This window comes from Pinus tabuliformis, chromosome 7 (genome assembly GCF_031772625.1).
Source record: "Pinus tabuliformis cultivar Carrire ecotype Pingquan chromosome 7, CPIR1, whole genome shotgun sequence".
NCBI lineage: Eukaryota > Viridiplantae > Streptophyta > Pinopsida > Pinales > Pinaceae > Pinus > Pinus tabuliformis.
In genome coordinates this window covers 481293148-481365236 of record NC_142293.1, presented here as the reverse complement: position 1 = coordinate 481365236, position 72089 = coordinate 481293148, and the positions used below count along the sequence as shown (strand labels likewise).

The window sequence follows — 72089 nt, the reverse complement described above, 5'->3', positions numbered from 1 at the left end:
AAGTTTATATGTGCGCACTTGTGCACAATGCTGTCTCAACGCATTACATTGAAAATAAAAATAACCAATGTGTTTATATGTATCAAAAAAAAAATCGGCGCGTCATTTGGATATATGCACCATGTTCGGTGCTTTCCTGGTTGGTTGCACACTGGTTTCGGTGAATTTTTTTTTCGGGTATGCACCATGTCCGGTGCATTCCTATTTGGTTGCACACTGGTTCCGGTGATTTTTATTTTTTTTGGCGCACCGGGGATGATTTTTATTTTTAATTGGAAGTTATATTTCCATATTTATAAAAATATTTTTCATTTAATAAAAAATATGTTTTATGTATGAAGCTGATGTATTTTATATGCCAATCATGTAGCAGAAACGTTAACAAAGGAAGTAGTATCAGGAGCAAGAGAAGATGCGGACCAATACAACATGGTCTGACCATGGGAGGCATAAGAGAGGGAGAGAGATTTATACCCTCACCTTATTACTGCAGTGCTCCAAGCACTCTTGAGGACTGTTGGCCTCCTTAAGTAATACTAGGAGGCTACATCCTTGAAGGAGCACTCTTGCTTGTGGGAAAAGTTGATCCGTCTGTTGTATTTCCACCAAAAATCTTTCTATGTCAATTCTAACATGTGGTATAAGACCTCTATGGAGGAAATTATTTTATCACTAGCCTATCTAGGAGAGGGGAGGATTTTTCCCAATTCCCTGATGTCCCCCATGGTGTTTTAGTAGAGAGTCAGCTTGTCTACTGTTAGAGATATGCTGGGGATCATGTAGTGTGTACATTATATATTTAGGTGTCTAGTCAAAAACTATGAATTGCTTATTTTGGTGGATGGGAGGTTAGGTGCCTCTCAGTATTAGTTCATACCATTGCACACTATACTAGTGATGGGTGGCACATTAGATGCCCTCTCTTTTTTTTTTTCAATTCTTTGGTGAAAATCCAATGATGTATCAGATGGTCTATCATTTTTTTGTAGTAATTTTGTAGGGCTTTAGATAGATGTAATGCTATGATACATGACAAGGCAAACTTCCCTTCCTCTTTAGAGATTTTTCATTTATTTTTGAGAGGTTTCTAGAGATGAGGCCCACTTTTGACTGTTTCCCTCCTAGGCCAGTAATTGAGGTGTGGATGCACAGATGGAGAAAGATGATGCCCAAGAGGGGTGATGAGCACCAATATTGTAGCAAGAATGATGCAACTCTTGGGCTACTAGCTTTACTTTATCAACCTGGGGTTCGTACAAACTTGGAGGTGATAGTGTTGTATACATAAGTAAAAATTATGGTTCTACCTTTCGTCACTATTCAGCGAGCGAGAGACCACTAGGGTTTTCAAGCTAGACTTCTATGGATTCAGAATAAGGTTGGTTCCTTGATGAAAGAAATTGAAATATACTCTAAGAGAGAGCTGATCTATTGCAAAAATGAAAAAGACCGAAATTCAATGCTAAGGCACATCATTTCCTAATTAACTGCTAAGAGCTATGATTTGCAATAATGCCAAATTAACATGAAAAAAATGCTACTGTCCTAAGAATGGAAGTAAAAACATCGAACATCATTGTTATGCATGTAAGGGACTATAATAAATCTTTTTTTTCTTGTTATGCTTTTCATGAAAAATCAAGTGTGAAGCTAATCTCTTTTGGTGATGTGGGAGGTGGTTTAGGGATGCTAGTGAATGGCTGGAAGGTTCAGGAGATGGTTGGAAGGCTTGGGAGACCCTTGGGTGACCTTGGGAGGCTTCCTAGAGGTTTTCCCTCAATTCGGCCTCAAAACAGTCCACTACAGGAAAACTTATAGGATGTACTAGAAACCTACAGGATTCCCTGTATTTCTACAGGATACAACCAAGAGAAAAATGATGGGTGTTGGAGGCGATGGAAGGCTTAGTGAAGGTGGTTCATGGGTGGAATGGAGTGAGAAAAGTCCTAGGATCACTCAGATCCCAAAACCAAGTTTAGGAGATGGTTGGATTCCCTCAACATGATTGGGGAAATTTCTATGTAAAATGATGAAATTGGTGAAGGTTTTGATGAAAACGAGGAATGCCTATGGGTGGATGAAATTGGAAGGTGGTTGTTGGCTATGATATTTCTTTCTACTTCTGAAGCACCTACTCTGCATCAAACATGTGTAATTTTCAAAAGGTCATGTAAACAAGAATAATTTTCATGAGCTAGAAAAGCAAAATTTAATGAACTAATTGTCTACCTTGTGCATGAGGAAATTGCTGAATAAAATGGAATCATGGATGAGATCTACTGCAAGAATGAAGATAGAAGAGATGGCAATGAAATCCTACTTTGCAAAATTGATCAAATGATAGTTTATGTACAACTCTAAATCTTATGAAAGAAATGGAAATATGTCTTTTTGGGGCTGCATAAGGGTCTTTTCCTCAAATCATGATCCCAAAAGGAAGAAGTGAGGCCAAGACACCTACTGAGAGCTTTGTGGTGCTTCTTTTATTCCTTCTAACCTACTACTAAAGTAAGGCACAAATGGAAGCAAACTAATAAACAATTAACCAAATTTGCATTACTTGCAATAAAATACTTCTAAAAACATTTTAACCATGAATCTACGAAACTAAGCTAAGCATAAAGATACAAGAAGAGGAGCCTTTGCTACTAGGGTTGGGCCCTAACCCAAGAGCTTCAGTCCTCTGAGTTAACTCACTACTGGATCAAGAAAAAGATCATTCTTTACCAAAACAGAAAACTACATTAATTTCTTCCACAAATCTGGAGCTCGAAAATAACTAGAGTTTTTACAACCAAAAATTCGAATCCTAATAAGGCTCTAGGCCTATCTACTTATACAACTGAAGTATCCAATGACTTCCTTAAATATAGGGAGGCTCGGCTCCCAAACTCGAGATGAACTAACTCTTTGTCTATCATTTGCTCGGTTGCCTTTTAATCTTCATGACTTGGCTGCTTGCACTCCAAGATGGTGTGATTAATGGAGGAATATTCGAGTGGAGGAGGATTTACCTCCTACAATCTATCTCCCTTGTCCCATTCGAGTTTCAAACCTTAGTCTTGCCAAAATTCCTTGATTTTCTCTTCTAAACTTGCATTTAATGCATATTAGTCCACTACGAATAATATCTCACTTTAACTCATCTCATTAAACAAAATATAATAAAAACATGTAATAATTTGTGAGAAGAGTAACTTGGTTTGACTAAGGTAGGAAGTGAATTAAGGCCCATATAATTACCCAATGATGAGGCTCATCAAGGGGCCCACTAGAGTATTTAGACAGGATTTCCATAGAGGCATTGCAGGTAATGCCATGTGAGGATGACCACATTTTTGTCTTGGTCTCATTTCCTTATGTGGGGATTGATTGGAGAGAGTGTCCCAACATCCTCTTCACATTGAATGACCCTGTAGATGATAGAGATAATATTAGTGTTTTCTTTAAATTAATCTGGTTTCATTTTATTGTCTTGATTAATTAGAATAAAATTTATTCTAGCACATTCTTTAACTTCTTTTAATAAAAAATTTAATGAAATTGTCTAGTTATTGTTGTGTACTATATGCTTTGTAGACATCAACATTTTTTTGGGGGAAATGCCTCCTACCCCACCCCAGGGAGATGCATAAATGGGAAAGGCCTCGAAGGATGAGGCACATCTTCAGATGGTGAGGGGCATGGGCATGCAAGCATGTAGAGCTGGTTTCACATTCAAGATGGAGTACTGGTAGTGACTCTCTAGATTTTTGGTTGAAAAGGGAGTCTTCCCTATAAGGGCTTGAGACATCAAGGTAGATCCTAGGCTCCTCAAGCTGTTGAGGGAGTTTCTGAGTGATATGATGAGTCTTATGCATCATATCATCAGAGCTACCAAGATACTGGCAGCGAGGAGGGATGGGTATGCAACAGATACGTCACATGAGTCTTCACCTAGTGTTACCTTGTCAGATCATGGTGATGAGGGTGGTAATGACACTTCTAGTAGTACTACCCCATCAGATCATGGCCAGGATGCCACTGATCCTGCTAGTACTACTCTACCTCCTCATCATTTAGCTCATGATCACCCAGTACTCGCGGCAGTGCCTCATGTTTCTCCCCAGAGAGAAGACCAACCAGCTTCTCCGCCAACTCAATATAGTTTAACTGTTGAGGTAGTACTTGACCATCCAACATCCTCTACTACACACTAGGATGCCAGTACTATGTCTATTGTAATAGATATTTTATAAAAGTTATTTGACTTGTTTGTATATATATATATATATATATTTGTGTGTGTGTATGTGTGGTGCATTTTTTTTATTCATGTTGATGTACTTAATTTATATGTTGGTGTTAATGTGTATATTGTTAGATCATGTTAGATATGTTCATTTAATGTTCTTGCAGATAGATGTGTATGTGATAGCAGTTATTTGACATGAGATGTATATTTGAGGATGTGTGGTGATGATGTTAGATTACAATTCTTGCATTCTATTATATGTGATCATGATGATGATGTCGTGTTAGATTATTATATTTGTGTGCTAGCTAGCAACATTTATATGGGCTAGAGGAGTATATAATTAGATGATGTTAGCGAATTTGAATGTGTATTTTAGATGACGTTTATTTTTATTATATGGTTATCATCATTATGTTTATTTTTATGAAATAATATTTATTATAGATTATGTATTGGTGAATTATATCAAAATTTAATATATGAAATTACATGCAAAATGACTTACTTAAAAAAATTGCAAAGATATTTTTATAAATTACAAAGTTTAATATGGTTGAAACTATAATTGTACAATTACCATAAATATTTCTCTATTGCTTAGATAGTTCATATATATTCATTCTAACCTAATTAGTAAAATATTTCAATACTCACAAGGAAAAAAAAATTAAAGATAAAATAATTTAGTTAGTTCTTAAAAATAAGAAAATGTGTAACTCATTCAATTTTTAATATAAATTATTATTAATAATAAATTATTCAAAAATAAAATTTAAACAATGAAATTTGACACTATGGCCGATCTATATATTGAGATATAAAACCACTATAGATCCATCTTAATCATGGATTTATGAAGAATTAAAAGGGATTAGATCTTTTGACATGTACATTCTTTTTCAATTTTATCACTTTAAAAAAGATTTTTATATACTGAGATTCAATCCTTCTAGGTTCTTGGTAGATCCATCCTTAAGATGGATCTATATTTGTCTATAAAATTAAATATGTTGTTAAATTTAGAAAAATTAGCTCAATTCTTTTTAAAATTAAGTTAGATTTAATATAACTTAAAAATTATTGTTTTAATAAAATTTAATTTATCACTAAATTTATGAGAGCTTCAAGCGATTTAAATTTAATATATAGCAACTCTTGCCAATTTAACTTAAAAATTTCTCTCTTTAAAGATGAGGATCAAAAAATGTAAATAAGGCTTGTGAAGTTACTTGTATTTGGAGATTTGCTCTACTGAAAGTTCTCCCTTAAAGAGGCAAGTGAACTTTTTTCTAGTAGTAAAGATAAAAAAATTTGGTGCTATTTTGGTTCTTTATTTTCTTTTGTAGTTTAAATTTATCTTTTTTTAATAATAAATATGAGTTTAATAATATAGAATCACACTCTATTAGATTTAAAATTTTGAAAAATAATATATTTTATTATTTCTTAATGAACAACTCAATAAATATTATTTTTTACACATACTTATCATGACATAGTCACTAAAAATTCATGTTTTCACATTTCTTGTAGCTAATATTACATCATGTTTACAATGATAAAGACATGTCTACTTTAAATAATTTACTTATAAATACATAAAAATAGATATTCATTTTACATAATCTAAATAGGAAAGAAAAATGAATCACCAAGTCTATTAGAAAGTCAAACAAATGCCTCTTAATGCTCATCACATTATTTATCACTTAATTCTTAGCCATAAAATATTTATTCATTCAACTTTTATTTATAATTACCATTGAAAATAAAAGTCAAAACTTTTCCATTATCCATGAAGAAAAAATTAAAACCTCTCATGCATCCATGTAAGCCCATGTGCTTCTCTTATGGTCCATAAAAAGATGTAATCAACATTTTATATATGCATAAGACCTCCTTTTAGTTTACATAATGTTGCAAGAAATGGAATTTAAAGATATTAAACGTGACTTTACCTCTCATGTCAAGAATTTAATATTACATATTAATACACAATTTTTTCAATGGTAAAGTCCTCATAGATTTATTACTACATGATTTATATTTATTTTGATATAAACCTGAAGAAAAAGCATGTGACTTGATTAATAAACCAATAAGTATCTAAATCTAGAATAAATGTTCAATGTTGTTTCAAAACTCACTATTTTCCCATTTTGGTTATATTCTTCTAATTTTCCTATTTGAGAAGGATTGTTACCTTGAATCCTTATTATCATAGATATTGTACACCATGTTTTAAATTGCATTTATGTTTATGGATATATACTGCATAGTGAAAATAAGGGAGGGTATTCTACTATATTGAAAACTTTGAGGATGGTTGTAGTAGGCATTTTAGTACACATATATAACACATATATGATTTTGCTTCCCCATTTCTATCACTTTGTGAGTTATTTTAGATTATACTCACAATATCATTTGAGAAAGGAGATAATATGAGTATATTTATATTTATATCTTAATAAAATATAGTTATAAATTGGTAACTAATGCTTAGAATTGCAATATTTGGAGTCTATTGTAAATTATATTTAAACACATGAAACAAATATGCTAAAATTTTAATTTTTAAATTATAAATTACACAATTGGGAATACTTAGTTTTAAGTGTAAAAATGTTTCCTCTAGAAAAGAAATTTGTAAAACAGTTTGTGAATTTTACCAATTATTGACGCGGGTAAAATAGCATCTAACCATAGGCTTGCACTCATTAACATTAGCTCACAATACTCACAACAATACTAAAAATGACACAATCGGTATACACATATTCTGAAAATGATTAATCAATAAAACAAAATAATTGCAAGAGAACTCATGGCCTAATGATTGGTTTCTCATTCTTCACACTCACTCACGCAATTCTACATGTTACATGCCTCATAGGCTATCCTCAACTTATACAAAAGGATTAGAACCCAGGTAGGTTCTATATCCCTCAACAAACTCCAATAATATCTCTCTTGATCCCTAAAATATCTCATCCAAATCCTTATCCCTAGATAACAGCTAACTAATCCATAATCCTCTCAAACCTTCCACAATACTCTCAAATCTTCTCCTATTTGCAAGAATTATTAGTCTCTATTAAAAACTATAGAAAAATACAATAATTAATTAAATCCCCACTTTACAAACTAACTCCTCTAGTAAATGATAAAACAAAATCATGGTCTCCCGACCATTAATCTTCAATAGATGATAAAACTCCGCCTGGATCCCAAACTTTGTTCTGTCACTGATCAATTACTTTGTCATCTTTTACTTTGTCATATTGTTGATGTTCTGTGACTTTCTTTTTCAAAATTTATGTTGTAGTTGTCCTCCCTCTTTGCTGATGTATAATTGTTCAGTAATTAGTAATCTATGGTCATCTTTTCTTTTCTTTCTTCAATGAATATTTCCTGAGATCCTTTCAACATCAGCTTCTTCATATTTTCAATTTCAATATCTAACTTATTTTCTGGTTGGTGTACATTATTGTTTGTTTGTTGAACTTTATTTTTGATCTCTACGACGCGATATTTCTTGATTTGAAGGTCTTTTGTCACACTCTGACTTTGGATTTTCCAACCATTCTTCTAAGAGATTTAGTTTTGCTGTAATATCTCTCATGTTAACATTTTTCCCAGCAACTTGCTTCATTTATGTATCAATTGGTTGTTCAGCAACATATTCTGCACCCACACACCAATGGTTAGATCTAAAAACATGAGGTTTGACAGATGGATATTCTAAACAATCAGTAGCATTGTGTGTGGGAATCGAACCCATGTTCATTTCATCATTGTTGTCACCAATCAATGATCCTTTCTTTGGTTCACAAATATATTCATTTTTCTGGAGTTTCTCAGCTTCCAAAATTTTGAGTTTACGCTTCTGTCTTCTTTCCATCAATTGTTGGATTAACGGCCATTTAGTTGTTCTCTTTATTACCCATCTTTGTCTCTGTCTTTGTAATATCCTTAGCAACACGTCAAGTCACACCTTTAATTTAGCAATCCCTTTCTCGTCATCACCAATGCCAATTGCTATGGCATCATCATGTCCTTTCTCTGGAATCTGCATCTTCTGTCATGAACTTCACCTTGTTCACTGTAACTTGAAATTGAATCACTTTACCAAGTTATCTCCTCTGAACTTGGCCAATGGTTCATTTCACTTGAACCTTCTTTCTGATCATTCCTTGCTCCTATGCTTCCTTTGCAACAACTACAGTATCTCTTCAAATTGTCTTTATAATGATGAGAGTTTTTGGGTGTCGGGTTTTGCCGATCATGTACCCGTTACAATCAAGAACTCAAACCTTTGACTTGACTTATGGTTGTGACTCGAGAATTTGACATCAATTCTTCATTTAATTAAAGATAGATTTCAACCCATATAAAAATTAAAATACCTTGAAACTATTTATGATTGTTTCATATGCAATTTCATACATTATCATCATTATAATCCATAAATAAATAACTATATGCATTCTCAAACCCACACATGGTTTTATGAAACCATATATCACCCACTCAAAACCTTGTGCAACAACTCACCATTTATCATTCAACATTTATTCTAACCACTTGTTCTCTATCTTCATAAAACCCACCATAGCTTTACCTTTACTATTTACTTTCACCTTTAATACTACACCTTTACCTTTACTATTTACTTTTACCTCAAATTTTACATACTTCAACTTAAACTCTCAAATTCACTTGTGAATTCATCTTTACATGGAGAAAACTTTTTACCATTTCTACTTGAGTTGACAACAAGAACTTGTCATGACTTTCTTGAATTGATCCAATAACTTTAACATATTCAACTTGGACCTTTTTCTTTTTTACTTCATCATTGTTTTACTCTTGATATCACTTTGTAAAAACTCCATTAATGTTCAAAGCCTTGTGGTAAAATAAGAGTGACACCTATTTTCTTCCCTTTCAAATACTAAAAAGATAAAGATGGAAACCTTGAAATCCACGTGAACTTTAAGTAGTGAAAACTTCTCCCAAAGTGTGACTTCCACGTGAAGTGTGAATTTTATTTTTTTTTAAATAAATTCTTATCCATGTGAATGTGAATATTGTAAAAGAAATATACCTCTGTAATTATTAAGCATTGCACATTTATCAAAGTTCATTCAACCCAGATTCCACCGGTCGCTTCTCCCTTCAATACTTCAACTTTTATCTGAGAGTATTATGTTTCCTTGATAGCACACGAAATGTCTTCAATAATTGTCGACGACTCCTCTTTGCAGCTATCAAATGGAATCGTCATCAAATTACATAAATTTTTAACTCATTATGAATCTATGTTAAACTCTAGGCCCCTGGAAACATGATCCCCTCTTCCGCCGGAGCTCTCTTATTCAAACGATTCTTGTGCTTGCTGTTGATGATGGAATGTGTTCTCTTTTCTCTGGAATCTCCTTCAATGGCCACCCAACAAAATAATAACAAAATAACAGACCTATATAATGCACAGCGCGACAAAAAATTATGCATAGATCTACATGTCCACGCGCTACCGATTTCAAAGAAATTCACTCCCAATGTCACAAGTGTGATATTTTCCTTCTTCGATAGTATTTAAAACTGCATTGTGAATTTGATAACACTCGAAAGAAGTGTAATGACTTCCGATAGTGGGTTGTAGTGACTTACGGCAGTGGGTTTCTTCTTCTTTATGCGTAATTGCAGTTGTAATCACTTTCAGTGCACTTTCCATCAATCTACAATAACTTTGTAAGAATATGAAATCGCCCAGGTACGTAGCCATAAATCACAAATAGTTAGAAAGCATGGCAACCATAGCGAACATTTCAACATTCAAATAAACTACTAGCTGTGATACCAAAATTTGATGTAGGTAAAATAACATCTAACCATATGCCTACACTCATTAACATTAGCTCACAACACTCACTACAATACTAAAAATGACACAATCGGTATACATATAAACTGAAAATGATTAATCAATAAAATAAAATAATTATAGGAGAACTCATGGCCTAATGATTGGCCTCTCATTCTTCACACTCACTCACACAATTCTACATCTTACATGCCTCATAGGCTTTCCTCAATTTATACAAATGGATTACAACCCAAGCAATTTCTAGATCCCTCAACAAACTCAAATAATATCTCTCCTGATCCCTAAAATCTCTCATCCTAATCCTTATCTCTAGATAAGAGTTGACTAATCCATAATCCTCTCAAACCTTCCACAATACTCTTTAAACTTCTCCTATTTACAAGAATTATCATTCTCTCTTAAAAACTATAGAAAAATACAATAATTAATTAAATCCCCACTTTACAAACTAATTCCTCTAATAAACAATTGACCCAGGCTTCTGCATCAATTATATAAAATGGCAACAAGACAAATAAAAAACAATATAATTAGTGAAATAAAGAAAATAAAACATACAACAATAGTATAAATGATGAAATAACACAAGTACAATCACTCTCTTTTTTCATCACCATGATTATCTTCCCCGCTTCGCATGATAACATCGTTGTTTTCAGAAAAATATTTTGATCTAGGGTCATTTCATAATAGGAACCACTAATCCCTATCCAACACATATGGGTAAGAAAACACATGGCTGAAGTGTTTGGGGAAAACATAATGCTCCCTAGCTTCATGCCACATATTTCTAGATTTGATAGATATCACCCCACTGTCATGATCTTCCTTTACATTATTCTGATTAAAGGTGTCCCACCACTTGCACCCAAAAATAACACATCGGAACAAAGAGAAGTCCACTTGAATGATCTATTGTATCTTTCTGACATAACCTAACATCCCTTATATTACATTTTGATCGTAGTAACTAGCATGACTAGATTGGTCAAAATCGACTTCCATTCCATAGCGTTGTGTCATGCATACATCATCGACATACTATGTGCAAAAATTATATCCATATGCCCACATAGACAGGAACAAATGCACCCATAAAAAAGTGAAAAAATCACAGTGTCATGTGTCTAATAACCGAAACATAATTAAAATATAAAATATAGATGTTACAATTCAAAGGTGCATTATGATGTTAAAAATGTAGAGAAAGAGATTATTATCAAGTTGCTCCAACCAATCCCTATGTTTAGCGCATCCCCTTGAGCACTCATGTAATGAACAAATGCACTGTATTTCGCTCTGACTTGATTATCAACCCAAATATTAGGGCATGTCATCGACATATTTTCCTTTTAAATGATCAAGATAATGCATGCTTCTATCATTTAATGCATGGATTATTTCTAGTCACTGTCCCATTTCCTCCTCTTTTGTTCGTATAATGTGACCCACGGTTGTGTTGCTTTTGAATCGTAAAAAAAGAATTTGTTGATGGCTTCAATTTCTGAATTTGTTGATGAAATCAAACCAACATATATAGTATATGTGAAATCAAAATATTCATTGCTATGAAGTTTAGTATGAATAGTTACTGTGTATAAATTTGAAAAATGATAAGTCACTTACTCTTTATCATGCACCTTTTTCCATTTGTTTGGAGAAGCTCCCCTTCTCTTTTGTCTTCATCTTTTTCGTCATCCAAAATCACCACACCAAGTGTGTTGTCAGTGTTATTGATGTACTCATTAGCATAATAGAAATTAGACTCAGATGATATGTACCCCTCTACCGTCGACACCTTAGGTTTTTACCTTTCTTGAAAAAAAACCTTTCAATTTCTTCATTTACCTCTCTAAGAAGAACATCCAATGAAATTAAACCACCCAAACTAATTCAACCTCATCTACTAGGTGAATTAGAGGATGAACCTGCAAGTCCATGAAACTCGTCGACAGTTCCTTCTCAAACATACAAAAAATCTCAGCTATCTCTTAATGCCACCATGGAATGCTAGCCATATGAATATCCTTTGATGTGATCCAACATACAAATGAAAATAATTTAGATATGGCACATTGTAAGTCTTGGTGGAAGTCATAATTGACACACCCATGCATGAGCAAAGGATAATGACATTGTAAAGTAAATATTACATACGAAAATTAATTATAAAATATTTGGTTGCATAAATAATAAGAAATAATAATATCATGTTTTGACATACATACTCTTAGAAGTTTTAAATGGTCATGCAATTGCAACACTGAAAAATAGTCTTCCATATTGAAGCACTATTGTAGTGAAGACCCAAATAAAGAAGGCACCCTCACACTGAGTATGAGAAATATGATTGTGGTGATCTCTTCTCAGGGGATGATAGGAGGCTAGAATCATTGGTCATGGAAAATTCAAGTTGAAATTGTAAGGTGGAAGGATTAGAACACTTACAGGTGGTCTGCATATTCCTACATTGGGTAGAAATCTGACTTCTGTAAGCAAGCTGGATGATGTAGGTGTAAAAATAGTGTTCAAGAAAGGTACCTGCAAGATGGGTTGGGGAGCACAAGTATTAATGCGAGGAATTCAGATTCGAACTCTGTACAAGCTTTAGGGTAGCACTGTTATCGATGTGTGAAAGAGTTCTGTGGTTCCTAAAAGTGGAGCAAAAAACCTAGAGGTCTCTGGAGAAAAGACCATGCTATGGCATCAAAGGCTTGGACATATTGGAGAGAAGGGCATTCAAATACTTCATGGTAATGGTATGGTATAAGGTATGTATAAATTCTTTTTGCATTTTTATTTATGTGAGAATTGTGTATATGGGAAGAAAAATTAGGTGAGTTTACCCTCTAATGCTAAGATGGAAAAACAGATATTAGAGCTTGTGCACAATTATGTGTTTGGACCTATGTTGGTTCCATCACTGGGTAAATTTGTGTACTATGTATCATTTATAGATGACTTCTCAAGGAATACATGGATATATTTCCTCAGGAAGAAATCTGAAGTCATTGACAGGTTTAAAGAATTTAAGGCTCTGGTGGAAAACCAGACAAAGAAGAAGATAAATGTTATGAGAATAGATACCAATGGAGAGTTTTACAGGAAGGAATTTGAAGAGTTTTATAAGAAGTGTGGCATAGCATGGCAGAATACTACTCCATACACACCTCAATAAAATGGAGTTGCAAAAAGAATGAAAAGGATGTTAATGAAAAAGACAAGAAGTATGCTCAGTGGTTCAGGATTAGGATAGGAATTCTGGGCAAAGGGAGTGGAGACTGCATGTTACCTGGTCAATAGATCACCTTCATCAATGTTGGAGGATAAGACTCCACAAGAGGTATGGACTGGAAAGAAACCTTCTCTTTCACATCTGAGAGTATTTAGATGTGATGCATATGTACATGTTCCAAAGGAGAAAATAACAAAGTTAGATAGTAAATCTAAAAGGTGTGTCTTTATTGGGTATAAGGATGGTTTAAAATGTTATAATCTTTGGAACCCATAAATAAGGAAGGTTGTTTACAACTGAGATGTGGTGTTTAGTGAGGTTAAAGATGTTATTAAACATGAATTCCTACCAAAGGAACATGAGAATATAGAGTTTGAGCTAAAAGAGGAAGAATTAGACTCTACAACAAAAGAGGAATCAGAAGATGAAGAGCCACAAACTCCAGTTGTGAGAATATCAATTTGAGAAAGAAGGAAACCAGAAAGGTATAGTCCATCTACTTTCTGTTTAAATTTTTCTTTATCTATTACTGATGATGATCCCATAACTGTGAGGGAAGGAGTAGATTCAGAGGATGGAAAACTTTGGAATTAGGCCATGGTTGATGAAATGGCATCTTTTCACAAAAATGAGTCTTTAGATCTGGTGGAATTACTTGCTAGAAGGAAACCCATTAGCAACAAATGGTTGTTTAAGAAGAAGTTGAATGCAGGCAAGGTGGAGAAATATAAAGCTTGGTTGGTAGCAAAAGTTTATTCCGAGGTGTCGGGAATTGATTTTGGTGATATTCTTTCTCCTGTTGCCAAGGTAGCTTCTATTAGATTACTTTTATCTATTGCTCCTACTTTTGATTTTGAGGTAGAACAGATGGATGTGAAGACAATATTTCTTCATGGGGATCTGGAAAAATAGATCTACATGAAGCAACCTGAAGGCTTTGTGGTGAAGGGTAAGAAAGAATTGGTATGTAAATTAAAAAATTCTTTATATGGGTTAAAACAATCACCAAGGATATGATATCAGAAATTTGATACATTTATATGGGGACTTGGCTTCACCAAAGAAAAGCAGATCACTGTGTGTATTTTAAATTAATTGGTGACTGTGTTATTTATTTGGTCTTATATGTAGATGACATGTTGCTGGTGGAAATGACAAAGAAATTATCTAGGATTTGAATTATATGTATATATTACTACAAACCATTCATTTATTAGTATCAATTTTGTTATATTTAGTTTTCATATATCAATATAAAAATAGTTTATTACTTTTTAGGAAGATTATGAAAATCCCAAAGGATCAACAAGTTGATATGTGAAACATGTCAGTAGGAATATCCAAACAAGTGTACAATAGATGGTTAAAGAAATGGACATAATTGCATCACAGGAGGAGCCATCTCAACAACAATGTGCTTCAAATGTATGTAATCATTGACTTTGTACATATAAATAAATAATTTAGCATTAAATATTAATTTTCAAGCATTTTCTTACAAAAAATAAAACAAAATGGAACTCATTCAACACATAAAATAGGACAACAAGGAAGAAAAGGTTTGATATCAAAATTTGTGAGTGATTGTTAATCTTTCCTTATAACAACTCAAGGTTTCATTTTTATATATTTTAAGTTGTTTTGCAACAACCATAGCTGAATGACTTCAAATAGGTTCTAACACACAAAGAAGATTGACTGGAATAAGTGATTGACATTGCGTTAAATATGGGTTATGAGTATATGTTGGCATATCAATAATTAATTGTGGAATTTATAAGTATCTATGTTGTTTTACTTCTCTGAGTTTATAATTAATAGAACAAAAAAATCCTTTATATTAAACATACGATTTATAATGGGGTATAAAACTTGCAGGAAACAAAGTATGGAAATATGCCAACAAAAGAGTTATTGCAACAAGGCATGAGAATTGATTTTAAAACCATGTCTACAGTTCATGAGTTACTTCTCCCTATGGTACATTTTTATTCGATTTACATTGACGTATATTATTTATTTCAAGTTTGATTATTCTCACTAATGTAAATAAATTGATTACACTTCATTTTTATGTTTGCAAATGGAACATGATCAAGAATACAAAACCAATCGATGCAATCAAAAAAACATTCATCCAAATAACCCAATTCATGGAAGTAGCTCGAGCACTTACAGGAGTTCCAATGATGAATGATGATCTACCTGGATATCAATGCAAGTTACTCAATTTTTTTAAATAATTATCTGTGAAAATCAAGCATTTTGTTTAATGTAATGGACATAGTGTCCAAATTGAAAGAAAAGGGGTTACCAATAACTATCCCATTTTGTACGACAAAGAGCCTCTTATTCATATATAATAAAATGCATTTTTAATTTATTTTATTTCATTGTTTAATGTCACTGTGAAATGTTACACCACTGATTAAATATACGAATGATTAAATATTATAATTAAGAGATGTGAAATTTGACGATATAAGCAATCAATCCAAACGTCATATACAAATGTAGTAATCAAAATTTAATTTATATGAATATTATTATAAGATATATGTTGATTTTTTGATGAATAACAAATTTTAAAAATCACAATAATTGCAGTGTCACAGGTCGATGTTTCTAAGAAAGAGAAAATCTCATACAAAATATCAGTGCATCTATAAAATAAACACACACTGGTGCATTATTTTATCTAAAAGCACCATTACGACAATATTCTTTTCATGGTCGATAACCTACAATACTGGGGCTTTCGAAAAATGTAAGCACTTGGGCATTCAATTCTTCAAGCACCAGCATTGTTTTCATTTAACACCTTAGTGCATTATAATTCTTAAAGAACCAATTCTTTTATATAACTAATGCCTTAGTGCTACAAAATATTGTTTCCAATTCCATTGCATTATTCAAATTAACAACACTGGTTCTTTTATATTAGTAGTGCATTGATTCTTTTATACAAATAATAAGCACTAGTGTTGCGAGTTTAAAATAAAAGCACCAAGTTTGAAATAGTTTTTTTTCTACCCCGATTTCATTCCTCAAAAGTATGACCCAAGGCATTTTTTCAATATATCATCACCAAGGTGGTATACATTTCAGGCACCGGTATTCTTTGCATTCAACACTATGACGCTTTTATTTAAGTATACATCCCCAACACTTTTATAGATTTAGTGCACTGATGTTATTTTTCCATTAAGTGCACCGCTAAAAAAATTCAACTAAGACATCTAGCCGCCCAATTTTTTCTAATTGTGATGAAGTTCCATTATTATCTCTGCTAAAACATCCACTACCGCAAACTAATGTTATAGCAGATGTTTTTTTGATATTTCTTGTCAATTTTATAACATTAAATACCTCCATTATAACCTCTGCTAGAAGGAAATTTTCCTTGTGGTGTATACAATTATGTTCTATCCATAATTAGTTCAAAACATTAAAGGAATCAATTTGAGTATCAATTTTCTTGCATCAAGTTCTCATCATGATCTCAATGATCCTCTTTAGCCATGAATAGGGAACCCATTTATTCAACCTTGAAAAAGAAGCCTTGCACTCACTCACACTTTAACACATAATGAGAATTCCATAATTTATAAATAAGATTTTCACACATTCATAGTTTCGCACATACTAAGGAATCTATAATGTATAACAAAGTGTTAGGAGAAAATCAAACATAATCTATGATTGTCATTGTAAATAAGAAATAAGATAGTTACTACTAAATAGTTGTTTCATAGGAAATGAGCGTGTTAAGATGGACAAAAGGTTGGTTTTTTAGGGTTAAAATGTACCATATAGGATAATCATCATCTCCCTCCTTCAAAAATAGTTGCATGCCATCATGCAAACCACTATTACATATATAGAAATCCTACATGGACCTTGCTTTAGTTTCTAAATCTTTTGTGACAAATCTCACTTTATCTTTATAAGTGACGTGGCGTTTCTAGTGGGAACTATCATCTTATACTTCATAAACCAAGTCAAAGATCTATCTCTTGATTTACTTTCTAACTCTATAATTTCATATGCTTCGTTAATAGTCTACTTCACCACCTAGATGGTTTCACATGCAAACTATTGTTTCTTTATGTCATCCTTCCTAGTCCCATGAAATAATGGGAGCCTTAGTGTAGAATATTCCATTTCCATGGTAGCCTTTGCTATTGATCCAACTATTTGATGTGCACATGATATGGGTTGCTTCTCTTTTAAGACCTTATTTTCACAAAACCTCTTTGGACTCTCAAGTTATATTTTTACCTTAAGCTCAGTTCCTTCTAAACTCTCACCTATCTCCTCCAAATTCCTTTCTTTTGGATGGCTGAAAATTTCACCTACTATTCTATTGGATTATGAGTTTTGTAAAATCACTTTTTAAAATGTGCAAGGGTGGTGGTTCTAATAGGGGTTCAATTTTTCTTACTTGATCTCCTACATTGATGAATCCAATAAATACATAAAAAATTAACTCCTTGATCCTTCCTACTAAGATTAATATCTCTTAATCCTATTTACTATCTTCTATTTCACTACTTCTCTTCCTATCATAATTTCTATCCTCCCCTTCAGACTCATCGAAGTCAATCATGTCCCTTGAATTAAATATGGATTCCCTACCATCACCTACATATCCATTTCTATTATCTTCATCATCTTCACCTAGTGACTCTTCATTGACCTTTACTCTCTCTTATCAATCCTATCATGTGATACTCCTATAGTACCCTCTTATTAAAACGCACTTTTGGTTCCCCCTTCCTACGCTAAGCTTCCAATGCTCCCTTTCTACACCACTCTCACACTTCTAATTCTCCTCACTTTGTTCCCTTTATCAATTGGCTTTATTTGGTTTATCTCTCTTTTTTTTCTCCTTTACCTCTTTTCCTAGCTAATAAAATCCACAATCTCTCTTACCTTATTTGGATTTACCACTCTAGATCCACTATTTCTACTTATTTATGTCTTATTTCACCTTTTCCCCCTTTTCTTCAATCCCCTCTCCCCATCCTCAACATTGGTTTTTAATCCTCCATTCGATTAAGATCCATCCTCATCCAACCCTTCTCCATAAACAACATCTTAATCCACAATGAAATGCTAGCCAAAAAACTTCCTTCAGGTCGGTATGAAAATTTCATTTTGTGCTACTGAAGTATTCACTACATTCTTCAAAAAATTCAACCAAATAACTCTTTTTCACTTGTAAAAACCAAAAGTCTATAGCCTTAGTCCACTTGTTGTTTCAAACTTTAATCTATCAATTGTTTATTGGTTTTGACCACTAGTTCATGAAACCTTGATTTCAAATTGATGGGTTCATGAACCCTTTGAATAAAAAATTGCAATTTTTAGATTCAAAACTATTCACAAATTTGGAATAAAAAACTTTTGAATATCAAATTTAAGGCCATCCCAAAAAGGATCCTTCAGAAAATTTTGGAAGTATTTATTGAAAGTATTTTGGAAGTTAGTATTTATTGGAAGTATTTTGGAAGTTAGCATTTTGGAAATATTTATTGGAAGTTAGTTTTCTAAAGGATCATACGTCTAATATCATTTAATTTTCTAAAGGGTCATCTGATATTCCTCACACATGATCGTACTATCTCCAATGAATCAGGTTCCCAAAGGTGAACCTCATGTTGGATGTTATCTTTTAAAGTCACTATGAAGACATAAATCTTATGTTCCTCTGGAATATCAGTTACCCTAATATTCAATTTTTGGAAGTCTTCAATGTAATCCACCATCGAACCCTTTTATTTGAGATTTATCATTTGGCTAAAGAAGGTGTCTCTCTTTGTATATTCATAATGATCTATCATTTCCTCCATAAAATTTGACCAAGTGATAATTGGTTTGTGACCAAAAAGGCATGTATACCATGCAAACTGATTGGGTTCTAAATATAAAGATTCAATACATACCTTTTCTGAGGTTTGCACATCATGTAGATCAAAATATTGCTCCATTTGTAGTATACATGATATCATATCCTTTCCATCAAACTTCCTCATATTGATATTTAGAATGTGGTGGTTCTTAAACCCTCCATTGGAGTCTCTAAAATCTTAATTCATATTCTTTTTGTCCTCATCATGATATTCCTAGATTACCTTATCACCACCAGGAAGCCTTTCTTACAACAATTTTGTCAAAATTCCCTTCAAACATTCCATGTCTGATTTTAAATCATTCATGTCGCATTTTAAACCATCCATGTCACATTTTATTTATTCTTTGAAACCATTCGTGTCCCCTTTTAGTTAAACTTTGGTTGCTCTTTGTGAGAGTGAAATTTGTTGCACTTGGTCCCGTAATTTTGATATATCATGCTAAAATTCTTCCTCTTCATGCATCATAGTAGATCTTTCAGAGGGCTTAATGGGTATAGGATTATTTTTCTTGGGATATATTTTAGAACCCAATATGGATATATATGCTTCAATATTCCCTTAGAATCTCTTCAAACTGATTTTTCAAAGAAAAGTTATGTAATTTTTAAAATAAAGTACACACATTTTTCTTGCTTTTAGGAGCTCGACCTTGAAACAGTTGTAAATCTATAATTTCATACATCCAAGTTTTGAAATTTATTTTTTTGAAAACCCTCTGAGTCTTCTTTCCAACCCCACAAGTCTGACCAAGATTGGTTTCTTCAAGATGGGGTTATTCCAAATCTCCCACGATGTCCTAATTATGGACTCGTTTAGTAAAGGAAGGTTGTACAGAATTCGAGGTGTCACTATTTCAACATTCGACCCTAAAATTGATACACGAAAACTAAAGATTGTGCACTTTAAGCCACTTTTTAAATAATTCAAATTCGATGCCTGAAAGGAAAGTTATGATGATGTTCCCTAGGTCACCTATTTGAGACTGGATTATGGAGTCAAGATGACCCGTTTGAAGAAGAGAAACCCTAGAATCCAAAGCTCTAATACCAAATGTTATGCAACCAACTCATAAAAATATAGATCAACAACTTAAAAATTATCCTCTTCGAGGGGGAAAACTCCTTTACATTACATAAATTAGCAATTCTTGGATGATACAAATGAAAATACCTCCTTTGTATATATATGAATCTAAGGGGGTCACAATATAATTAGAGCCTACATAACAATAATAATGTAACAAAAAAACAATAAAAATAAGGGAGATACACTAGTATTATAGGGACCTAACATATTTTCAACATTGAAAATGTTGATATTGACACTTTCATAATCAAAATTCATATTTTTTTAGTCTATATTCCACCTTCTTAATCTAACTTTAATGAAAAATGGTTCTTCATTCATACAAGATTTATTCCAAGTAGAATATGCAACCACCAAATAAAACTAAACAAAAGAAGTAACCAAAATATAGAAAATTCTTATAAAAAAATATCAAATCAAAGCCATTCATTAATTAATTAAAATCTTGATCTACTCATTTTAAGAAGCCATAGTTACCATAAACTTAATGTAGATGCTGATAGTAGTTGAATTTTCCTTTCCAAAAATTATATTTTGAACATATCATGCCAGTAAACTGATATGAAGATGAGGGGTTTTGGGAACTTGAATTATATTTTAGGGTTTAAAACATGTCATTGTACACCTCCACACTACATAAATTATGCTTCAAACATCTAATACTCTTTAGAATATTTCCAATGATATATAAAATGCATGGTTTCACCTCTTAGTGATTCATTAACAAAATTTAATGATATTTTGATACATAAACATGATTATTCATAATTTTTGTGGGGTGCTTTCTTATCATTAATTAGAAGTTATTTCTAAACACAACTTCCTTACTTAATATATCATTCCACCATTTTGTATTCTCCAAAATATTTCCGGTCATGTATGATCTGCATAGTTTCACCTCTTAGTGATTTATCGACCACTTTTGCAATTTTCATCCATAAACACAAGAAATTAGAATGGTCACGATCACCCAATAACCATAAAGTGAACCAACTGACATTTAACCCAAGCACCCAACCTACATACTAAAATCACACACTAAAACCCATGCATTTAATCATTATATGGCACATGAGGCATAAAACCATCCCTACAAGGTGTATCAAACATGTAGATACTTACCATGACAAAGAAAAAATGTAAATAAAGATTCATGATGACGCAAACTATAACTAAAGTTTGTAAATTTAACATTAATGTTAGTCATAATGATGCAAGGTGATGTAGATTATTGCAATAAATTTTGGCCATCAAGTATAACAACACAATTTGATGTATACGCTAATGTCAATATTGATGCAAAATAAAATTAGTATAAGTTTTATGCATGTCAAGCAACCTTATTACCGCATCTACGATACATAAGTATGATATTAGAACATCATATTATAGTAGTTGAGTTTGGTGTAACAACTACTTGTGTAGAAAATTATGGACATTATTCTACATTAAATTGATTAGAAAAATGTATTAATTGAAAATTGAAATTAAGCATTTTGAAAACAATAATGATGGGTTGAATAAATTCACTACCATATCAAATGTCTAGAAATTATTTCCATGCCACTATACAAATCACTGAATGCCAACGTAACCAACAATGTCCTTAAATAGTGTTTTGATTTTATAAGATAGTGTGATTGTTATTTTTTAAAATTTTATTTTTGACTATATCACATATTATATTATATTTGTGCAATATATTTCAAAAAATATAATGTAATTATTGCGTTGAGAGGTGTTCTACAACCTAGTATCCTAGTTTACGGGTAGATGTAAATGTTTAACATTTAACATTTATATGTTGGCTCAATTAAAAAATAATAAAAAGTTAAAAGTAATAAAAATAATGAAATTCAATTTGTTATATTGTAATTTTGTTTTGTAGGGCAGCTTAGCCCCTCTAACTCAAGTTAGAAATTATGCTCTCGGAAAAAATGCATAAATAATTACAAGTTACATTGGCCAATGCTAAATTAATAATGGTTGATAAAAAAATCATCCTATAATATTGGTTTGGTAGTAGCTAAAAATTTGAAATTTGAATTGGATCAGTAAATTGGTCCAGTATAAGTTATTTTCAAGTATTTTATTTTTAGATTGTTTTTCTGCAAAGCTTAAGAATAAAAAATCATTACACAAATATCTAAAAATCATGCATGAATATTGCAATCATATCTATAACTTATGGCATAAAATATGTAAGGGAGTTATCCACATGGCATTATGTTGTGCGAATGATACTAATAAGACCTTCAAGTTATGGTCCAATCAAATGTTTGAAATTTATATATCTTTAATAATATTGAAAAATAAATATTTTTTTTTCAAAGTTAAACATTATAATTTGCATTGGCCCATGCTAAACTAATAACCATATTTAAATTTAATTAATAAGCACATATAAACAATATTTACAATAAACTTACAATATAACATGTTTCTTAACCATGGATATCTACTCTCACTTTACAATGGATATTATTAACTTGTAAATAGGTTTTGTTACAATACCATCGCTTATCAATACCACTTGCCGAAAAATTATAACTCATTTCACAATAAAAAAATAAAATGTAAAATGTTTTAGACAATACATATAGCATTGATTACATAGAATAAAAATTATCCATCATATGGATGGAGAGAGGGGGGGGCGGGTGGGCAAGAGAAGGAGATAAGGAGGGAGATAGTGACAGAGCTAGAGGGTGAGAGAGACAGAGAGAGGGAAGCGTAAGAGAGGGGGAGAGCAAAAGAAAGAGAGAGAGGAGAGAGGGACAGCGAGATAGGGAGAGTTGGAGGGGGGAAGAGAAGGGGCGGAGAACAAAGACATAGAGAGATAGAGGTAGAGAGAGAGGGAGTGACAAGGGAGAGATGGAGAGAGAGGGAGAGAGGAGATGAGGGAGGACAAAGAGAAGGAAAGGGAGAGAAAGGGAAGAGAGATAGGAGAGAGGGATAGAGAGACAGGGAGAGTTGGAGGGGGGAAGAGAGGGGACAGAGAATAAAGACATAGAGAGATAGAGGTAGAGAGAGAGGGAGTGACAAGGGAGAGATGGAGAGAGTGGGAGAGAGGAGACAAGGGAAGACAAAGAGAAGTAAAGGGAGAGAAAGGGAAGAGAGAGAGGGAGACATAGAGATGGAGGGGGCAGAGAAGGGGAGAGAGATAATGAAAGAGGGAGGGAGATAGTGATAGAATTGGAGGGTAGAGATAGACAGATGCAGGGGGGAAGGAGGATAGAGAAAGGTAGAGAGAGGAATTGAGAGAGAGGAGAGAAGGAGGGAGAGATGGATCCATCTGAGATATGGTGTGTATGTATAAAAACCATCCTAGATCCATCTTAAATCCAGATCTGTCAAGCGTCAAGAAGGATCAAATCTCTTTTCACTTTAAAAGAGGTTTGAATCTCAAGAGATTTGATCCCTCTTGGTGCTTGATAAATATTACGTTAAGATCTATCTAGATTATTTTAAAATCTAAATAATTTAATTATTTTAAGAAGAGTCTTTTTGGTAGAAATCACATAGGAAAAATTTTCTCCTATGTGATTTCTACCGAAAAAACTTCTTAATGTAAGAAGGATCACAGAAGCCTGAATTCAGAAATTCATAATTTTCTTTCGTGTTTTCTATAAAAGAAGATGTCATAGACATTGATAACCCTTCTTTTATGCAACTGTTATTCCATAAATGGGCTTCATACTGTCCGGCCCATCTATGTCTGCAACATTAACATTGGAAAAATTTTCTCCTATGTGATGTCTACCAAAAATACTCTTCTTAATGTAATATGGATAACAAAAAGTTGAATTGAGAAATTTAATTATTCTGTATAAGCCATAATCAAAATATAAATTATTGAAAAAAGCATTTATTATATTATAAAAATAAAATTTACATCATCCAAATATACATCATTCAAAAGAAGAAACAACAAAACACCATTTCACTAAATAGTATTTTAATTTTTTTATTTAATAAATAGAATATAACTTAAAAACACAAGAACAACGTCTTCACACATTGATGTTCAAATAACAAAAACATGTGAGAAAAAATATATTTATATAAAAAAATTATCCTATATAAAGTGTAATAGTTTCCCATTATAGTTAGGACAAAATTTGTGAATAAGAAATTATCTATCAAATAAAAAGTAATGATGTAGTTGATGTTAAATATTATTTATGTTGTTGTCAAAGTAAAGTTAGGAAGTTATTGGTTCACACGTTTAGTTTGAATGAAGATAACGACAAATAATTAGAATCTGATCACTATACCATGCCCACTATTAATCTCAGAATCTGTGAAGCTTGTCTATAGTATTACCAATTTCTGTTACACTGGCTCAAAATTGTTCATTAATTGCTCATGGAAAATGAATAGTAAGAGATTAGCCACGCTAGTGGCATATCCATTCGTTGAGGCGTGACGCCCTTCCATTTTTTAATGAATTTTGCTTCTTCCCATTTACTTGGTAGGAGAACGATAAATGACATTATTATTTCATTCATCATGGGTAGAAAAATAATAAATGGTAGTTATAAGAAGAACTTCGGCGTAAATCACATGTAGAAAGACCTTTGTCGACGCGATTCGAACCAACTAGTGTGGTTCATCGTCAGGACAAGTTGAGGAGTCAGATCATGGCTGCATCTTAAATAGGGAGAGCAGATCTTCCAAACGGCTAGGTTGACTAGGTTGACCATCAACAGCTATATAAAAAACGGCTAGATAATGTTAGAAATTAAAAAATAATATTATATTAGTAGTAATTAAATTATATTATAAATACCAATTCATGTTAGTCAAAAGGTAATAAAAACAAATATTATAATTATAGTAATTAAATTCTCTCTCTAATAAATGATTAAAATATTATAATAAATTAAATTCGAAAGTAATTCTATTTTATTTTATTCAATAATATATTTAATTCCTTATAGAATTTATATACTAGTAAAACGGGGATCTTTTTAGAAAGATTTCCTATGGTTATTAAATTAATTTATTAATTCCTTGGGGACAAGAATGTTATTCTATTTTATTATTATTAAATATTATTCTACGGTTGTTAAAATAACTTATTTAATTAATTATTTAAATCACCAGGGATAGGTAAAAGGGGGTTATTTTTAGGATTGATATAGGGAAATAATAAACTATTAATGCACATTGGTTAATTTTTTTATTTATTTAATTTCTATATTTAATTATTTATAAATATAAATATTTATTTATTCACTCATTCCTTTATTTATTTATATTATTCTATGGTTGTTACTTAATTAATTATTTAAATCTCTATGGATAAGTAAAGGGGTTTTTTAATAAAATTGATTAAAAGGAAGATTAAGCTATTAATGAATAATGGTAAAATAAACAGAATGAGCGACACATTATAAAAACAAAAAGGTCAATAATAGGACCAAAAGTAAACCACTGAGCCAAAGGAGAAACCCTAGGAGGAAGGAAAAGACATGGCTCAAAGGAGAAAGATCCGGGAAATTAAGGGGAAACAACGAAAGCGCGAAAAGGAGAAAAAGGGGGAGGGGGAAGGGGGGAGGAGAAGAAAGACTAAGCAGAAAGGGTAGGGATCCAATAGCTACTGATTTTCCAGCCGTCATCTCTATTGAGATTTTCAGGCCTTCTTTCAATTTCAATAGCTTCCCTGAATTTACGGTGATGGAACTATGCAACCTTGGCAATGACCTTGGCCTCTTCTATACAAACATTTAAGGATTTTGTTTTTTTTGTTTTCCTTGCTATAAGATATTAAATATTAGGAAGATAATAATTAAGGTGGGAAAGAAAAATTATGGGTGTAGTTTAATTCATAGACAAAATAATATTTTTTAGAGTATTTTTACTAGTTAATTTTGTTTAAAATTTGGTATAAGCTTTTAAAAATCATAAATATAAGTTTTTTAATTTGTCAAGATTGTCGTAGGGGTTCCTCAGGGTGTTGAATTTATTTGTGTATTTTAAACAATAAGAAATTACAATTTCACTTTATATTGTCATATTCCATCCAAGAAACTATTTCATTTATTAGTTAGATTACACATTAAATAATGTACTATTTAGATGTTAAATATTGAAAAATAATATTTGTAATTAAAATTAATCTGAAATTGTATTATTCAGTATTAAATGTAAAATAATTTTTTATTTATATATTAAATATAAACAAATAATAATTAGAATTAGAATTAGAATTGTTACAAAATTATGTCACTTAAATATTAAATACTAGGGAAATAATGATTATGATTAAAAACATTTTATTAGGTATAAAATTGTTAAAATTAATATAAATTTGTGTCATTAAATATTAAATATAAAAAAATCATAAAAAAAAAAATTCCGCAAAAAATCATAGGAGTAGTCTACCTAGGCAGAGGAATTGCCCTGTTTCTGTCGTTGCCTAGAAAATTGTCCAGCTCCGGACGTCGGCAATCCCTCCGCCCTCCACCACCCCCTAGCTCCGCTACCCTCTGTCCACCGCTTCGCATTCATTTCCTGACATTTCCTGACAGATCGGATCGGAGCTGGAATTGCCGCCGCAGAGAGTTAATGCCATTTCCAATTTGAAATGGAGGAATTGTGAAACCGCGGGCTGCTCCCCCAACCAACTCGACTCGGCCCCTGCAGCTCACTTACATTCCTCGTCGACTAGGCACCTGCAGCTCATTAAAAAACTCCGGCCCAGGCAATTCCTTTGCTCTGCAACTCACCACCCAGGGGACGTCACCTTTAGGTTCAGGTTCATTCAACTGTATTTCAGTTTTAATTGAGATTGACCTCACCTGCATGCATTTTGATTGAAGTTGTTTGAATGTAGTTCGATTTACATGTTCAACTCTCCCATAGATGACTTGATTGATTGGCCTCACCCTCGCCATGTAAATTAATTGCACCTTTACATCACTACTCAGAGTTGATGGATTACCCACACCAACATTCAAAGAAATTCAAAAGAACAAGTCTTGTTCTGGATTTGGGTAGAATCCTCGAACAATTTCAATGAGGATGATTCTTCTTTAGTAGAACAACTATTGTGATTTATGAATTCAGAAGTTGTATTGTTGACTCTGTAATCAATATTACCAGCAACCATTGGTGTTTGTAGAGAGTCGCATTCTTCAGACGTTGGAATTTACATTTTATTTGTTTCCCCCAGGTGGCTCTTTGGTACACTAACAGATCTCTTTGTCCATTGTATTTTTGTCATTTTGTTTGCATGGTTCTTCCATCTATCTTCAATTTGACCATTAGAAACCACTACACTGCAAAGACATCATATATATTCAACAATTATTTACCTGCTCCAAAAAATATAGAAATTTCTTTCAATTTCTTTCACATAACAACCAACCAGTTCTCATAATACTAATTTTCTTGTCCTTTCTATTGATAAACTTACAGAAATGATGCTACTTTCAATAAAGAGCTTGAAAGACAACTTGTTATTGTTATATTGCTTACAATGGATGGGCTGGAGCTTCCATTTCTGGTTGCTCTGTTTCTTCCACTCAAATAGGATGAGTTCATTTCCATCATGTATTCCTCCAACATGGCCATCTACAGCTTTCGCATCCATATTAAAATTAATGTTGTTCAAAGGCCTCAAACATTGATACCCATTTCCAACATCTGCACTTAAGGTCCACCGAACAGACTGCTCTGTCTTGTCATGATTATAATCTGCCAAGTATATTTGTTCAACAACATTCAACAAAAACTATGGATTAGGGGACCACCATTGTAAACAGCTCTGTTGTATCCCATAATGCCCAAGACCCTAGCATTCCGAAACCCTAAGTTAAGGTGGTTTATAGCATTGCAGTGAATAATAATTCTCTACATACCCAGAGGAGAGCCTATATTAAACAATGAAACTAAAAGGAAAAGGGAAATAGAAAGTTTTACGTGGTCCCATTCTTTATCCCCGTGTTTCAGAGCATGTCTGGTGGCCTTGTTCACTAAGCCAAACACTAGGAAGCTAGCTTCATCCTTGACTCGAAGGCCCCATGAATCTACTTTGATCCATTGCTGACAAAAGTTTCCATCAAACAGGGGAATAAGGATAGTGATCAATCATCAATTATTAGATGAACAAATGCTTTCAGCGAGCTTCAAATAAAGTAGCTCAAACTGATGAACATACCTGATGAGGATCATGTGGGTTTTCCAGCGCAAGCACTGCAACATCACCACGAGCAGCCAAGAAAAACTCTGGGTTGGCTTCACAATGGATCCTAACTGTATGTACTTGTGGCTCGACATTAGCCTGTGGTGGATAGAATGAAATCTACTCACCTCGTGGTGGATGGACTCCTTGTGAAGCACCCACTGTTCAATTTACCAACAAATATTAAAAATCGGCACTCAAAAATTCAAAATCCATTTTAGAACTATCATGGCTTCAGTTAACAAGAATCCCAAATTTTACACAACACCACAGAACAGGCGTGCATCCATACATACTACTTGCTAGACACCACCCATAATAGAACTCCTTCCCAACATTTCTTTTTAATCCTTGATAGTTTCCCAAATCAAATAAAATAATATCGTAATAGTTTTGTCAGCATATTAGTATGGATCATATAACTTACATATTGGGCTGATCTTCCACTTCTGACTCTCCTTCTTGTTCCACTTACACAGAACAATCTCTGCTCCCTCACGCAGGGCTACATGATGCTTATCATCTCCAGTGCTAGCATCTAGATTAAGATGGGTGTTGTGGACAGGTCGGATACACTGGTAACCCTTACCCACATCGGCACTTTGGGTGAAAAGCACAGCCTCATTCAAATCATCTGGGTGGTAAGGACCCAAGGTGACCTGCAGATCAAAAGCATATGCATAAAAACCCTATTGATCACCCAATCCCTTCATAAGGTAACATATTCTGCTAGATCCTTAAATCCCTTCATAAGCCCCTCATAGTAGACCTATCGAAAGCACTGATCTCTATATCACTAAGCCCTGCAGAAGCCCCCTCGTAGAGAGCACTATTCTCTATATCATAAATCCATGCCTAGGCCCTTCTCAACAATCCCATTGAAATCACTATTATCTATGTCAGAATAGACTTGCATAAACTCGTGATAGTAACCCTTATGACAAAACTGACCTTATCCTTCTCTGCACGTCCATGCCTCAATGCCTGGCCTGTAGCTTTGTTTACAAGGGAAAATGTAGGAAATCCTTCATCGTCCTTGGCCTTCACACTCCATGAAGTATCCATGATCCATTGCTGCGGATCAAAAACATATAATCGACCAATCATTTCACATACACACAGAAAATACTAATCTCTGTCACAAACCTTGTTTGTGTTTGGGTTGTTTACAAAAACAGAGAGCAAAATTTAATCTCTACCATCAACCAGATTTGGGTCTGGTTCACACATACATACATATAAAAATCTAATCTCTCTCACCAAACTGATTTGGGTTTTGTTCAAAGAGAGAAAAAGTGATGTCACCAACCTGGCTTGGGTCTGATTCATTTGCCGAAGCCATGACAACACTGCCATTTCTACCAGCCAAGAAGAAATCAGGATTGGCTTCACAGTATATCTTCACAATCTCTCCTTGAATAGGTTGTGGATACTGACTCCCATGAGGAGCCTAATATGGCTGCTGGGGCTTAGGGTGGTGGTGTCTAAATGGGTTATGCATTCTCTTAGACTTGCACACACAACATTCATAGCCACCTCAAATCTTGGACAATTGAGACTTATAGGAATCTAAATTCAGCATTTTCTTGCTCACATTAGCGTAGATCTCCTTGACCACAATTTGGAATGCAGACAATACATTTTTATTATCTAGAGAGAGGTCTCAATGAAGAACAACCCCTCTGATTTGGAAAGCTTCTTCCCATCTTCCACAGGAACTTCCCTTATATGAGCTAAACCAGACTTATTCCCCACAAGCATTTTCACAACATTTCCATCAGCATGCACTGCAACATCAAAATTTACATGAGTTTGAAAATAGCTTGAAATGTTACGTAGATGACAACCAAAATCCAAATCCAATTTCAAAGATGCTATATAAGGCATTACAATAGTAATTGCTTGCAATGCAAAGCCAAAGCCAGAGCCAATTTCAAATATGCTCTATAAGGCATTACACAGAAACGGCTTGCAATGTTAGTATTAGAACTAAGGAAGATGCTATCACATCAAACCCAAAGATGATCCACAAGGCATGACACCCAGACATCAATGATCCACAAGGCACAACACAAAATTGCCCATAATATTGGTAGGAGAGTGGTGGAGTGTTATTACTTCAACCCAAAGATAGCTTCAGAGTCTACCTTATCCCCTAGTTGTAATAGAAATTTTTTTCCAAATGTTGTTGATGAAGTTCAACCTTTAACAAGTGTAGTGTGAAGGAATCATGTAGAGTGGTTGAATAAATTTCTTGTGATGTTATATGACAAATGGCATTTCTGTCACACATAAGGCATATACATGAATCATGTTTTGCTTAGACAATGCTCTGTTAGTCTAGGGTTATGTGGTTTTTGATGTATGGACAATCGGTAAGGATAAATATTTTTAGAGTTCGCATATGGAATTCAAAAACCAAAGAAGCATAATTCAGTATCATTTATTTTAAAACTCATAGATGTATTTGGGTCCTATAATTAGCATTTCATCCATATAAAGTGATGAAATTGCTAAATGTGTTTTTTGCAGAATAGTTGCCAGTATTGAAAGTGTTGTAATGTAAATGAACACAAATTATCTACTTTTCTCAAGTATGTATGATTTAAAAACATGTTGAGTATTAGGAAATAGATAATCGTCTACTTGTTTAACATGAATTTATTGTTATCTTATTTTTCAGGTTTTTGAAGTGTAAAAAATGTGAAAAAGTGGTTTTTATGCATTGAAGTGTCCTGCTTTCCAAATCTAGGTCCAGCAGTTATTAAATTCATCCTTTACAATATGGAAACAAATCATTTATTTCATGGAAAGAGAGAAGTGTCTGGAATGACGACAGACAATGAGGCATATTACATTGCCCTTGTTGAAGGGTTAAAAGAGGCAAAACAACATGATGTCAATGATATTGAAGTCTTCACGAACTCGGAGTTGATATGTAATCAGATGAAAGGCATCTATCGGGTTCGGAAGGACAATTTAAAACCTCTTCATAAGGAAGCAATAAATTGGATTTGTCAATTTCAACATTTTACCATCAATCGCTCTGCAGATATTGAAAAGATGTCCACTAATATAATGTCCAGAGCATTTTTAAGCACATATGTAGATGTCAAATATGACATAGGATCGCCATCCACTGCAACAGATATCATTGATTACCATTAATATAAATCCCCATTGTGCGAATGGGTTTTTGTTATCATTTTTATGGGGTCTATCATAGCATGGTTCTTTCACTAAAGAAGAACCTATTAATGTTTTATTTTTCCCCAACATGCAATGATTACAGTTTTTTGTATGGGAGACAAATTTATGGACAAATGTAATATATTCCATGTACATGGACAAATGTATTTTGAGAAAAGTAATTGGTTCATGGTTTTTGGATTATCATCAATAGATTATGATGTTGTCTGATCCTTCCAAACACCTTCTCAAATCTTTCTTTCTGGGGAGATATTGATATGTTGTGTGATTTGTTCATTAATTGTTGATCAGTGATGAAAGGTTTCTTTACTATGTTTATAAGAAATTTATTCTTAATAACACTTATTTCTCAATCACCCAGTCACTCTTCCCATCTCCACCTTGGATTTCATTCCAATAGTTTTCCCAGATCACAACTCTATTTTGGCTTGACTTCTCTATATTTCAGATCTTGTGCTTGTGGATTTATCATGATAGTAAGGACCTAGTCTTTTTTAATCCAAGAAAATCTTGCTCATTCTTAGTGTGTCATAAGTAAGGAAATTTCAATATTTCTCCAAGAAATCACATCCCTCATGATGGTCTACTATGCTAAATCTCCCATGTGACCACTCCACTTCCTCCAAATCTTGCACTAGTTTTTCCTCTACAAAGGGATTCTTAGATAAAAACTAGAAAATACGCAGTTGGTGTTCTGGTTGTTCTTGTAAGAGAGCTAAGAGGATTACTTGTAGTTAGCGAAACCTCTGCAATCCCTCTAATAGTCAACCATTTAAGATTGGGTTCATCTTCAGCTAAATGAAAGGACAATTTATTTATGTTTTGCTATCATTATGTTGCAGTGGAAGTGAAAAAATTGTAAATAGTTTGTTGAGATTGCCATCATTAATGCCTTCTCTGTATAATCTTCTCACATCTGGTACTCCTAAAGCAATTTGGGACTCTTCAAGAACTGCTCAAACAATTCCCTTTCTCGAGACTAGCAATTCAGTCACTTCAGCACATTAGTGAAGCAGCTGCCAGTTTTCCACCAATTCATGCAGGGGCTTGGCTTTTACTTGTACATATATTCTTTGGCAAACAAGAATCAAAATAAATGTAAATATCTCTATTATTCGACAGGATTTTGTTTTGTACAATATTTAATCAGTCATAAAGGAGATGGACGACATAGAAATTCGGGGTGTCCAACTCACCTCTATAATTTACCCTTCTAGGAGATGCCTAATTGCTCCCACATGGTCATTGTAGCTTGATTTACCTTTGGGTCCCATTAACCTAATTTGATCGTTTGTGTAATTGATATAAACTTTATATCTTATCAAACATATATATTTGAGTTGGACTAGCTTAATTGATATGTGCCCACTTTTGCTAAAAAGTACATATTTTATGTTTGGAATTTGGATTAGGTATTCTCACACATAGCCATCATACTATTATCAGCAAGGTCATGACTTTTTTGTTTATGTTTTACTTCTTATCAGTAAATCTATGTTTATGTTTTACCCTCCACGTTTTTTAGTGAATAGATTGAGGAATGTGATTGCACCATCTTGCTAGAATATTTCCTTGAACATGTATGTTAACCGAACTAAAAGGTTACAATTCATAAGAGTTAAAGTATTTCATGCATAGTATGGAAATTTATTAATATAAATGTTTTTTCATTTATGTAATTTTTGCCTAATTAAATTATCTCATACAATATTTTGGAATGGGAAATTTCCCACCAATGTTTCTAAATCTTTTTTGTTCAGTCAATGGTTGTGAAGGAGGATTTTGTTTCTAAATATTTTTCGGCTAAACAATGTGAACATATGTAATATGTAATGTTCTGCTAAACTTAAAAAAATAAATGTAACAATTGGAATATTTAGGGTGAGTGTTATTGCTTTCACGGTTCACTCTACTATGTAAAGTTTCAAGACCAACAATTTTCTTTTTTCCAAGAACATTCTCAAATGTTGTTTAGAAGAAATCTTTAGATTTTGGAGACTTATACGATGAAAGTTTTAAGAGATGTTTATATGACTACTGAATATGAGTGTTTTGAATGGTTGTTGATGTACGTTGTTCTTGGCCATCTACTACATACCTTCTTGTTTCAGGTTTGTGGTTGTGTGTGCACTTGCCTTTTCTTTATAAATATATTTGTTTGTAAAAATTATTCTCACTGGTTTTCAATAATAAACCTATTTCTTTTAGAGTAGTCATGAATTTTGTCAAAATCCGGCATAGATTTTGGGAAAGCTAGGTTATAGCTATCAAAATTTAGGATTTTGGGTATCCAGGTGGTTTTTGATGGTTCTGAGTCCATTTCCACCATTAAAAAAACCATTCAAACACCTATATGATCAGTTTTTCTGAAAAATAAAATTTCCAAATTCTTACCCAAAAAAAATTCGACGCCGTTTCTTTTTGGTTGAGAGATTTCTTGTGTTACCCTTACATAATGCTAATACCATGAAAGGAAAAAAGTGACCACATCGAGGGTGCAATATTTAAGATAAGGTAATGTCAACTTTTCATAAATTTAAAAGAATAAAACCTCTCAAATCTGTTTAATGTAAGGTAATGAACTATCCATAATGCCAAACCCATAGCTTCAAAAATAATAAATCCACCTATATGCTTCATAAATGCATGGTTAAAATCCATATGATTTATAAATGCATGGTGAAAATCGATAACTGAAAATTAATAATTCCCTCGATATGCTTCATAAATGCATGGCCATCCCATGGGACTTTGTTATTTCTGATTATTATGGCCATTCCCTTTTGAGGATACTCCAGGCTTTGAAAATACATATGCTACATAGATCGGTTTCCGATTCAGTCTCACAACAACAACAACAGCTAATAAGTATGGAAGAACAATTGCAGCATTTTGTTTCTACTAAAAAGTAGTTAACACAAGACTATAAACAAGAATTTGACTTTTGATTTTGGCTCCATTTCCTTGTTAATATAAGCAATTCTCATTTACAATGTCATTTTATAACATACTGTTGAAGGTTACAAAAGGACTAACAGAGAGAGTGGGGAAATTGAAGACAACATACAGTTCTAGCATCAAAGATATGCCTAATCTAGCCCATGCACTTGACGAAACATCCATGTCAAGTTTTTAGAAGTTGAACTTAACAGTACCTAAACAGTCTTCAGTTCTAGATGATGTAAGATTTTTCTTTGTCACAATTCACAAAGTAGTGATGTGAAGAGTGGATTTATATATATTTTACTTGTGTGCAGGTTTTGGCCATTGTTGTTTCAGAGGCTGATGCAATGCTCTAACCAACTCATACTCTGTAATCAATATTACCAGCTATGTGTACTCTAATAGAGTAATCCTTTTCCACAAAATGTTGTTGCTTTGATTTCCTTCATATAAGGTCTCTTTCAAGCTAACCTTCAATATTGTTTTAATTTTATTGAAAACATGGAACATGCTTATCATTTGGGTTACTAACGATATCTATTTCATGTATTTTAATTGATACACAGTCACATCATAGCACTTTAAGATCACATCTTTTACTACTCCGATAGTAACAATTAGAAAATATTTTTTTTATGGGAATTTACATAAAAAAATTCATAAACAGGAAAACTTTACTATGGCCATATATATATATATATATATATATATATATATATATATATATATATATATATATATATATATATATATATATATATATATATATATATATATATATATATATATATATATATATATATATATATATATATATATATATATATATATATATATATATATATATATATATATATAGATATATATATATATATATATATATATATACATATACATATACATGTATACACAGTTGCTTCTTGATCTAAGTTCAAATTTTTACAAATCATAACTTTTTGAGTGAATAGAATTAACCACTGTGACAGTAAAAGAGGCACAACAGAGGCTAGAGAGCATAATAGCTCAAAGAAAGGAGTAGCGAATCCAATACAGTGCATAAGTCAACAGCCTTAAAAGTTTCCTCGGCTCAAATCTGTCCACTTCAATCAACAAAAATCTATGTCCCTTCTTGGCATACATTGTGAAACCTTTTACCAAACTCTTAAATATTATTATTGTAGACCTCAAATAACACAAACCTTAGGTGATGCGACAAGTAAATGATTAGGACTAGGGGCAAAAATAGAAACAATTCCCCAAAAAATTGGATTCAAACCACACAACTAAAGATCCAATATCATGCCTGAATCTACTTGTTTCTTGCATCCTACCCTGATTCCATTTGTCTCTTCAAAGAGCATTCAAGCACCTTCAGGGCTTTTGCTATTTAGTCATCTCTTAGCTCTCTTGTAGAATGCATGTTTCCATTTGTCTTTTCCCTTTCTAGAAGGAGTTCATATGCCTGCAAAATTCAGGATCACAAATAAGGAGTAGCCTATAAGACAGTTAACACTTTATCACAAGCATAAAAGGACAAAACATTGTTCAGTGAACATCAACAAATCATGAAGAGGGCGTGTTTAAAATAACATAACAATCTACTACGTTGTCATATACTATTCCATGAAGGAAAAATCAGCTTGATGAAGTCATGAAAAACCAACGAGATCTTTTACTAGAGGCAAGGAATCAAAAATCCAACAACAAAAAATGCAATGATAAGGTTCAAACCTCGTTGGCCTTTGACCATCTAACCATAACTTTATAAAGATGTAAAATATAAAGATCTATAAATCTAATAAACATCAAACCATGAACATGGGTATGAGAACATAGTAACTACATGTTTATGTATAAAAATCAAACATTTTGCATGAACATAAATAAGTAAAGAGATTCTATTTGACAGCAAGCAAATTTTTCAGTGACCATGAACAGATTATGAAAAAGGTATTTTCATAACAACATAACAATGGGAAAACATAAATATACTTAGCATATGAAAAAGGGCCACCTAAAGACACCATGATAACCTAGCTTATCTATTCTTTGTGCATACCTCATTGATTCCCACTAGACTTGAAGTCCTTCCATAGATGGTCAGTCATGGTAGAAGATGACGCTTCTCCACTTATTCTATAGTTACCTAGAAGAATGTCAAACGTTATCGCAAAGAAATTTTCTAGAGCATCAAGGTATATGTGCATACACAATGAAAGAGTGTCAAATGTACCTGGCATGATAGGTAAGGTTGGATGGTCTTGCATCTCCCTTTGGTCTTGGGTTATTGCCATGGTTGGGGATTGTTGCATTGCTGTAAAAATAAACATACCACATGTTAAAGAATAGTGATGATTAAATACTTAAATCTAAAACCATGACTCTATTCAACACATGAAACTAACCTGGAACCATAGGCATGGCATTATTTGATCGATGATGTCCTCGCTTATTGAGGTATTGAAACTCAAATGGTTCATATTCTAATGGATCAACATTTAAATCAATTTCCAATCCATTGTTTTTTCTGTTGCTTCTTCTTTTTTTGGTGGGGCTAAGGAAACTCTTATTCCTCTTCAAAGATGGATCAAGAGAACCCAATCCAAGTGTGAAGTCAAAATCAGTAACGTGCAAATTATTGGCTTCATCCAACATTTTTTTAAGCATACCAGTCAACTAGATTGTCTTTGCCAAAGTAGTAGGAGGGTTATCTAAAATGAGATGTGTATAGCTAAACAACTCCTCCCTTGCCAAATGAAGTGCCTCGACATCTGCATCAACAACATTTGTGGCCATAAGAGTAGCATCAACATCTGCATCATGGTTTTGATGCTCTATATTAATCTCAGGTGGGCCATTGCATATGTTATCCTCTGCATGCTGATGAAGCAGTGGATTTGAATTATCCGAGTGGAAATATAACCAATTAACCTTTATGGCATGCTTGCAAATGTTTCCACAGATAGACCATGGACATTCACACGTTATAAGATCCTTAAAATACCAGGTGACAAGGTATTTTTTAGCTCGATTTGTCTGACTTCTCACCCAATAAGCATGAGTTATGCTCTCATGGGGACAAAAATTAGTATCCATAATTTTTCTTGCTCATTCCATTAATGATTCTAGTTGCTTTTCTCTCTTGTAGTTGTTTATAAATCCTTCTTCTTTTAAGATTTCCTTGAACCGATAACAAGGTTCAACTATTGTTAATATCATATGCAATAACCAATCCATCCTTTGGGCACATTTTCTCCTTCTATCAAATAGAAATGTTGTTTTTAGGTAACAATGGTATGACTTAACAGCATTATTGGTCTCCTAATTTGCATGAGGAAACTCCTTACAACCTCTCACCCACATACCTAATTGCAAATAGAACGATGTCAGTCTCACTATATCACCTTTATAAAAGAAAAAAATGCATCTAATATGAAAAAAATTGTTTACTTACAAATCTTATCTCCAGTGACCCAATTCTTGTTGAAATAATCTAAGAAATTCTCTTCATCTGCAAACTTGATAAAAAAATTGATTGATTGCATCTTCCGCTTCATAATTCAGAGTGTGTTTCATGATGAAACCTAACTCACTGAACATCTCCTTGACTTTTATGGAACTAGTGGCCAACCGATTGACATTTTTCAACCAAGCCCTCTGTACATGCCAAACGCATAAGATCACATCACAACTTGTGATCCTCCTACCTATTCAATGCATTTTAGTGTGGTACTTTTAGAAAAAATGCAAATTTGGTTATAACATGGCAATGTTAAAGTTACCTCAAGGCACTGATTTCAGCTAGTGCATCATCAACCATGAAAACATTAACTTTCCAATTAGGATGGGCTTGGAAACACTTGCGCATGAGCTACTCCAGCCATATTGCAATATCATCTGATGTGTTTTGTGATGCCACGAGCCATGCAATAGGCACCCCACTGATACAAATGCCACGAGTGCATACAACTAATACTGTCATCTTGAACATTATATAAATTCAAATACAAGTTATTAATCATTCTGAATGTATACAACTTAAATAAATATATTCAATATACCATTGGCATCTGACTTACCACATATTTATTTGTGTTAAATGTTGAATCCATGGCTATTAAGCTATTGTGTGATAGATTGACCATTGTCTCCAACATCTACTTTGTTTGAATCCCTATTATAAAAGTGACCTCCACACCATTGGGCTTTTGGTAAAAGAAAAAATCTTCCTGATGCTTTTGATACCAAAGGTTTACACTTATTTCATCCTTTTTGTGAAGTTGATAATTTCCCTTCGCCAACCTATTATAGATGTTTACAATATCCTTCCTGCATAAGAAGAAATATCTATCTCAAGCTACCACATCGATGTCAACATGTATATTAATGTGGGTTCTATACACTACATAAATAGGCTCTCCCAAAAAGAAGAAACTCTCTACATATGCAACAATGTCCCTTGAAAGCTTTGGCCTATGCAAGGCCCTGATCTCACCTGAAGTGTCACATTGACCATGGCAAGCCCAACCTTCCCCATATTAATGTTCATACATATTGAAACTTAATATTGCTCTATCAGGAATTTCATGCATAACTTTCACAGTAAAGTGGCATTGGCAACCCCTCTTCTGCACAAATGAGGTCCTTCATTTAGCTGAAAGATTTCCTCTTTTGTCCTCTTTGCCAAATGAACAATGATAACTACACCAAAAATTTAAATTGTTAGTACATACAAAGAAAGATAATTGTTGTTTCAAAAGATCTAAACAATATATATTTTAAATACTCACATATCATATTGCAATGCAGCAATAGGTCTTTCTTTTGGTTTTTTGTTTTTTTGTTTTTTATATGAATTTACATGGAGCAATAGGATTTTCTTCCTCTCCTTTGATAAAATCAACAACTTTTCGTAATGGGATTATAGCAACTCGATCAATACTAATGTTTTTTCTATTTATTTCCGTCCAAACCAAGTCTTTACTAGAGAACGTCATTTTTCCTTTGAGGTCTTGCACCTCAAGATCCATGATATATTGCCATTTGCTTCGCTTGCCCATTTTGAATTAATCTAGTCAAACAATATGAAAGCACATCAAAACCAAAATTTTAGTCTTAGCAAGGTATCCAACATATATATAAATATAAAACCTCTTTTATGCTTTTTTTGAGGTCTAAAATATCAATCACTCAATAATGACAAAAATAAATAGCACAAAAGGATGCAAAAAATTTGGAATGCAAGAATTTCCTTTAAGATGTTTCTTCTTTCCTCATTCACATTGAACAAGGCATTCCTTAAAGGAAAGATTTCTTTGACAACATGAATAGATGCAATCCAATGAATGTTGGCCATGTTTTTTTAGGGTGACCATTTGCTAAGTAGGACTACACTTGGGTATGGATCCACTTACCCTCTTGCCAAGGCTTTTGTGCCAACACATCCCTGCAAGAGACTGGCATAGGTGACATACCCTACCTGAAGGTCCCCACAATACAAAAGCTTCATGGCCTCCTTTATCGGCCTCACCCAAGCACCCAGAACGGCCAAGAAGGTCAATCATGCAGGCCTAGTGGTCTATTTTTGGGGATGATACAATGGTCTCGAGTCATAGATTCAAAGTATAAACATTCAATGTTCTAGACCATATTTGGTCATATTTATTAACAAATTTTGCCTAAATCCAATTAGAAATTGTTTGAATTGCAGCTTTCAGATAATGAATCTATACAGTTCCAATGTTTTAGGGGTTTTTCATGGAGCCAAATCTATTTATGCATTCAAAAGAAAACCTATGTAGATTTGTACCTCTTTTTCTTACTACTTAATGAGAAAAAGCCTAATCCTTGTTTTGTTCAATCATGTTTATAATTGAGAGATACCAGAATATCATAGCACCATGCACTGACTGATTTCCAGTCAGAATCATTCCTTGAACACTATGCTACATTCCATGCCCTAGTTCAACGAAAGCACCTGCTATGTGCGTGTATCCTTAGGAATCCAGGAAAGTATTGTAATTCTATTTCTCAGGAATCCTAGAAGCTATTTTACTTATATTCCTCAGGAATCCTATCCTATCATTCAAGGGCTGGAAGCTTCATAGTTCCAATCATTGTAAGAAGAACTTTAATTGTGGTTCATTCCCCATTTAAGTCTACCATTCCTAGAAAATTTTGTTATGTGTCTTCTTTCTTGATTCAGATTTGCTATAATTTACATGATCTTCTGGTAGGCACACCATTTATGCATGTTGGGGGTCTTTCTACATCTAGATTCAGCTCAAGAAGTTTCTTTTTTAATGGCCAGCCAGATATGTTTACTTTGGGTTCTTCATTTGGGCTATATCCTTCCGTGTCATCCTGAGAAATCAGCATGCATTGGTTGCCTTATAGACTCCATAATACATAATCCCAATAGTGTTTTAGACATTAATCTTGCCCTTAACCTATCTGAAAAATAAATAAAATCAACTCTTCCTTTTGCTATTACAAATTTGAAATACATTGGAGTAAATATCAGCATTCAGATTTGTTGTCCTAAGCCTCATCCTCTATTCATTTTGATTACCATTTGATTGGATTAGGTTACCATAGCGTTATGCACCTTATCTCGGAGGAGAGGCCACCTAAAGTGAGAAGAAGGTTGTTGTTCCACCAGGGTTGGATTTGTGTTTTACTGCTTTGCCACAACATGTGCAGGTTTGGGAGGTAACGATTTGAGCAAAGGTCGTAGCTCATGAGAGCCTTGTTATCAGAGAAATCATTTCAAGCATGCCTCCATTTTTGTTAGTTCCAGTGGCACCCTCCTTTTGGTTTTATAAAAGTACCTTGTCAACTATTTTCTTGATATGAAGATTTACAATTGCACTATCAGTGGTTTCCTTTAGAATTTGTGCGAGTTTTGATAAGTTGATAACATCTATTTTATGGTATATACTCAGAAGTTTATTGTATTTGCATAATATTGAAGAGGGTGAATCCCATCATGTTGTTTTGTGGGTAAGGTCTACTGGGCCAGTTAATATTTCAATTTCTTTCACATCTTAAGATGGACTCAACATTTTGGCCGCTTCGAGTATCACGTAAGTCAATTTCATACCAAAATATTTGGTTATTCTACTTATACAGTTAAACAATAAGAGTAAGATTATCCAATTGGATAATAGCTCTTATGTAATCAGATACAAGTGGCTAAGATTGCTCTTATGTAATCTATATGAAGTCATTCTGGGAACCAAATTAAGCTTCTTGTTTCCTCTAGTGCCTTTGGTTGTTGTAGCAGACATACTTCAACTAGGAAATGTGAGTAGGATGTCCTCTCTTATATATATATATATATATATATATATATATATATATATATATATATATATATATATATATATATATATATATATATATATATATATATATATATATATCAAATTATTAAACTATATTCTCCAGATCTCAACAAGTGTAGTGTCTTTTGTTTGCAGGTTTGGGTGTTCATCATAAGTTTGCTTGGCCTTGCACCTCTTGCTGAATGTATAGGCTTTGTCACCGAGTAAGTCAAAAATTTCATGGTATATGTACATAGGTTACGTGTAATCTATACCTTGTACTGCAATTGTTTATACACTTGGAATGGTCACTACAGTGTAGTGACTTCATAAAATATTATGTTTCTTGGTTCTACAATCTAATGTTTTGTTGTAAATTGTTGCAGACAAATTACATTCTACACTAGACCAACAAGTGATATTCTTATATGTATATGGACTATGTACTCATATTTGTGGATACAAGATATGAGCTAATTGATATATGTGAGAAAGTGTTTGACATTTCGAAGTAACTGATGCAAATATATTGTTAATTAATTCTCCTATAGTTAGCGAGCTGCTCAACGCCACATGTGGAAATGCAATAGAGATGCTCATTGCAGTGTTTTCACTTTACCATGGCAAGACCAATGTGGTCAAGCATTCTCTACTAGGCTCTATGCTTTCCAACTTATATTTTGTGCTTGGCACATCTCTCTTTTGTGGAGGAACTGCGAACATGAAAAAATAACAATGGTTTGACAAGGCATGTGATATATTTTTAGTTTTCTTTAACAACCTAGGCCACAAAAACAAGTCCGAACTACTCATGATATTCACTCATTGGGGCCTAACCATGGGTGTTGTATTGCTATATGATGTAGGTTATTTCTGGAATCGACTCCAGTCTTCTCATGATGGCTTCACTGTGTCTCATGCTACCCTTGACCCTTCAACAATCTATGGCATATAGTGAAGCAGTTGTATCAACATTACAACTATCTAGAGTCAGCAGCATCATCATGCTGATAGCTTATGCTGCATATTTGTTCTTCCAATTAAGGACACACAGACAATTGTTTGAAGTAGGCCAGGTACAAATTAATTAATAAATTGTAACTATATCAATTGCACAAGTCTTGGTTCTTGCTTGGCACATACAAACATAAATATTATACTTCTGTTGCAGGAAACAAAAGGAGAAGAAGATGAGAAAGAACCATCCATAGGATGCATAAGTTCAATTGTCTGGCACTGCACTCTGACTGTTGTTATCTCCCTGCTTTCTCAGTATATTGTTGAGACCATTGAGGTGAATATTAGTTCCTTTAAAATGTTAAACCAATTTAACCAAATTTATCTTCTACCTACTCGTTTTATAAAATAGCTTGACTATTTGATCAGGACGTAGCAGAATCATGGGAAATATCTGTGAACTTTATCAGTATAATACTGTTACCGATCGTAGGCAATGCAACCGAGCATGCCAGCGCCGTATCATTTGCTCTCAAAAACAAACTTGTGAGCAGCAAAGTTGTAGAGTAAAATATTTTTCCCTCATAAGGAAAAATTTACAACAAAGTCTCTAAATTTAGTTAGTGGTGTATTTAATATTAAACAAGTAACCTTATTAACCTATCTAAAATATTCAAAACTTTTGTTGCTCCCTTATTTGTCACATGACAACAACATCATTTCTTCCATATTCTCTTTATTACTTTGAAAATTGAAGGTTTTTCATGCATTTCCTTCTGTTGCAGGATATATCCTTGGCTGTGGCTATGGGTTCTGCACACAGATTGCCATGTTTGTTGTGAGCTCTGCATATAGAGAATTTGACAGTACTTTAATTGAGTACTATTTTCTTTATTTCTCACAAACATTGAACAAATTTTGAATATCAATCACTTGTATTTGCAGATCCCCTTTATGATTGCTCTAGCCTGGATTATGGGAAAACCCATGGACTTGGATTTTCATTTCCTGGAGACTATTACTTTATTTTCCACTCTACTAATAATAGCATATATCTTACAAGTTTGGATTCGCACCCCTATTGCAATGCATATTATATCCATAAACTTATTTCATTCAACATTTGTTGTAGACGATAATATACAAATCTAGACTTGTCAGATTCATCATAACCCCCTGATTTTTAAATTGGATAATAGCTCTTATGTAATCAGATACAAGTGGTTGAGATTGCTCTTATGTAATCTATATGAAGTCATTCTGGGAACAAAATTAAGCTTCTTGTTTCCTCTAGTGCCTTTGGCTATTGCAGCAGACATACTTCAACTAGGAAATGTGAGTAAGATGTCCTCTGTTATATATATATATATATATATATATATATAATATAATATATATATATATATATATATATATATATATATATATATAATATATATATATATCAAATTATTTAACCATATTCTCCAGATCTCAAATCCCAGCCACCTGTATCTCATTACATAAGAGCTTGAATTTGAAATGAAAACCTATCCTTCCAAATCTAAAAAATCTTCTTGAATTACTTTAGAATTCTCCCTAGAATATCCTCCATACAGCTATTCTTTAGGGATAGCATGAGTAATGCTACATGCTTTATCTTCTCCACATACCCCAATATGAATTTCCTCTTCTTCAATGCTTTCCTTTGTAAAAAATTCATTATCACAAGGCAATAAGGACACATCCCCTGCCTCTCTAGCTACAGAGATGTTGGGTTGTGTTATATTCTTTCCACGTAGTTAATAGGGGGTTTGAAGGACACCCGTAACCCCACTTTATGGGGTCTAGGGCAGCGCCCCGAAAAATTTTGGTTTTGGACCATATGTTAGGTTGGGCGGACCCACCTATGGTTTTGTGCATGATTTTCGCACACGTTTTTTTTGGACGTGATGGTTTTTCGGTCCATGGTATTGGACGGATGGTTTTTGGTCCATGGTACTGGACGCGATGGTTTTTGGTCCATGGTATTGGATGCTTCGGCATGTATAAATATGTATTGTAACATTGAAAGGAACATAATGAAAAATCAAGCTGGTAGTCCCACTTTTGGGATCCAGGGAAAAATCTCTGTGCATATGTGTTTCATGGGTTATGCTCTCGCATTGTTTATTTTCTTTGTTTAAGAATTCATATGCAGGTAATTTCTGTACAGGGTTAAAACCTACATTTGGTATCAGAGCTGTTTTGGCTTCAAGGGGACGCCTTTGTTGCTGAGGGGTTTCGCTCGAGCCTGTGGTAGACCCTGTTCAGTGGGATATCTGCGAGATCGATTCTGGTGGTGAAAGAACATGGCGAGCAGTGGAAAGATAGAGATTGAGAAGTTCAATGGTCAGAATTTTGAGTTGTGGAAACTCAAGATGGAGGATCTGTTGGTGGATAAAGATCAGTGGATCGCGGTAGATCCGGGTACTAAACCATCGGGAGTGACTGATGAAGAATGGAAGAAGTTGGATCGGAAGGCAAAGAGCACAATACAATTGTGTGTCTCAGATTCAGTATTGCTAAATGTATCAGGGGAAGCTACGGCAAAGGCTTTGTGGGTCAAGTTAGGGACTTTGTACCAATCTAAGTCTCTGGTGAATAAACTGTTCCTAAGGAAAAAGCAGTATAACCTGAGGATGAAAGATGGAGAGTCGGTGACAGAGCATCTGAATGCGTTTAATACTGTGGTAAGTCAGTTATTATCTGTTGATATTAAAATTTCAAATGAAGATAAGTGCATCAGTCTGTTGTGTTCTCTACCAGATTCGTGGGATAGTCTGGTTATTGCAATAGGTAGCAATGCAACTGCTTTGCAGTTTGATGAAATAGTCTCAGCCTTGCTAACGGAGGAGATGAGACGGAAAAATATGGACAACCAGAATGGTGATGCCTTGTCTGTACGAGGACGGTCCCACAACAGAAACAAAAATAAGTCATCGAGTGGGAGATCTAAATTTAGAGGGAGATCTAAATCTCCAGGAAAACCTACAAAGGTGGTGTGCTGGAAATGCGAAAAGGAAGGGCACTTCAGAAGGGATTGTAAATCTAAAGCTCCTGATAAAGGAAAGGGATTTGATGACGCTCCTTCTGCAGAGGCGAAAACCACCTCAGATGAAGGTGGGGATGTGTACTTGGCTTCTTCAAGTACACATGTAGATCATCAGGCATGGTTGATTGACTCAGGTGCATCCTTTCACTTCACTACCCATAGAGAGTGGTTCTGCGAGTATGAGAAATATGATGGTGGTGATGTCTTCTTAGGAGATGATAGGAAGGCTAGAATCATTGGTCGAGGAAAAGTAAAGTTGAAGTTGCAAGGTGGAAGGGTTAGAACACTCCCGGGTGTTCTACATATTCCTGCATTGGCCAGAAATCTGATTTCTGTAAGCAAGTTGGATGATGCAGGTGTAAAGACGGTGTTCGAGAAAGATACCTACAAGATGGTTCGAGGAGCACTGATATTGATGTGGGGAGTTCGGATTGGAACTCTGTACAAGCTGCAAGGTAGCACTGTTGTTGATGGGTGCAATAGTTCTATGGTTCCTGAAAATGGAGTAGAAAATCTAGTGGTCTCTAGAGAGAATACCATGTTGTGGCATCAAAGGCTTGGACATATTGGAGAGAAGGGCCTTCGAATACTTCATGGTAAAGGTATGGTAGAAGGTATGAATGATAGCTCTCTGGATTTTGATTTCTGTGAAAATTGTGTGTATGGGAAGCAGAATCGGGTGAGTTTCCCCTCTGGTGGTAAGAGGACGAAACAGATATTAGAGCTTGTGCACAGTGATGTGTTTGAACCTGTGAAGGTTCCATCACTGGGTAAGTCTGTGTACTATGTATCATTCATAGATGACTTCTCAAGGAATACATGGATATATTTCCTTAAGAAGAAATCTGAAGTCTTTGACAGGTTTAAAGAATTTAAGGCTCTGGTGGAAAATCAGACAGGGAAGAAGATAAAGGTGCTAAGGACAAATAATGGTGGAGAGTTTTGCAGCAAGGAATTTGAAGAATTTTGTAAGAAGTGTGGTATAGCACGGCAGAAGACTACTCCATATACACCTCAGAAAAATGGAGTCGCAGAAAGAATGAACAAGACGTTGATGGAAAGGGCATGAAGCATGCTCAGTGGTGTCGGGTTAGGACAGGAATTCTGGGCAGAGGCGGTGGATACTGCATGTTACCTGATCAACAGATCACCTTCATTAGCGTTGGAGGATAAGACTCCACAAGAAGTATGGACTGGTAAGAAACCCTCTCTCTCACATCTAAGGGTATTTGGATGTGATGCATATGTACATGTTCCAAAGGAGAAACGAACCAAGTTGGATAGTAAATCTGAAAAGTGCATCTTTATTGGGTATAAGGATGGTTTAAAGGGTTATAAGCTTTGGAACCCAGTCACACGGAAGGTTGTGTACAGCCGAGATGTGTTGTTCAGAGAGGTAAAAGATGTTATTCAACATGAAGTCCAACCAAAGGAACCTGAGAAGATAGAGTTTGAGCCAAAGGAGGAAGAATCAGACTCTGCAGCAGAGGAGGAATCGAAAGATGAAGAGCCACAAACTCTGGTTGTGAGAAGATAAGTTCGAGAAAGAAGGCAGCCAGAAAGGTATAGTCCATCTGCTTTCAGTTCAAATTTTTCTTTGTCTGTTACTGATGATGATCCCAAAACTGTGAAGGAAGCAGTGGATTCATAGGATGGAAAACTCTGGAAAGAGGCCATGGTCGATGAAATGGCATCTTTGCACAAAAATGAAGCTTGGGATCTGGTGGAGTTGCCGGCAGGAAGGAAACCCATTGGCAACAAATGGGTCTTCAAGAAGAAGACAAATGCAGAAGGAAAGGTGGAGAAATACAAAGCTCGGTTGGTAGCAAAAGGTTATTCCCAGGTGCCGGGAATTGATTTTGGTGATATTTTTTCTCCTGTTGCCAAGGTAACTTCTATTAGATTATTTTTATCTGTTGTTGCTGCTTTTGATTTTGAGGTAGAACAGATGGATGTGAAGACAACATTTCTTCACGGGGATTTGGAAGAGGAAATCTACATGAAGCAACCTGAAGGCTTTGCGGTGAAGGGTAAGAAAGAACTGGTATGCAAGTTAAAGAAGTCTCTGTATGGGTTAAAACAGTCACCAAGGATGTGGTATCAGAAATTTGATACATTTATACGGGGACTTGGCTTCACCAGAAGCAAAGCAGATCATTGTGTGTATTTTAAATTAATTGGTGATTGTGTTATTTATCTGGTCTTGTATGTGGATGATATGTTGCTGGCTGGAAATGACAAAGAATTATCCAGGATTTGAAGACCCAATTGTCCTCCAAATTCGACATGAAAGATCTTGGTGCTGCAAACTATATTTTGGGCATGGAAATTAAAAGATTTCGGTCAAAGAGGAAGCTCTGGTTAAACCAGAGGAAGTATGTCGAGAGAATATTGCAGAGGTTTAATATGCAGGATAGTAAACCGGTGAAGGTTCCTATTCCTGTAGGTGTGAGGTTATCTGCTGAACAGTGTCCCAAGACACAAGAAGAGGAAGAGGACATGTCTCGTGTTCCATATGCAAGTGCAGTGGGTAGCCTGATGTATGCAATGGTCTGTACTAGACTAGACATTGCACATGCAGTGGGAGTATTGAGCAGGTTTATGTCAAAACTTGGGAAGGAGCACTGGACAGCAGTGAAGCGGGTTTTCAGGTATTTGCGTGGCACTAGTGATTATGGTTTGTGCTACCAAGGAAGACCAGGATTGGACAAGGTGTTGGATATTCATGGTTTTGTTGATGCAGACTGGGCTGAAGATCTGGATAAGAGAAGATCTACAAGTGGATATGTGTTTAACCTATTTGGAGCTGCAGTCAGTTGGATGAGTAAGAAACAATCTGTAGTGGCACTATCAACTACAGAGGCAGAATACATGGCAGCCACTCATGCAAGAAAGGAAGCAGTTTGGTTGTAGAGATTGTGTTCAAGTATGGGGTTAGTACAGGGAGCTATAAGAATAGACTGTGACAGCCAAAGTGCAATTTTCTTGGCAAAGAACCCTGCTTATCATTCAAAGATAAAGCACATTGATGTTTAGTATCACTTTGTGAGGGATATGATAGAAGACAGAAAGGTGTTGCTGGTAAAGGTGGACACTTTGAAGAATACTGCAGATGCATTGACAAAATCTGTGAACTCTGACAAGTTCTCTTGGTGTAGAGAAGCAATGGGAATCTCAGGGCTGAAAAAATGACTAAGCTCTCATGTGGCCCCCTGTGGAAAGAAAACAACAAGTGGGAGATTGTTGGGTTTTGTTATATTCTTTCCACGTAGTTAATAGGGGGTTTGAAGGACACCCGTAACCCCACTTTATGAGGTTCGGGGCAGCGCCCCGGAAAATTTTGGTTTTGGACCATATGTTAGGTTTGGTGGACCCACCTATGGTTTTGTACATGATTTTCGCACATGTTTTTTTTGGATGCGATGGTTTTTCGGCCCATGGTATTAGACGCGATGGTTTTCAGTCCATGGTATTGGACGCGATGGTTTTCGGTCCATGGTATTGGATGCTTCGGCATGTATAAATATGTATTGTAACATTGAAAGGAACATAATGAAAAATCAAGCTGGTAGTCCCGCTTTTGGGATCCAAGGAAAAATCTCTGTGCATATGTGTTTTATGGGTTATGCTCTCGCATTGTTTATTTTCTTTGTTTAAGAATTCGTATGCAGGTAATTTCTGTACAGGGTTAAAACCTACAAGAGAAAACATGAAAATAAGTCCTTTATATCACAGGTTAGCCTAGTCAAAACTTCATCCAAGGAGATTGTTTCATGTATATAATTATGTAATCACAAATCATTTCAGTGCAATTTTGGAGTGAACTTCACTTTTTTTTGTGGTGTTGGTTTGTTTGTTTGCACAAGTGAGCTCCTGCAACCCTCTACTTGACAATGTGGGGTCTGAGAGGCCTAGTGCAGAGTATAAGGCTTCTTCAACTGGATGGGTGAACTGGAGAAGAATGGTTGGACCTAATTGTTATATGATTATATGATTGAAATATCGTACCCAATTATAGTTATTAAATACCATTATCTAACAATATTTAATCAAATTGTTATATGATTATATGATTCAAATTATTATACTAATCTTTAGTTCACACACAAAGAAGTCTCATTCACTGGTGAAGTTAGTGTCTAGATCATCATTATTTCATCAGCTACCCAAAGCCAGAACAAAACCTGATCTTTCAAAATTTCTTTGAACGTTAGTGTGGGTAATCCATCAACTCTGAGATAATGGACAAATTAATGGACAAAAAGTCCTGAAAATATTAAATCGGCAGTAATTGGGAAATAATTAGGTAAAATTGACCAATCTTGGCACACACCTGTACTGTTCCACAAAATAATCAAGATGATTTCAAAATAATTGTTTCATTAATTGTATCAAGATTAGATGAAGATCTTCATCTATGGTAGAAACCCTATTGTGCCCTGTGGCATTCATGCTTAAAGTAGCTCTCCATTGGAGGCATTATTGTTGACTTAGCAATAGTGTTGTTTGTGGACTTAGTCCATGTTTTATTGTTAGCCTCTCTCACCTCAGTATATATAAAGGGAGGAGATTGTCTTTGTTATCAACAATGTAAACTTTGAAACGGGAACTGATACTGTTACCCGTTTCGTAGAGATAGCAAAAAAGTGACTTGATTTTGAAAAGGGGTGATGCAGAACACACATGTTTTTTTTAGAGCATAGCTTTTGGCACTTTAATTTTTTTTATGTACATTGCATTTTAGAATGGTAGTGATTTGCACGCTAATTTTAAAAAGTAGTAATTCTGCATCAGACCCTTTTTTTAAAAGACCTATTTTTTGACTTTAAATTTTCTAATGTATGAAATGTAAATAATTATTTTGTAAATTTAATAATTTTTGAAGTGGTCATTTTCTTCATATTTTCTTGTTTTTATTTTAATTTTAATTTTTTTGTTGTGAGGTTTTTATTGTTTTGCATTTTTAAATTAGAAGGTCGATATTTTGAATTTTCGATATTCTACATATTTATACATCCTTAATTAGTCTTTCAATCCACATGAAATAATTGTTTCTAAAAAACAATATTTTTTAACAATGGACATAAAAATAACCAATTTTAACAGAAATATAACTAAAAAACTACACGTTTTGATAATTTTTTGCTAGAATTGACATGTCAAAATCACAATTTTTATATGAAAATTTTTACTAAAAATGGTTAAATATTAGTTTTTTTTTTATGAATTTCATGTCAAAAAAATAATAATAATCACTTCTTTTTCAAAAAGTAATGATTAACTTAAAAATTAATGTGAAAATCACATATTACAAATATTGAACGCATAACAGTACCAGTTCCTGTAATCGGAATCGAATAGCCACCGCCCAATTGCCCATGGGAGTGGCTATCCGATTCTCGGAATCGAATAGCCACCGCCTGGCCACCCCCATAGGCGACTGAGCGATGGCCATCTGATTCTAACAATCAGATAGCCACCGCCCAACCACCCGTGGGGGTGGCCAGGCAGTGGCTATTTGATTCTTAGAATCAGATAACCACTGCCCGACCACCCCCATGGGTGGCTGGGCGGTGGCTATCCGATTCCGAGAATAGGATAGCCACCCCCATGGGCAACTGGGTGACGGCTATTCGACTCCAAGAATTTGATAGCCACCCCCACAGGCATCTGGGCGATGGCTATTCGATTCAGAGAATCAGGTAGCCACCCCCACAGGTGGTCGAGCGATGGCTATTCGATTCCAAGAATCAGATGACCACCGCCACTAACGGTTAGACAGTGGCTATTTGATTATCGGAATCGCATAATCACCCCCTGACCGCCCTTGAGGTGGATATCCGATTCTCAGAATCCGATATCCACCGCTCGATTACCCCCACAGGCAACCAAGCGGTGGCTATCCGATTCTGAGAATGAAATAACCACCACCCGACCACCCCCACAGGCAGCTGAGTGGTGGCTATATAATTTCAAGAATCAGATAGCCACCGCCCAACCGCCCGTGGGGGTGGCCGGAAAGTGGCTATTTGATTTTCAGAATCAAATAGCCACCACCCAGCCACCCGTGGGGGTGGTGGTCGATAAAATCGTTTTCTAAATAAAAAATAAATTTTGTTAAATATGTTTATTATATATATATATTAAATGTTTTTTTTTAATTTTATATATATTTGTAATATATATATATATATATATATATATATATATATATATATATATATATATATATATATATATATATATATATATATATATATATATATATATTAAATGTTATTTTAAAAAATATCAAAAATATATTTAGCTTTTTAAAATTTTAATGTTTTTTTGAAAATGATGTTTAATTTGAAAATATGTATTTTTTTTAATTTTAATTGTTTTTCAGGCTTTTATTTTGTTTTTAATTTTAGCATATTTTTGTTTTTTAGGGTTTTTTGAAAACGTTTTTAATCTTAATTTTTGTAGTTTTTAATTTTTTTTTCATTTTTTTTGTTATTTTTCTATTTTTTTAATCTAATTTTTTTTAATTTAATATAATTTATTTTTTTAGTTTTTCTTAATACTTTTTTAAAATTTCTTATTTTTACTTAATTTTATAGTTTTCTTTTATTTTTTTAATTTTTTTCCAAATTTTTTTATGGTTTACCACATTTTTTTTTTTTAATTCTTATATTTTATAGGTTAATTTTGTTTTTTTTTTTCTTTTACATTTTTATGATTGATTTTTTTTAATATATATTTTTATTTACATTATAGTTTTTTTTTTAACTTTTTTTTTTGTTTTTTTTCATTGTTTTCATTATTTTTTTGAAATTTTAATGTTTTTCGGAGTCATAACAAAATCTTTTACACCATTATTTCAAAATGTTGAAAATTCACCAAAAAAAAAAGTGTTATTTCAGCATCAACATTTTTCATTTTGAGGGTGTTTTTTGCACATTTTTTGCACATAAAAATTCGGTTTTACTAGAATTTTTTTAAAATGTTGAAAATTAAAATCCATCATTCCATTATTAGCACTTTTCATTTTCAGGCTGGTTTTTGCACAATTTTTGCACAAAAAATTCCTTCTCACTGCCATTTTTAAAACATGTTCAAAATTGACCCAAAAAAACCATCGTTCTAGTATACACACTTTTCGTTTTCAACACTGTTTTTCATGTTTTTTCGGGGTTTTTTGGGTAGAGTTATCGTTTTGAGTTTATAGTTCCCGTTTCAAAGTTTACATCGTTTATCACTTGTATTACATCTTAGAGATGTGATGGTGTAATGTTGGCTATTGGAGGATCTCGGAAGAACAATTATTTACTCATGTAACAGGGAAGTGCTTGTGAGAGGCATGCACTGGAGATCCTGGGCTTGTGTGCCACAAGTGAAGAGTAAAGCTTGTGAGATGCAAGTGCGGATCTAAGCTAAGGGTTGGACAGTTCATGTGATGCTAGCTTGTTGTTGAGGTTATGGAAAGGTCAGTATAGCTTGGTGGGATGCCTTGGTAAGAATTGTTGCTCGTTAGAGTTTGCAGAGAGTGTCATTGCTCTGGGTAGTGCTTGGGAAGCTTTGGAGAAGTTCTCGCTTGAGATAAAGAAGGAAAACTTGGTGCACCATCTTTTGCAATGCTAACGTATTGTACACTATCTTCATATTGTGATAAAAAGGACTTGCATCATTACTATCCTAAATTCTGTTATTATGATCTGATTTTCAAACCTTGTTTTCAAGTGTTTTGAGCAAGTTTCATGGATGTTTTGATATGCTAATTTGCACAAGTGAGCTCCTGCAACCCTCTACATGACAATGTGGGGTCTAAGAGGCCTAGTGTAGAGTATAAGGCTTCTTCAACTGGGATGTTTTCACACCATGGTCTCAACCTACACCTGTGTAAGCATCTTGGAAGCCTTCAATTTCTCTTTTTAGAGAAGTGTTGTTGGAATAGTTTATGCTTCCTTCTGTCTTATCTCTCTTATTACTGTTGATTTCTAGATTGCAGAGGTATTTGTCCAAGGATTTGATATGCATTTGACAATATGTTTGTTTATTGGTTTATTTGGTTGATTGGTTGATTGGTTGGTTCTTTGAGGTCTGTTGAGACCCCCTTGGTCTATAGGACCTCTTCTCTTAGAATCAAAGTTGAAAAAAAAAGTTAGATAAAGACTTGATCAATAAGGATGTTTAAGGTCCCCTGCATGTAGAATTCACAGTTTCAATCATTAAGGATTTGGTGCAGAAACTCTTTGATTTTTTCTTCACATGATTCCTCTCTGTAATTTTAGGGTCCAACATAAATTTCATTGGATGTGGAAGCTTTAATACTGCTAAAGCATTTGTTTTTAACTAGTTCCTTGGCAATTACATATGCTTTGATTCGTCATTATGCTAGCATGTGTAATTTATAGAAAAATGAAGGCTTCAGTCAGTCGAGTTTTTCATTTATCTAAAGAAATTTCTATATTTTTTGGAGCAGGTAAATAATTGTTGAATATATTTGATGTCTTTGAAGTGCAGTGGTTTCTAATGGTCAAATTGAAGATATATGGAAGAAAAATGCAAAAAAAATGACAAAAATACAATGGACAAAGAGATCTGTCAGTGTACCAAAGAGTCGCCTGGGGGAAACAAATAAAATGCAAATTCCAGCGTCTAAACAATGAGACTCTCTACAAACACCAATGGTTGCTGGTAATATTGATTACAGAGTCAACAATACAACTTCTGAATTCGTAGATCCCCATAGTTGTTCTACTGAAGAAGAATTATCCTCATTGAAATTGTTCGAGGATTCTACCCAAAGCCAGAACAAAACTTGTTCTTTCGAATTTCTTTGAATGTTAGTGCGGGTAATCCATCAACTCTGAGTAGTGATGTAAAGGTGAAATTAATTTAGATGGCGAGGGTGAGGCCAATCAATCAAGTCGTCTGTGGGAGATTTGAACATGTACATCGAACTACACTCAAACATCTTCAATCAAAATGCATGCAGGTGAGGTCAATCTCAAGTAAAACTGCAATACAGCTGAATGAACCTGAACCTGAAGGTGACGTCCCCTAGGTGGTGAGCTGTAGAGCGAAGGAATTTCCTAGGGTAGAGTTTTCTGGTGAGCTGCAAGTGCTGAGTCGAGGAGGAAGGTGAGTGAGCTGCAGGGGCCGAGTCGAGTTGGTTGGGGGAGCAGCCCGCGGTTTCACAATTCCTCCATTTCGAATTGGAAATGGCATTAACTCTCCGCGGCAGCAATTCCAGCTCCGATCTAATCTGTGAGGAAATGTCAGGATTGCCAGTTCCGATCCGACCTGTCAGGAAATGTCAGGAAATGAATGCGGAGCGGTGGACGGAGGGTGGTAGAGCTAGGGGAGGGTGGCGGAGGGCAGAGGGATTGTCGATGGCTAGAGCCAGACAATTTTCCGGGCGGCGATGAAAACTGGGTAATTCCTCCGCCTATGTAGACTACTCCAAAATCATAACCTTTTATTAAGGTTTATAAACATTTATATGAGTACATGCCTGAAGCATTCCACCAATTGGCAACACATAGAACATAAATCGAAACTGGGTTTTAATGAAATTAAATCCCTAACCCAAAACAATCATAGAGAGATAAGTATGTCAAGTAGTCATGGAAGAAATCAAAACGCCTAGTCTAAACATATGATCTGAGTAGTACCTGCTACTCTGTAAATAGTATATATATATATATATATATATATATATATATATATATATATAGGAGAATCCCTGCTAAGTTATTTTTCCCCTTCCCAGACCTATTTTTAATATTAGGTGATGTGACTTGTTGAGGTGAAGAATTATCCCTCCACCACACCTTCCTTGTTCATTGCATACTTCGTCGAAATAGGCCTAAGGGATTTCATAGTTTGTATCATCCACCACTAACAACCTAGGGTCTGAGCTTTATTCCTTCGCTAGCATTAGAGACTAAATCGTTGTAATTTCTGATGCAATGAGGATTGGTGCCAAGACGTGATCCCTGAAAATTTCCTTGTTCCTCTCTAACCAAAATCCCCAACATAAAAGAGGGATGTTTCTATGCAAATTGTCTCGATCCAGGTCCCACTATGATTTCGATGTTTTTGAAAAATGCACCAATAAATTCTCAATTTGATTTTGCCTTGATTTAATTGAGAAAATATGTATTTTCTCATCAATAAACAACTTGGATGATGTTAACTTGTGTGACATGGATTGTGTCACCCATTTTACTCAGTAAATTCGATTTGGGGGAGTTAGATTTTAGTTTTTCATGTGTGATTGCTAATTTGCAGCAATCAAGATCAGTTATCTCAAGTTGTTTTTAGTTAAACTAGTTCCAACCTCTGGAGGAACTAGTGGAAGGTTAGTTAAGAAGTGGAACTTCATTCAAACTCAATGATCATCCAGCTCACTGATTAATCAACCCAAAATATCTAGGGCCTGCATAGAATTTGAGTTACCCAGTTGAGGTGGAGATTCCAAGGTAGTGTAACATCAGTTCTAAACTAGTCTTGAGTGTACATGTGTTGCCTGTAATCAGATGATCATCCTAAAGAAATTGCTCAATTTAATTGAGGGAATTTCCTAAATAATAGGGGCCAATTCCTCAAAGAATATTGCAATGAAATAGGATTTGAAGTCGAGGCAAGATTTGACTAAGTCTGGGTTAGAGGCCTTTAGTGAGCAGATCAGAGATAGGTTGTGCACTTGTAGGGGGAGTCCAATTGAGCAAATAAATTGTAATACATCTCTATTCATTTGACTAATATAAGCAAGCATTGAGGTTTTTAGCATATTTCTTTCCCCAGATAAAAATACTTGTTGCATGTGTGTTATTTCTTCTTGCATGTTTGAGATTGTTTTTCTAAATTGTGAAATAATGCCCGCAGAGCAGTAGTGTAGGTTTGTGCCTTGTGATTTTGATTAAAACTTCATGAGCAGTTGAAAATCTACAGCCTAATTTCTACATGGTATCAGAGCTTGATACACATTATAACTCGAAATTGGAAGTTGTTTCTCAGAGGTTCGAATTTGAAGATCAGTGTAGAATAATTTCTTCAAAGTTGAGAAAATGACCTTTAATGGACTAAGGCTAGAGTATGCATTGGAAGGAACCTTTAATTTTGTTGCATGGAAGGACTGCATGGAGGCAGTATTTGATGACAATGGATTGCTAGAATACATCAAGACATATGTTTCAAAACATCAAGCATCTAATGCCCAGAACCTTTCTCTATGGAAGAAAGATGTAGCGAAGGCGAGGAGAATAACCTTGGATGGAGTATAGGATGATATTATATCGAATCTCCATGGAAAGGAAACTTTTTTCGTGATGTGGAAAGGATTGACATGGTTTTTTGAGAATAGTAGTGACCATCAGAAGTTGGCTCTCAAGGATAAACTTCGAAGTATCAAGATGCAAAAGAATGACACAATTCTGCAGTATCTGAGCAAGCTTGTAGAGTGGCACGATGAACTTGGTGGTGTGAGTGTTAATGTCCCTAAATAAGACATGGTAACTTTAGCCCTTCTAGGCCTTTGCAAGAGCTGGCATAGCTATCAAAGTTCGGTGAATGGGAGGGAGAAAATATGGAGTTGGGAGCACTTATGGTATGATTTGGTACAAGAGGAAATGAGGAAGAATACCAGAGATGGGACTTCATCCAAGGGTGAGGATGAAGAAAACTTTTCATTTGCTGGAAAGGAAAAGAAGGGAAAAAGTAATAAATCCCAATCCAAAATAGAGTCTAGTCAAGGGGGAAAGAAGCAATATTTGTCAAAAATTAAATGCTTCCATTTTCATGAAATTAGGCACTATGCCACGAAGTGTCCACACAATAAGGAAAGCAAGAATACCTAATGAGGAGGAGTAGGTGAATCTTTGGCTTCATAGTTCGAGCTTAAATTTACACTCATTGCATGCATGGCCAACACGATGACGGGGAGTGTGTGGTACTTGGACTCAAGTGCATCATTCCACATCACGGGAAATAAAGATATTTCAGTGACTTGGACGAGAAATATTTGCAAATACACATTAGTATGGGGGATGAAGAAAGGTATAGTGCAACCAATATTAGTGATTACCTTTTAGAGGGAGTCAGGCTCCCCACTCAAGCTCAAGGATGTCATGTTCGTTTCGTGCCTAAAGAAAAATCTCATCTTTGTTGCAGTTTTGGAAGGTTGTGGTTATGATGTGATCCTAAACAATGAAAAGGAAATCTTGAGACACCGAGCCATGAGATAGGTGAAGTAGATCAGGATTAATGTGCAGAACTTGTACAACCTATATGTGGAGGATTATGTTGCATTGAGCACAAAGGTGGAGAAGGTGTAGAACCATAATGTCGGTGAACTTTGGCATAGAATACTTGGTCATTTGAATCATGGAACTTCGGAGATAATGCAGTAGATAACCATAGGCCTCCCCAAAGGAGAACTTGAGAATTATGATGTATGCAAAGGATGTACTTTGGGGAAGTAAACAAAATCCACATTCCATGATCGAGACAACAAAGCACATGCAGTCTTTGAAAGGATACACTCTGATGTTTGTGGACCTTTCTCAATAGCCTCCACTAGCAAGCGCAAATATTTTGTCATTTTTATTGAGGGCTTCTCACAGAAGTGTTGGATCTTATTCATGCGGAAGAAGGCTGATCCATTCTCCAAGTTCATAGAATTCAAGGCACTGGTTGAAAAATAAAAAGGCAAGAAGGTGAAGGTTCTTAGGAGCGATAATGGAGATGAGTACGTGTTGAATGAATTTAAAAAAAATTGTGCAAAAGAAGACATTTGAGGAGAGTTCAAAACACCCCTCAACCCATAGTGGAATGGAGTGTCTAAGAGAAAGAACCATAGCATTGTGGAAGAGGGCGATGTTGCAGGATCAATGCATACCTTTGCATTTGTGGGTCGAGGCATGCAACACAACATTCTATTTGCAGAACTGGAGTACTCATCGGATTCTGGGCATAATTACACTAGAGGAGACTTTCTCAGGGAGAAAGTTGGTTGTGTCACACTTTAGGATTTTTGGAGCCTCTGTTTACTTCCATGTCTCCAAAGAATCAAGGAAGAAGCTAGAGTTGATAGTAGAATTGGTGCTATTTATGGGTTACACAGAAGCTCCCCACAACTACCATGTGTACTTGTCATCCCTCAGAATGACAGTTGTGTGGAGGGATGTAAAGTTTGATGAAGATAAAGTGATGTGGTGCTCTCTTGAGAGGGAGCTTCAGATCCCACCATAAGTCAAGCTTTTCTTTCCAAAGGAGGAACCTCAAGAAATTGTGGAGCAACCACAAGTTGAGGAATAGAGAGTGGAGACATCCACTCTAGCAGAATCATCCAGAGAAGGAAGAAAAATAACCTGGGAAGATGATAAACTTGTGAAGGATTCGCGCGAGAATGTGGGTGCTCCTTAAAATTAGCATAGACAAAGAAGGCTACTATATCAGTACACTGGCTACATGGCTCTAATGACTGAGCTTGTAGAGATTGAGCCATCCTATTTCGAGGAAGCAGTAGAACAACTTGTATGGGTTGATGAAATGGTGGAGGAATATGAATCCATTGTAAGTAACAGTGTTGTGGAAGTGGTCCCAAGACGAACAGATAAATTAGTTGTGGGTTCAAGATGGATCTTCAAGGTAAAGCATAGAGAAGACAAAAGCACAAAAAAGTGCAAGGCCAGATTTGTGGCCAAGGGGTACTCTCAAGTTGAGGGGATTGACTGTGAGCAGACATTTATTCTTATAGCAAGGTATCATCCATCATATCAATTCTTGCTTCGGCTACACAAATGGGGTTGAAGATCCACCAAATGGATGTAAAAACAACATTCCTCAGTGGAATTATTGAGGAGGTGGTGAACATCGAGCAACCAGAAGGCTTCGATACTTTTCATCAAGAGTCTCATGTGTGCAGACTCAAGTGAGTGTTGTACAATCTCATGCAAGCACCACGTGCTTGCTACACCATGATCGATAGAAATCTCGCCACTTTAGGGCTTCACCAAAATTGAAGCCGATGCAAACCTCTATCATATCTTGGTAAAGGTAAGGTTTTTATTATTGTCTTATATGTTGATGAATTGATTTTAACTAGTGATGAACAACTGATCAGATCGTGCAAGGAGGACCTTGCCAAGGAGTTTTAAATGAAGGACGTGGGTCTCATGCACTAATTCCTTGGATTGGAAGTATGGAAAGGTGATGGAGAATTGTTTTTCTCTCATGGAAAGTATGCCAACTAGATACTTCAGGAGTTCCACATGGATAGTTGTAAACCCATGGAGACATTTTTAGTGACTAACTAGAGGAAAGAGGATGCCACTTCAGGTGAGGAAGTGGATGCTACTATTTCCTGGAAGTTAGTGGGTTCACTAATGTATGTTGTGAACACATGACTAGATATGTTCTATGCAGTCAACCAGTTAAGAAAAGTTATGGTTATGCCAACCAAATTATTCTGGAGGGCATCTAAGCATGTTCTACAGTACCTTAAAGGAACTACCCAGTTTAGATTGTGGTATAGATGGATAGAGGGAGTGAAGCTATGTGGCTTCACAGATGCAGATTGGGTAGGGATTCCATCATACTGAAAGAGTAAATTAGGTGTACTTTTCAGTGTTGGTTCCAAAGGTTTGTGGCACTCAACTCGACAGAACTACAATAGATGGTTGTCAATGAAGCAACATGTGAGGTTATATGGATGAGAAATATACCTGTTGGATTGTTTAGTTAGATGATGGATACAATTGTGATCTACTGTGATAATTAGAGTTGCATCAAGCTCTCTGAAAATATTTTTTTTCATGATAAATCCAAGCATATAGATATCTAATATCACCATCTACGGGATTGTGTGCAGAGGAGGATAATGTTGTTGTAGTACATTCTAATAGAGGAACAAGATGTTGATATTTTTAAAAATGACTTCTCGAGAGGGATGTTCGAGTTCCAACAGGTGCAGGATATGGGTGGTTGATAATCCATTTCTTTCTGAGAGGGAGTGTTGAAAAATGCAGCTAAAATTTATCAATTTGATTTTTCCTTCATTAAAGTGATAAAATTCAAATTTCCTAATTTGCAAAAAACTTGGATGATGTTAACTTGTGTGACATGGATTGTGTCACCTAGTTTACTCAGTAAATTTGAGTTGGAGGAGTTAGATTTCAGTTCTACATGTGTTATTGCTAATTTGTAGTAATCAATGTCAGTTATCTTAGGTTCTTTTTAGTTAAACTAGTTCCAACTTTTGGAGGAACTAGTGGAACGTCATTGAAGCATTGGGACTTCATTCAAAGTCAGTGATAATCTAATTAAATTATCAATAAGCCCATAATAGCTAGTGCATGCAAAGAATTTGAGTTACCTAGTTGAGGTGGAGATTCCAAGGCAGTGCAACATCAGTTGTAGACTAGTCTTGAGTATACAGGTGTTGCATGCAGTTAGATGGACATCCTAAAGGAATTTCACAATTCAATTGAGGGAATTTCCTAAATAATAAGGGTTGATTCCTCAAGGAACAACGCATGGAAATAGGATCTCAAGCAGAGGCAAAATTTGACTTAGTTTGGGCAAGAGGCCTTCGATGAGTAGAGAGACAGGTTGTGCACTTGCAGGGTGAGATTAGTTGAGTAAATAAATTGTAATGCATCTCTATTCATTTTATTAATGTAAGTAGGCAGTGAGATTTTTATCAGATTTCTTTCCCCAGATAAAAATACTTGTCGCATGTGTGTTATTTTTTCTTGCATGTTTGATATTTTTGTTCTAACTTGTGAAATAATGTCCACAGAGCAGTAGTGAAAGTTTTTGTCTTGTGATTTTGATGAAGACTTCGTGAGAAGTTACAAATATACAACCTAATTTTTATAGATACATCCCCAAAATTCTTATCTCTCCACTCCAAATTAACTCCCAAAGCTTGCTTGACCTTTTCCAAATTACTCAAGGTAAATGGGCAAAGAAAAAACAAGTGTTCAACCATTTCCTCAACATTTTTACACAATATGCACCATCTTGGCCCTGCTTTGTATCTTCTTTGAATATGGTCCCAAGTTGTAGCTTTATTCCCAATGACACAGATAAAAAAACTAGCCTTGGTTGGGCACTCCAATTTCCATATCTACTTCCACCATCACTCTTGATCGACTTGTAACTACCTTTCAAATCAAAACCAATATCCTAATTATCATAATTATGGTTGAAACTGAAAAGTATCTTGTTATCAAGGAGCACTACATCTTTTCATACTACCTTCTTCTTCCCATGTAAAATTACATGAATTGCTATGTTCTACCCACGTCAAAATTATAAATTTATTTTGTTGAGGAAAATTTTAAAAGTGATAGATACATTTTATTTAATTGTCTTCATGTGTGATTGGGGTAGGAGTATTACCTTTGTTAATCACATATTTTAAAATCAAACCTCAATTGTGTCTTATTATTTATATAAATATTATTTACTATGTTTAAATTCAAACTACAATTCAGTCTCCAATGCAAGGCAGAGTAAAAAATTATTTGGTTTTCTCATGCAACAATAAAATTCGTATAATGGAATAGAAGGATGGACAATGAAAGTTACATTTTTATTTTAAATTAAATTTTTTATTTGTATTATTATTAAAATTATAATAATAATTTGAAATCAATTTGATTTTTTCCTTTTATTAAAAGAAATTTTATAATTAGTTTAATAAAATGTTTAAAACTAATCTAAACTTATTTTAATATATAAATATTTTTTACATAACCTTAAGTCATATAAAATCAAACTTTCATAATATAATATAGAGGTATAGGCTTTTAATTGTTATTTAATTAATTTAATAAACATCATTGTAATGTGATGAATCATTAACAACATCACAATGTGAAGAACAATTAATGTCATCTCAATGAACGATATCAAAATGTGACGAAAAATAGTTGTCATTACGTTGTGACAAATAATAAACACCATCACAATGTAGTCGACAACATACACCATTGCAATGTGATGAGCAACAAATAATGTTTTAACACAACAAACAATAAACACGATCGCAATGTGAATAAAAACAAATAATATTGCAATGTAAAGAATAATGTTGTAATTTCAACCATGTTTAACTAACTCAACGATGATCTTCCCTTAATTGGCTGAGGTCAAACATAATCGACCATGGTCATATTGTTATGTGGAATTTTGCATCTACAGATAAACACAATTTCCCTAGGTGGGTAGCTACACCTAGAACAACAGATTTAAAGTGCTTAACCTTTTTCTATAGAAGATAAATAAGACAAGGGACCTACATGTTATCTTTCGCTTTCCCTTTGGCTCCTTTGTATGGTTCTCGTCACTCCTTCCCAAACTTAATCCGCTCGACAAGTACCTACAATCATAAATAGAGGACAAAAACCAATCAAAGCAAGAGATCTATCTACTATAAGCAAATGGAATCGAAAGCATTTACACATATAATCATCATACATAAAGACAAGAATATGGGAAAATGTGTAAACAACTTTATTAAGTAGAAGGAAGAGTCACAACCATGAAGTTTGATCTAATGTCACTCCTCTAGCTTGAGTTCCATCCAACATCACATCAAAAGCACAACACTTCGACAGCATAACAATACTTTCTTACAATCTTAAACCTCACACCAACAATATCTCCTTACAAATTCTCAAAGTCTAGTCCCTGATCACTTAGATGAGTGCTCATTTTATTGGAAGATGGAGGTGGTTTGGTCATAAATGAGGGTATTGAATGGCCTTCCAAACTTAGAATTAGTTTCCATGGAGGAAGGGATGAGAGGATAGGAGGTTACTTAACTCATTCCCTATCCAATTTCGAGCTCATAGGAGATGATAAGTGTGGGAATCTTCTAGAAGGCTCCAGAAGATAAGAATATTCCTAGGACCTTATGAGGATTTCACTCAATCTCGCCTAGCGCAGGTCAAAGTGGGCCTAAGTGCTATGACATTCACCTAACATGGGCCTACCTGCACTGAAGTGCATTTACCCCTAACCAAGGCTGTGTTGGTCCCTCAAGGAGGCATTTCTGGAGGGCTTCAAGTCAGGAAACTTTCAGGGATGGAACCATTCAAAGTAATGACTTGTCTAGGGCATGAAGCAACTGGATTAGGGTTTGATGAGCCCTAATAGTACTGATCCAAATGATGGGAGTGATGTGCCCAAATGGATTTGTAACAGCTACCAGCTAAAGCATGAAGTCAAAACTAATAATGTTGAGTGATATGCTTTACGATGTGATGAGGAGGTTCTGAAGTGGATGGTGACCTGCATCAATTACAATACATAATATCATGATATTCTAGATTTTTCATGAATCATTGAGGGAATGCATACCCATTCTCAACATATAAACTTTCAATACATGTACATAGATAGTTGTCTACAGATATAGACCCATGATGGGATCACCATCAGTGTAAATCCATCATACAAATTATTTAGTAGTCTCCTAAAATCACAGCCTGGATGGATGAAACTAGATCAGAGGTCTTCTATCTCATTCAATCGTTCACTCGAGTACGAGTCTAACCATGTGAATATGTGATCTGATGTCGAACATGGGAAGACACTGCCTAATTACCAGCCAATAATGTAAGTCGTTAACGGACGAGAGAGAAATCATTGATAATGATAATGATCTTCAAGGTACTGCAGTGCATTTTTCATGGTGTGAATGGATGTTTTGATGTCGAACACCATAGAAAGTCTTTCGATCGAAGGTCAATGATGTCAACCTATCACTGGAAGCAAGAAACTTGCCATTGATGTATGCAAGCCTCAAGATACAGGATGGGTGTTTGTAAGTAAACTTCTTGGATAATGTACTGATGTCGACAAGAAGCAACTCGTCGCAGGAGGACCTTGATGTATCCCACATCAATGACACGAAATGAGTGTAATGATTTTTGGAGACAGAATGTGACTGACGACACAAGGTTCAGGAATGACGGTCATGAAAATGAATTTTTATGAGTATTGCAAAGGATGAATTTACCGAATGATTTCTCTTGAACATGTCAATGACACTGAATGAATTGGCAGCATTGACCCAAAATCAAAGTAATGGATGGTATGATACGACATAGGTGTGATAACAATCAAGCAGATAACCCAACCCAAGTAGTCATAGAGATGAAGTAAAAGTGTCATTTTTAAGAGCGACCTGTTGCCATAAAGTGGTTTACCCCTTTTCCCATTTTCCCCAGTTATTGTTGACCAGTACCTCTTTATTTTTTATCAAGATTGAGGAGGATAACATATGCTTGTTTTTATAATTCCAATCTTTAGGTGAATCCGTCGTTATGTGATGTTTTAACGAGTCTAGTGAAGGTGAAACTTAGTCTTGTCATGATGGACAATTTTGTCGCTATTGGATATTTTAATGAGTTTAACAACAATGATAACTTGATTCTTTTCATGTTTAGAGAGTTTGAAAACGGACAAAAAGAAAACTCCATAAGTTATTTTTCGTAGATTTGTCTCTCAAGTCCGAAAAAGTGTAAAATAATACGAGAGAGAACCTAACGACCATGTCCGATCAACGTATTCTTCCTTCATAAGTAATCTATCTCAGTTCATAAAAGGTTTAAACTTATACTGAGTAGATGTCATTTCCAATCCGTTAATGAGATGAAAAGGACAAGCGCTCAGAAATCTTTTCATATGTCAAGAGTCTAAAAAGAGCTTAAAGAGGACTTCGTTTAGAGGAATGAGTGGTGTCTAGGATAGCGACTGGTTCCAGTGATGTTGGAACTTATCAAAACATGTTGATTTATGTGAAGAGACTAGATAATAAGACCACTCATTGCAACTATTCCTCAAAAAGGGTAAAACAACCAAGTGAAAGTGTATGATCGACCAAGCAGATAGTGATGATGGAAGGAGAAAAACCAAGGCTCATCTGACGGAAGAGGCTGATAGAATGGCAATCACGAGGGTTAAAATGGAGATGGGTTCATTTTTACACAAGCTTAAACCATAGGGAACTATGCTTGGATTCAGTTTCATGTTTACACAAACTCGAACGAAAAATTATGCTTGGATTCAGTTACATTTTTACACAAGCTTGAAGTGAAAAACTATGCTTGGATTCAGTTTCATTATTATAGAAGCTTGAAATGAAAAACTATGCTTGAGATTGGTTTACATGCCCCAGGATGATGACTTGATTCTAAATGCATGCCCCCCAAGCTTCATTACACTCAACTAAGTAGACTATTCGTGGCTATCAGGTGGATGGAATGAAGGTTTATTTACGAGATCAAGTGAAAGACTCGACTGGGATTTACAAGATCTAATCAAAGACTCAAATTGGAACTCTACTCCAGGGGACCTTGTTTCTTCTTTTAATGAGCTTGACACAAGACAAGGAACTCTTATTGGATTCCTTATTTCATTTTTTAATGAGCTTGACACAAGACAAGGAACTATGCTTTGGGACCTGTTTCATTTTTTAATGAGGTTGAACCAATAAAAGAACTATCCTCATATTCCTTGTTTCATTTTTTAACAAGCTTGACACAAGACAAGGAACTATGTTCATACCCTTTGTTTCATTTTTTAACGAGGTTGACACAAGACCAAGGACTATCCTCATATTCCTTGTTTCATTTTTAACGAGGTTGACACAAGACCATGAACTATCCTCATACCCTTTGTTTCATTTTTTAACGAGGCTGACACAAGGCCAGGAACTATCCTCATATTCCTTGATCACGACCCATAAGAGGTCATGACTTCCAAGAGGTTCTCATCAGATGGGAGAACAATTCTCTAGAAGGAGAGATCTAGTTCCAATTCCCCCAATACATAATGTACAACATTACGGAATTGATCGTCTGTTGATGTAGGCATGGAATGGGTTGTCACATAATTAACTCGTCGTGGGGAAGATACCATTGGGACAAAAGGACCATTTAGGGAATATGGTTGACTAGAAGCCATATTTGGACTGGGAAATGAAAGTTGGTCAACGGTGACAATTCTGCCTTCATGCGGGAAACACATCACTTGAAAGAGTGCTGAAAGAATAGCTCCAATTTCATAAACATAGTCACGCACAAGGAGTAAATTGTAATCTAAAGGGCCTGGGACTACCATCACATTGAGATAAACAATTTTTCCTCCCAAGGTAATAGGCAACTAGGGAAGGATCCCTAATGGTTGATTGGTTCCTGATCTGGAATTTATCCAAGACAAAGAATTAAAGGTATTACAGACTCATGTGAATGGATGTGCCTATGTTATTTTATGCAATGGATCGATAAGATTGTGAAATACATAGGCACTGAGGTAGTTAGAGAAAACATAACAGGAAAACATGTAAACACAACAATTTTAATAAGGAGTTCACCCAATGCTCCTGGGCTATGTCTCCTGGTCTAGATTTCAGTGCTAGCCTCTCTATTATGTTTTCAAAGCAGAGTTTTTACAAGAGTGAGCTCAATTTAAGTCTCACTCAACAGATATAAATTAGTAGGACTGGACTTGGATCCCCTAAGTCTCTGGAGTACATAGACTCTCCTTAATGAAACTCGACCTCTATTGATCACACTAGTATGAGCCCAATCTGAGACTCATACATGACAGGAATATACAAAGGAGTTCGCTTGAACCTCTTAAGCCTTCTCTGGAGTACACAGACTCTCTGACTCTCTCTGGCTCTGTCTGGCTCAATGCTACCTTCAGGTCAGCTCGGCTTCCTCTCTCTGTTCTCTGCTCTTAGGTTTCTTAACTCACTTTTCTCGTTGCTTACTTTGTTTTCTGTCAATTCGCAGCTTTAAAGCCAATCTGCTTCCTGAATGTTCATTTCCACTTCCTAGCATTCTGGTTCTCTTGCCTTTGTCTATTTGAATTCCTTTTTTCTGCATCATCATCACTGTGTAATGCCTCACAAGGAGGTGGCCACCTATCTCATAACGAACTTAGTGTTAGTTCTCTTGGAAATGTTTGACTTGTCATTATTTCCATTTAACTCCCAGAATGCCTGCGAACATGATTCCTCTGCCAACTCGTCGATCATGCCAGACTTCAAACCTTTATACAACTCAGCATGTTTACCCTGTTGAGTCTAATCATCCATTGGATCTCATTTCCGCCATCGATCTAGGGCCTCCAGATCCTACGGTCTCCATCCATATCGGGCGGGTAAGTAGCATGACGTTTACGCATCCGATGTGAGTGGTTTTCTCTCTCTTCCGAAGGACGTGTGGCACCCATTGTGTGGCATCTGGTGGGACTCAGTTGAAACTACTTACCGCTAAAAGCCCTTCTAATATCCTGCTGGTTTTTGTGTGGGACCCCGCCTCTGACGGAATCGGCACGGATTCTAGGGGTTATTATGTCTGTTTATTTATTTATTTAATTGATTTTATTAGTATTATGAGTACAATTATTTTTATTTGTTTATAAACTATTACTAAATACTACTGTTTAGTAATTTAATAAACAATTTCGAAAAAATTTATTATTTGGTAATCGTTTTTTACTTTATTATTTTATTTCTATAACTTGATTCTATTATTATTACTATTATTATGATTATTATTAACAAAATTCTATTATTATTTTTATTACTCTTATTCTTTTCCTTCTTATTTGTTTATTATAAGGAATGGTCCCTTATTTCCTTTAAAAATATTCTTTAATTCTTCATTTATATATTTATAAATAATTTATTCTTCTTTATTTAGATATCTATATATTTATTACCTACTAATGACACCATTTATTTTTATTAAATAAATAATTTATACTATTATTAGTTTATATTTTTTCATTTAATCATTTATTTATTTAGTAGATTAATAATTTATTTATTATTATTTTTCTTCATTTATATATTTATATATTTAGTTAATAAATAAATAATTTGTTTATTTTATCTTACACCTAATATAACTAATTTTATATGTCTATATGTAAAATTTATTTATTTATTATTATATTATAATTTATTTATTATTTATAATTTTATAATTAAATAATTTATTATTATTCTATAATTCTTTATCTATCTTACACCTAATATAACTAAAAATGATACCATTTAATTTTATTTCCTCATTAAATAAAATATTTTATACTTTTATATTCATTAATATATAATTTATTATTAATTTATATTTCTTCATTGATTTATTTATAAATAATTTATTATTATTTTATAATTCTTCATATGTTTATAGTTTTATCTCACACCGAATATAACTAATTTTATACATTTATATATAAATTTATATATATTGATTTATTTATTATTATATTTAATTTAATTTTTATCTATTTTTTACCTAATATAACTGAATTGGACCTTGCTCCCTTAGTTAGGTAACCGTTGGTGTCTCTGCTCTAGCTATTTAAACAGGCGAAGCTGGATCTGTTTTTCAACTTGTCCTGACGATGAACCACACTAGTTGGTTCGAAACGCGTCGACAAAAGATTGATTATGTGATTTTGCCGAAGATTTTCTAAACAACGATATCCATATGTTTTATAACTTTTCGTGTCCGCGTTGCTCTGGGCTTTTTCTTCTCTGAGGGGTATGTTTGAGTTCGCTTGGGGCTTTTTCTTCTTCCTCGCTAATCAAATATCAGAAACCTCCCTTGTTTCTCAAAAAGGCTTCCTGTTTTGTTGTTTCATGACAGCGCGCGTTACCATGGGCCAATGGTCTGCGCGCTTGATCGAGGGTCCTCGTTGCTCGGCGCTACTCACAAATTACAACTATTCGAGGATATTTCTGATAAGCTCGACCTTTGTAAGACTTTGAAACTTTGGCATGAATTTTACAGAGTTATGAAAACTTACAGAGTTCTTTAGGATCCAATTCGGATCACGACCTTCCCACTGAAAAATCTTTTGGACCACCAAAAGTTGGTTTTTAAGCATCAATCAAGTGAGATTATAGATTCCTCACTTTCTCAATCTCTATCCATTTTTCACTGCTTGGTTTTGAACTTTTGAGTCCAATCCTAAGGTACTCAACATCCCCTCTGTGCGTGGTTCTCACCTTTCTGTCCAGAACTGTATCTTCCTACAAATCGTTAAGATATTCAAGAAATAGATCATCAATAGAAGGCAATTGAATCCGCTCTTCGGGATCTTCAATCAATGAAGGTTCAAATAGTCTCAAGCTTTCTACATTAACAACTGAGTAGCTGTGCATGTAAGCTGGTAAATCAAGGTGAAAATCATTCTCACCAATTTTCTCAAGTATCTTGAAGGTCCATACCTTATTAGCTTCAGCTTCTTACCTTCACCTTGCATTCAGTCTTTGTTGATATACAGCCAGACTTGATCACTAACTTGGAAATTATGCTCCATCCGATGTTTATCTTGCCTTGCCTTGTACTTGGCTTAGCTCTTTTCTAGCTGTTCCTGTACTACCTGGTGAATTTCTTGGATTTGTTCAATGAAATTGGTTGCCTTGTCCACATCACTGTGTCCATCAACTGCTATGTCTTTACCAAAGACAAAATCTAAGGGAGACCTTGGTGTGAAACCAAAACAGGTCTCAAAAGGAGATCTTTGTGTAGAAGAATGTTTAGCTCGATTGTAAGCATGTTTCTTATGAAACCAGCTCAAGAAAAGATAGATCAACGCCTTAGAATCCAGCCTCTTCGAGGGGGAAACCTCCTTTACATTACATAAATGAACAATTCTTGGACGATTCAAATGAAAAAACCTCCTTTCTATATATAGGAGTCTAAGGAGTCACAATATAACCCAGTCGACCTAACAATAATAATATAGAGCCAAAAAAATAACAATAGAGGGATTCTATGGGGCACAGTAATAACAATATGGGGACAATAGGGGCACAACAATATTAATAAGGGATACAAATACAATAGTAATGGGGTAATCACTAGTATTATAGGGGCCCAACATGCCCCTCTCCTTCAAAAATGTGTTGTCCTCAACGCTTGAGTAGTTCTGGATGCTTTTGTATAAAATTCTCATCCTCCCATGTGGAATCTTCAGCAAATAAGTTCTTCCACTTAATAAGATACTCCGAAATTGATTGATTTTGTAACTTTCGAGTTCTTGTTTCTGTGACTGCTTTTGGTTCCAATGTAATTTTTCCTTCCTTGTCAAGTTCTGGCAATATTGTTTGAACTGGGAGCTTGTCGTCTATAACCTTCTTTAAACATGAAACATGGAAAACTGGGTGCAATTGAGAAGCTGCAGGAAGCTCCAATTTGTATGCCATAGTACCAATCTTTTGCAACACCTTGTACGGACCATAATACTTTGGTGATAATTTATTATCCTTCTTAGCTTTCTTGAGGGACATTTGCTTATATGGTTGTAGTTGTAGGAATACCTAATCACCTGCATCAAAACTTCTTTTGCTGCGACTTTAATCTGCCTGTTGTTTCATTCTATTATGTGCCAACACGAGGTTATCCTTTAAGAGTTGGAGGACTTGTTGTTGATGTTCGATGTGATGTTCCACTACTTGAACCTTAGAATTTTCTCTTAAATATGATGTGATGGATGGTGGTTGATATCCATAAAGTGCCATAAATGGGGTCATTTTTGTTGTTGCATGGAAGGAAGTGTTATACCACCATTCAACCAGAGGCAACCATTTGACCCATTGTGTCTGTTTATCAGATACAAAGGAACGAAGATATCCTTCCAAACATTTGTTTACTATCTCAGTTTGCCCATCAGATTGAGGATGATAAGATGAGCTATGAGCTAACTGAGTACCAAGACAAGAAAATAATTCTGTCCAAAAATTTCCAGTGAAAATGGGATCTCTGTCACTTACAATAATCTTTGGGTTTCCATGTAGCTTATGAATTGTTTCCATAAATGCAGTAGAAATTGTACTAGCTTTAAATGGATGTGATAATGCACAAAAGTGTGCATACTTGGTAAGTTTGTCAACTACCACCATGATGACACTCTTTCCCTCAAACTTGGGTAAACCTGTGATAAAATCCATTGAAACCTCCTCCCAACGTTGGCTTGGAATGGATAAAGGT

At 34.6% G+C, this 72089-nt stretch overlaps 2 pseudogenes across 1 annotated transcript; one reads left to right on the top strand and one right to left on the bottom strand.

Moving 5' to 3' along the window:
* Window positions 1-26759: 26759 nt before the first annotated feature.
* LOC149248093 (ricin B-like lectin R40G2) lies at window positions 26760-30061 on the bottom strand (annotated as a pseudogene). Its single transcript, XR_016264245.1, has 8 exons — window positions 29870-30061; window positions 29512-29634; window positions 28988-29219; window positions 28537-28721; window positions 28238-28421; window positions 27793-28073; window positions 27030-27175; window positions 26760-26898 (listed from the first exon to the last, which is right to left on the bottom strand). The product of XR_016264245.1 is annotated as a ricin B-like lectin R40G2 (transcript).
* Window positions 30062-41764: 11703 nt separating this feature from the next.
* On the top strand, window positions 41765-51512 carry LOC149248092 (vacuolar cation/proton exchanger 1a-like; annotated as a pseudogene).
* The last annotated feature ends 20577 nt before the right edge of the window (window positions 51513-72089 follow it).